This window comes from Anas platyrhynchos, chromosome Z (assembly GCF_047663525.1).
Source record: "Anas platyrhynchos isolate ZD024472 breed Pekin duck chromosome Z, IASCAAS_PekinDuck_T2T, whole genome shotgun sequence".
NCBI lineage: Eukaryota > Metazoa > Chordata > Aves > Anseriformes > Anatidae > Anas > Anas platyrhynchos.
The window spans coordinates 47,814,260-47,886,348 of NC_092621.1; the positions used below are offsets into that span (position 1 = coordinate 47,814,260).

General features: G+C 39.2%; 1 long non-coding RNA gene across 1 annotated transcript; it reads left to right on the forward strand.

Moving 5' to 3' along the window:
• The first annotated feature begins 775 nt into the window (after positions 1-775).
• LOC119714599 (uncharacterized) lies at positions 776-37,431 on the forward strand. The gene is made up of 4 exons (XR_005261964.2): positions 776-1,067; positions 8,083-8,791; positions 35,272-35,415; positions 36,787-37,431. It is a non-coding gene; the product is annotated as an uncharacterized lncRNA (long non-coding RNA).
• The last annotated feature ends 34,658 nt before the right edge of the window (positions 37,432-72,089 follow it).

The window sequence follows — 72,089 nt, forward strand, 5'->3', positions numbered from 1 at the left end:
CTATGCCCAGCAGTAAAATTGTTAGTGTAACATCTCTTTTTCAACCCTGCTAAGTAAAAAAGTCTATTTCCCAGGCTTCAGACAGTAGCTAGTGCTTGTTGTTGTAACCTTTGAGATAAAGGGATGATCTGCAAAAAGGTGTAAAATACATAATGAATAAGCCTGCAAAGACATGATAATTTCACAATAGAGAACACTCTATATACTCCATTATATCTTTCAGCATTCCTATTGTATCTGTATTTCCTGTGTTGTTGAAATCTGAATGCAGTGTTTTTCTTTTCCTCCTCTGCCACCCACTCTCTTTCCACCCTCTGCCCCCACTCCCACAATGATTCCCACATTCATTCACTTAACATTTTCACGAACAATTGTAGCACCAATGTTTTTTCAGAAAAAAAAAAAAAAATCACCCAAAAAAGACCCATGGCATACCATTTTAATGGCCCTTAAATACACAAACTCCTGTAAAATTCTATAGAGGCAGCTGATGTAAAGTAAAAGGTAGAGTCAGATAATCAGTGCTGCTCCCACTGAAGGGCTAAATGGCACTAGCACAGACAATCCTGTTTTCTCTGGGTAATAGAAGATTGTACAGATACCTCAGTTAGGACCCATCTAGCTTGTGTCTAGTCACCAGTTCAATAGGACACCCTGCACATTCACTGAGCCAATGTCTTCACTGCTATTTACATAACTTTTATTTAACACTATTATTTGCTCATTCATTTCTGAATCTCAACAAAGGTAAGTGAGTACACCAATTAACATCTAAATTAAGTGTGGAATCTACAGGTACCCGTTTCTTTTTCTCTGTTTCCCTCCAAGGCTGTCACCTCCCTTTCCCATGTTGCACTCAGGCTTCCCCTAGCCAGTCCCTGCCTGGCAAGGCACCCTGCTCTGTGCTGTGGGAGGCAGTGTGGAGCTGTGGACATGTGGACAGCCTGTCCTCCAAAGTCCCTGAAATGGAAAGGCAGCATCTTGACTTAAGGGTGTGATTTCAGCCCATCTCTGCACCTCCACTGGAGGCCAAGTGCTGCTGACATGAACAAAGAAGTCAAAAGTCGGTAAGATGTTATTTCTTGCATTTATTTATTTATTTATTACAGAAGAGTTAAATAATAACTTCAGTCACGATGCCTGGTATTGCAACCATTCTATTCTTGTCAGAGCATTTTTAATCAAACACTAATATTATTTGTGGCATGCCTCTTTTCCACAGCCAGCTGGCAACACATGGGCCGTGCTCACAAAGAAGTTACTAAAAGGAGCATTGCATATCAGTCAAGCCACAGTCTGTGGGAATGCTTGAGGCTTTTGTCAAAATTATGGTCTGGAGACTTAGTTAGTGTCTTTTCATTTTGGATGGGTAGTACCTCAATATCCATCTAAGGATAAGCAATAAACAATGACGTATTACAAAGCACACAACAGTTAAAGCAGTAAATAGTTCCCTTATACTTTGGCCATGAAATAGCATACAAAATGGCATCTGCTCTCTGAAGGAGGCTGAGGTATTCCTGGATAATTAATGGCTCTTTTTGGTTTTGAACAGGCCTTGTGTTTTTTGGTCTCTTTATACAGTGTTTGTAAGTCACGTGCACAAGAGTTCTATAAACTAAAATTAAGTCTATTTTTGTATCTTCAATATTATGGAATGATTATTCTTGGTGTCAAAATGATCATCAACAGAACTGAGGAATCCAAGAAGTGAGTAGATGTCTTCTGCAGAAGTATAAATTTGTTAAATATTTAGTTTTGTGTCAGTATCACTGACTCAGCCATATAGGGTACAATTCTTCATGCCATGATTTTTGAAACAGAGAGCTCTCAGGAATGACAGAAAGGCAAGAGCTAGAATAGTTACAGAATTGACTCAAAACGAATAGAATTATATGCAGAATCTGGTTTTAAATTCTGACTAGTCCAGTGACACCATTGGGCCGAGCATGCCTTTGCTAGCTGCTCAACTTGCATGCTCTAAAATTTTATGATTCTGCCCTGAAGAAAAGATAAGATCATTATCTGAAAGTCTCCCCTCCTTGAGAAAAGAATGAATTCTGAGAAAATAAAAGCCATGACCAAACCCATGCAAGCTGTAGTGGACTTTCAAGAACAGCTGGCAGTATTAAGCATGTTGTATGTGTACTAATAGCACAGTTCACATTTTGGAAGACTCATAACAGGAATCATCAGGGTATTCCCAGCATGTCTGGGTTGTTTCTCAGCATTGTGCAATATGTTCCATGCTTGGATAATCTTTTGAAAAGAAGACATAGATTTAACAAGAAAATCATCTTTCAAGTGGTGTATTTGACTCCTAGCTTACTCATAAATTAGAAAAATAAACTAGTTAGTAAGTCAGGAGAGACTAAGGGCTTTGTACCGTTCACACAGTGAGTTGGTGACTCAGCTAAGATAAAATGATTGACTCTTTTTGTTTCATTTTTTTACCCCAACCATAAAGCCTCCTGCCAGTAAAAACAGTCTGCATAACTTGGTAGAAAGGTTAAAAAGCCCAGTCAAGTTCATTTTAAATTGTTTGAATCATCTGTGGAATGTAAACTCTATGATCAAATTTGTATTTAACCACGAGGCTTCCAGTAGTTCAGTGCTGGAAAAAACTGATTACACCGCAATCGAAGGGTGCATGACAGGCACAGGCCAAGAGTGTAGGTGGATCTTCTAATCTTCTGCTGGAACCTCTGAAGTGCTTCACTATCTAGATACAACAGACTCGCTGCACTCTCATTAGAGAAGTCAAACCCAAGAGGGTGCATCAGAATTAATTAACACACATAGCCTTGCTAAACAGGGCTTGTTGGAGTACGTAAGGGTAAAACTACTTAATCAGCTATTAAGAATGATGAAGAAACATTTGTGATGTTTCTGCAATTTAGCATAATAATGAAGCAATACTCTGGAAGGAAAATAAAGGGATACAGGGCATGCCCTACTGTGAGTGGGAGGACTAGTTGCACCATGTGTGAGCATTTTGAATCCATCCAGCTTGCGTTCAGAGCAGCTAAGGCAGGATGGCATTGACTTCAGTGTATGCTCCCCCAGGCATAATGCAGCTCCAGATAAGCTTGCTGCAAAAATAAGAAAAGCCTTAACTTCTGCCCCTTTTACTTGCACTATAGTTTCTTTCAGTCAGCAAGTATGGCAGCTCAGACTAAGAGAGCATCTCTGCCATCAGGAGCTCCCGGCACAAGCAGCCAGACTCCTGCTTCAATTCCCTGTCTGCACATCAGCCCTTCTCCAGTTCCTCTTGTGCACCCCTGGGCAGGTAAAAGGATGTGCCTAGTGTGCGGATGGGTCACAATGTTGGCACCTAGCTGAGCCCACCTCCCCTTGCATACCCCCAGTCCTGCCCCAGGAGGGTGCTGGGCACCCCGGAAAATTCATTCACTTCCAAGCATCACAACTGCTTCAGACTGAGATCATTAAAAGAAGTTACAGCATTTATACGTGCTGGTGGTCCCTTGTAAAACATAGTAAATAAATCAATGAGGAGGTTGGAATTTCCCACCCTTACAAACAGCGATGTGCTTTTCTGCCAGGCAGAGTGCTGCAGGTCCTAAACCTAACCCAAACATTACTGAAAAAGGAGAGCGATGCTGGTAGGACTAAGAGTGCTCCAGCCACCGTGAGCATCGCTTCCTTCATTCTTCTACGCTTAATGGGACATAACCAGAAATGCAAAGTACCACACAGCAACTGAGGAAGAGACTGAGTTTACTATTATAAGAAGACAACAACCAGCTGAATCTGCAATGAGTCATTTGTACCAGATATTGAAAGACTCTTGTGGTATGAAAAATACATAAACTTGCCTCAGTGTGTTGCTGTAACACATGTACTACTTGAAATGATTTGTTTTGAACTTGATGTCATCAAGAAGTTGTCAAGAAGAAATCCAGGTAGGGTTACATCAGATCAGTAGCACATGTACAGAAGTATTTCATATATGTGTGTATATATATATATATGTATATATGTATATATATACGTTATTGAAACAAACAAGCAACCCCCCCCCAAAAAAAACCACAAGACCAAAACAACAAGAAAAAAAAAACAACAACAAACAACAAAACCTTACTTACAATTTCATAAATTCTGAAGTAAAACAAAAAGGATAAACTGTACAGCAGCATACAAAACAAACAAGCATCTGAGCAAGCAACTAAGGCTTAAGGGAGGAAAAGCCTGACAAGTCTTTGGGCAGAACTGACTTATCCAGCTGCACCTGAAAGCAGGACCTGGACCCAAGCCACACACTGCAAAATGCCGCTCATGAGCACAGGGCAAGACTGCGCAGGAAGCACTTCAGCTTAACATGCTCAGACTTACAGGTGCTAAATGAAATTGGGTAGCAGTCGTTTAAGCAAACATAAATTAACCATGGGGTTGCCTCTTTCAGTGGCTATCAGCACAGATCTCAGCTTTATGTTGCTGCAGGAAAGAGCAAGGGAGATGCAATCATGAGCACAACAGGCCTGTAGCTGGTGTGTTTGCTTGAGAGCTGGTCACGGCAGACCCTCTCTGAGCAAGCCACATCTGCCCATGCCTCACAGGATAACAGCATTTCCTTATTTTACCTCTCTTCTCTGTGATTAATGTATGACATGCTCAGATGCCTCAGCAAGGAGAATGAACAAAATCCAGAGATTTTCCCCTGCAAAATGTTCAAATACGTAAGAAAAGATGTCCAAGTGAAAATTAGCCAATCCTGTGAATGATTTCATAGTACATGGAAAGTCCCAAGCCTGGTCTTCTTTGTTGTATCAGATACATTTTTATGGCAAGCTGTGTCCATTAAAAGCAAACTAAACAAAACAAGAAGACCAACTTATCCACCAGCCTAAGGCATTTGCAGGTGTTCTGCACAGGACATGAACTCAAATGAAAACAGACCTACCATCACTCTTCCTCCTGTCCCTCAAGCAAGCAATATTCAGTTTTATACCACAGCTTCAGACTCCCATCCTGAGCACAGTGCATCTCTACCACTTCCACTCCTTGTCAAGTCATGATCTCTGCCATTTCCTGTGATCACCTTGCCTCTCTCACATCTGCCTCTCTCTCAATCCTACCTTCCTTTCTTGCATGGTTTGAACTACTGCACTTTTAATGCTGGTAGACCGTCTCTGCTGTTATGTAGCTACCTCTCTCCCATTTATTACAGTGACTACTGCAGCCCTTTCCTGTGTACTTTCCATCCTCAGCAACATTATCTCTAAATAGTTATCTAAAACCTCCATCATAGCATTTCCTAATAACATGCATTTTGCTTGCTAGGTTAGGCCTGTTGCCAGTGAGGCAATGAACACATAGAGCTTAGCAGCTTTTACTTACTTTCTTATCTTATACACAAAATTTCTTTTTCTGTCTTAAAGTAACAAACAAACAGACAACAGCAACCAACCAACCACAAAAACAAACAGACAAACAAAACCCACAAAACCGAACAACAAACAACAAAAAAAGACAAACCAAAAAACAGATTCTTCAACAAAACCAATTCTCCCCCCCCCCCCAAAAAAAAAAAACAAACAAACCAAACCAGCCAAACAAACAACATGAAACAAACAAAACCAAACAAACAACCCAAAACAACAAACAAACCCAGCACTTTGTTTGGCAGGCCAGTCTATTACATTGGAAGACTATAAAATATATACTTTCTGTAAAGAGACTGGGCGAGAACAAAATAAAAGACAGCGCAGGAATATGCTCTGTGTGCACATCTGACACTGCCTGGCGGTCCCTGGTGCAGAGGGAGGAAAGAACAAGCTTGGGGAGCCCGCAGAGCAGTGCAGAGGCCTTCCTGGGGAGCCTGCACTCGCGGGTCAGCAGCAGGGGCGGGAGGTGGCGCTGGAGAAGCATTCCTTGCCTTGTGCTTTGTTTTCATTCTTTCCTGATCGAGATGCTGATAAAGAAACCAGAAGGTGGAGAAAAATCTACGCTTGCAAGGGAGCGCTGCAGCTCCTTTAGCCAATATCCTCGTTGTCACCGTGCAAAGAGCGAGCTCTCTGGAGGTGATAAAACTGGTGCTTTCAAGAAAGGAAAAGAAGAGAAATGAATGGAAGTCTTTAAAAGACGTTTAGATGTAGAGCTTAGGGATATGGTTTAGTGGGGACTGTTAGCGTTAGGTCAGAGGTTGGACTCGATGATCTTGAGGTCTCTTCCAACCTAGAAATTCTGTGATTCTGTGATTCTGTGAATATGAGGTTACTCAACCTCATTTAAAACACAGGAGACCTTCTGATTTTATATCAGTGTGACTGGGGTCTGGGCTCCATTTGGCTGGGCACACATTCTGGACCAGCCCCTTTTTTCAAAGATGTCATATATTTCTGGAGAAACAGTGGGGAGCAGAGAGAGGGTATATCCCTTTCAAAGCTGGGAGATGGAGTTGGTCATTTGATAAGAGGCCTCATAAATAACTTTTGAAGTAACGGACTTTCAGCAGTCAATGACAAGTAAATTGAGGACTTGCCTACTCCCAGTGTTCAAGGGACATGGGAAAGCAAAGTGGAGAGAAGCATCAACTAACAACATTGTGTGCTGATACAGCTGGGTGAACATGTCAGGTTATAAAAATGACAGATGTTAAATACTGGCTTTTCATGCCACAGTGAAAATAAATTTCAGACTGAGATTGTAACATTCAGTGTTGTGAAGTGTTCCTGACTTTGCTTTTATGAAATATGGATAAGCCCGGTTAACCCTTCACTTACTTGCTTGCAGGTGAGGGCAATGTCACCAAATTCAGAATGTTAGCCATATATTGTCAGGTGCTGAGACATGAATTATTTGTACTGTATTTATAAAATGTAGTGTTAACCTGACAGCCAGATTCCTCAGTTTTCAGCTAAAACCAATTTTTATCCACATTTCTGAACCACACAAAGGCTTTGAAAAGAATTTAATTTTTTTTTTTCCACAAATAAATATATATATTTTTCTATTTTGCTTTATTTTTACAACACATGACTTAGTATTGCTGACTAGTATATACTAGGCAGCACAGTCATCAACAAAACTCCTACAAAATGCTTTCTACTTTGCAAGAGTATTTGTGTACTTCCCAGAGGGAGGAGAAGGATGTTAGCCTTATTCATTCATACTCCTGAGAAATACAACAAAGAAAAAGAATCAATTTAAACCAGCTCAGGAATGGTACTTTTTTTTTTTTCCTTTTTTTTTTTTTTTTATTTCTTTCTGATTCTGTCACTGACAACTGCTCACTTGTTTTCTGGCATGTAATTACCTAACTGATGATCTTCAAATGTTATCTGGGAAGTTTTGATGAAGGATACCTGGAAGCCAGTTTTGTCACCACCGAAGGTGTGCCTCTAGTGAATAGATTTCATAATTTTGTAGAGAACAGAGTGGTGTGTAAAATCTAAGCTAGATCTTAATTTTCTGTTAAGGGGAGCGTTATTTCAGTAGACAGTTGTTGGGTTGAGTCAAAACAAAGTACTTCATTTGAGTCTAGATTGACTATTTTGTTACAGAAGACAATTAGGTATTTCATCTTTTTGTATCAGTTTGGATCATGAATAGTACTTTTGCTACTGTTTTTCCCAGAGGACATAAATTTCAGTTTTGATGAAATCATCAGTATTTTGTAAAACCAAACGCAATACTAATTAAAGAAGAAAAAAAAATAATATATATATATATATATATGGATATTAACATTTTAATCCAGTAGGCCAAAAGATGAACAAAGAGTAGATAAATATAAAATGTAATGTTTTCATGAGAGTGTGCATCTGTTTCCCATTAACTTTTCCTGAGGCGAGCAAGGAATCAAGGTTTCCCCTGATTTAATTTGAAGAGCAATTTGGACTTCCTGTGCCTCAGCTGGAGGCATTATTGGTATGAGACCAAAAAAGGCCATAACTGTCCTAGGAGGTTCATGTTTCGCAAAGAATAATACCTACAGAAATTCAAACAGGATGTCAAGAAGTGTTATATGGGGGTTCCCAGAGCTCTCCAGTGTTTCTAATATAAATTCACAAGGCGAAACAATATTAAATTGTGAGTTTCATTCTCTCTTCTTACCAGACAAAAAAACAACCAGCCTGGAAAGATTACAAGCTAAGGAATACTGCTCAACATGTCACCACAGTAAGCTTATTTTCTGTGGAGAAACTACAACTACAGAACAGATTCTCTGGAAGTGATGGCGTTACTGACCAGCACAGCCAAAACTGTTGTTCACAGAGAGGAGACCCAGCTGGGAGAAGCAGCAGCTGAGCTTTTCATTACGCAAGTTGTTCCAGAAAGGATCGAACATGCTACCTGTGAGAGCAAGGTCCTGTGCTTTTTCTCAGGCTGTGCACAAAGAAATGGAGGCTCTCCAAACTTGCACTCGCTTGTTTAAACCACGGCCTTGGTTTCTGTGACTAAAATAATGCCGATGGCATATTTACATGAATAATTAAACATTATTAGGGAGATAATGGCCATCTGTTGCCTCCTTTTAATGGATTTTTTACAAAGCACACTTCACTCTCTTTTACTTATAAATGATGAGGGAATGATTCTGAGCCATCAAAATCAGAGGTTTTCAAAATTGAGAGGTTAATGTATTGGCACCATTCTGGCTACTTTCCTCAGGTGAAACCTCAGTTGTGCTGGAGTCAGCTCTTCATTTTGCCACTGGTCTTGATACAGCTGGGATTTTTACCTGTGGAGCTCAGTGCTAACTGAGAGAGGTCTGAGGAGGCAATTGAGAAACTGTCTGTGATGCTTTGTTGTCTCCTGTGTTCAGGTAAATAAGATTTTGTGCATTCTTCCATACAGACAGACTGTCATCTGAGATACTTATTTTCCATTCCTACTCCCAAAAATTCACAAGATATTGAATTTTAAATAATCTGCCTCACTCCAAAGAGGCAGCGCTAGTTATTATTTGCACTTTAGTACTTTTCAGCCTTTGTTACTTAGAAGGACTTGTAAAAATAGTATTTTAAAATTTAGTTACTGTCATTTTCTGGGGGGAAAAAATGACACCTTTTCTTTGGCAGTGTAAACTTATCTTTCTTACTGTTTAGCCTGGTTGCCGTTAGACTGCTGACATTAGTAAAATCACACCATTATTGGGTATTTAAGGAAACTTCAAAACTTCAAAACAATTTTTATGGTCCAGAAAAAGAAATCAGATGGAAAAATAATGTAAAACTATTCATCCAATTGTGATTATAGTGCTTAATATACCATAACTGGTTGTCATAGGGTCTAACTTGGGTTATAATTCTGAAAAAGTTACGTTTATTTGTAAAACTCACTTTTTTTTTTTTTAAGTTGACTTTGTATTCAGAAGGTCAATATTTTTGCATGAAAGTCAAAAGATTTTCAGGTGAGAGGCTCATCTTACACCTTATGTAGGCCCCGTTTTTCTCAAACAGCAAAGCAAACAAAGCATACTACTCTGAAATATTTAACTTGTTTTAAATTATAAGCTACATATGTACTCCAACCAATGACAATATTCCTGGTAGGAATATTTTCTAATTTGTTTTCTATTATTACTTTTTTTTTTCCTGTGTGTAGGATGTTTTTTTTTTTATTAAGATACTATAGTGTTACTGATCCCACGGCTAAGACATTTTGATTCATTAGTCTGTATTTGTAACTAATTTGAGACATTTGTCATATCATTCCACATTAACATTCTTTCAACACTGCAAAAACATTAGCTGACAAAAACTTTTCATGACAAACAGAACTTATATGTAGCTTCCATATTTTTTTTACTGAAATTGAAGCATGTGCTTAAAAATTCCTAGTCATGCAACTGAAAATTTGACTTTTGATATTCAGTAATAAGCAATAATTAGTAAAATAAAGACAGAATTTCATTACTAAATATTGGTTGTAATTTTGTAATTGGTTGTAATATTGAAGCACATTTGATGAAGTCTATGACCAGGTATGGAGAACTGCAAAATTATTATTTTTGTTTTTAAAGATTAATAGCTATTAATAGCTTTTGTGTCACATATGATCTTCAGTTAGCAAAATAAAACAGAGTTCTTTCCCAGAATACATTGTACCTCATTTTAAAGGCCTTAGGGATCTCTTCCAGGCAATATTAGTGAAATGTCATCTGTGGCTTGAGTACAAAACAATTCTGCATGCAACAAGAGAAGAGCCTCTTTAACAATGTAACGTCAGAGTCCCAGAAGGATGTAGCATATCAAGATGGAACATGATTTTGGAACATGATTTTATTTCTATATAAACAACTTTCTCTCACTTCTCCAGATCCAGATGATTTGGTAATTAAACACTGAATCTGCAGCTGGATGTTTGATCTGGCCTGCTTTATTCATTTTTCCCCAACAGCCTGGAATTATGTAATAATGTTGCAGTTGTTACAACACTCTACAGTAGATGTGGAAATCCTAAATAACTCACCTCATGGCAAGAGCATCTGACTATCCAAAATACTTGGTGCTTTGGAACAGAAGAAATCATTTCCTTTTGGCTGGTGCTTGCATGCACTAACTTTACCTCTCCATGAAATAGTAACTTAGCCAGGTTCTGAGGACTCTCTTGGGGATAGAGAACATTTGTTTCTGTCCATGAAAATCTTGACCTTGTGTGCACTGTGTGACCCAACAACCATATGGATATTGCTTACAGAAAGTAATTTGTAACACTCTTGATAACATGAGTGAGACTTTTTTTTTTTTTTTTTTTTAAATGGGTTGATACCTACTTTCCAAGAAGTCTGAATGGCACATACTTTTCCAGCCCATACTTTGGAGGAGTAATCAGTACACAGTTGACTTCAGTCCAACCCCTTTTTGGGAATTTTTCAAAAGCCTCCACATATTAAAATAAATAAATAAATAATAACAAAAAAAATGTTTTAGTGTTTTTCCTTGCTAAATAAAAAATATTGATTTAATTGGTCTTCTGTTACTAAATCAACAGTTGAAAGGAAAATGGCCAGTACCCAAACTCACATCCAAGGATTAATGTGGGACATTTTTTTTTTTTTTAATGTTGCTAATGTATTCCCAAAGCTGTGCCACAATTGAGAAAGCATTGGCAACTGAGCGTAAGAAACCCAACATTTATTCTTTATTAGTGTATCTTTCATTAAGAAAGGGATGATTTCTGATACAGAGGGGTCAATAAACAGTCACACATGGACTTCAGTGGCCAGTGGAACAGTCCGATGGGGTTTATCTGCATGGGCAGATGCTAGATTTCATCTCACCTGAATTTAAACATTCTCCATACAGAAATATATGAAATCATGCTAGTCAGAGGAAATCAGAGCACAGCTTTTCAGTACTACTCCATGCAGTGAGGACCTTTGGTCTAGACATCATGTGTAGACATCTTCAGTGTAGACATCTCTAATCCCATCAGAAAGATCACTTCCTCCCCTGTAAGTTCCCTATAAGTTCTTTTGTCTAAAATGTCTAGGTCAAAGATGAAATATTTCTCAAAATTGTTTATGTTTCAGAAGTTAATACTGTAAACATGAAGGCTATTACTGTAAATGCTGGTGCTATCCAGAATGTGATCATAGAATCCTTGAATGGTTTGGGTTGGAAGGGACTTTAAAAATCACCTCATTCCAATCCCCTGCTGTGGGAAGGGACACCTCCCACCAGATCAGGTTGCCCAAGGTCCCATCCAGCCTGGCCTTGAACACTTCCAGGGATGGAGCATCCACAGCTTCTCTGGACAGCCTGTGCCAGTGCCTCATCACCCTCTGACTGAAGAATTCCTTCCTTATATCTAATCTAAACATACATCATAAACATGTTTAGTTTAAAGCCATGTCCTGTCTCTGCACTCCCTAATAAAGAGTCCCTCTCCAGTTTTTCTGTAGGTCCCTTTTAGATACTGGAAGGCAACTATAAAGTCTGCCCGGAGCCTTCTCTTCTCCAGGCTGAACAATCCCAACTCCCTCAGCCTGTCTTCATAAGAGAGGTGCTCCAGCCCTTTGATCATCTTTGTGCCCCTCCTCTGGGTTTGTTCTGTATTATGTCTGTTTCCTTCTTGTGCTGGCGGCCCCAGTAGTCTAGGTGAGGTCTCACAAGAGCAGAACAGAGGGAAAATCACCCTTCTCAACCTGCAGGTCATGCTTCTTTCAATGCATCCCATCATACAGCTGGCTTTCTGGGCTGCAAGCACATATTTATGGCTCATGGTGAGCTTCTCATCAACACCCCCAGGTCCTTTTCATCAGGGTTGCTCCTGATCCCCTTTCCACCCAACCGAATAGGATTGCCCTGGCCCAGATGCTGGACTTTGCATTTGGCCTTGTTTTACCGTATGAGGTTCACAGAGGCACACCTCTCAGGCCTGTCCTGGTCTAACTGAAAGGCATACCTTCCCTTCTGTGTGTTGACTGCTACACACAGGTTAGTGTCATTGACAAACTTGCTGAGGGTGCACTCAATCTTACTGTCCATGTCACTGACAAAGATGCAAAACAGCACCAGTCCCAATACCGATCCCTGAGGAACAACACTCATCACTGATCTCCACCTGGACTTTGAGCTGTTGACTGCATCTTTTTAAAGTCTGCCCATCCAATGATAGGCACTGACTCTACAGCTCAGCGTGGAGTACCTCGGGGCTGCACCACTGTTCTCTGTTTTCCCATAGTGTAAGGCTGATAACAGACTTTTTTTGGCCCAGCAGGTCTTAACTCCATCACACTTGAAGTAGACCAGACAGCTCTTGTATGATGCCTGACAAGACTTAAAAGAATAATTGTTATACAATTTTACTTGGTTAAGCAAATTAGAATGCTTTCTGCACTGGTATTTAGACTGAGATTACTTAAATAGTATTTTTTCTAAGTATTTGAAAAATAAAAAACTAAATTTTTAAATTAGCGCTTGGACTTTCACATCTGAAAGTGCGGAAGTCACTACAAAGTGGTATTACCTCTTTGCAAAATTGGCCAGTTAGGTCTTTTTATTGCAGGTATAACTGTCCAACATTGTTCTGTCTTTAGAATTTAGTCTTAAGAACAAGATAAACAATTTTAATGAGGATACAAAAATTTTGCTTTATGTAACCTATACAATATTTTTAATGCCAAAGAAAAAGGTGAGTCACACCATTGTTCAAAAAGAAAACAACACCACAATAAAAAGCAATGTTTTTATTACCACAGCTTAACAATGACTGTGATCTATGGTCTCTATAGGTAAATGTGTAGGAAGAAGAGATTAGTAGCATGGAAATTCACAAAGAGATAGTGATTTTAAAAACCTGGTTCACCTTTGCACATTTTGGAGATTATGAAAACCTGTAGTATTGGCCACCAGACATTAAAATATGTATTTTAAAAAAGGAAAATAGAAGTTTCTATATTAATACATTATGAAAAATGTGTCAGCTGTAGAGAAGAAACGAAATGCAGCAGATGGAAAGGCACCTGAGGGGCTTTTGGTGGAACATAGATGGAGCTTGTAACTCTTACCTTGTTCCTCACCTCACGGCAGGAACATTCATTCAGCAGCAAGACACCTAGAGTGTAAAATCTCCCCAGTCACAGGGATTCACATGCATCTTTTTAAATACCTAAGAAAATGAATGCTGTGCTTAGCAGACCGTACACCAGCCATACTTTTGGATGACATTGGAATGTTGTGTTGCCAAGAGCTTAGTTTTGGAACCAAAAAGTAAACAAGATCTTGTAGCATAATGTTACTGTACTTAGACAGAGGGGGACAAAATGTCATGTACATATCTCTGATGTGTACATATCTCAATCAGATGTTGGACATGCCTATTTTATCTGTTAAAAGCTATAATATAAGTGATTGACTTTTTTTCTTACTATTTCTGAAAGTACCTAAAATCCCACACTCTGAAATTCATTAAAATACCATAATCTTCAGTTATTTATATGTTTTAACAAAATCCAGACTGCTACTTCAGGAAAACAGAAAGTTGAGAGCAAAGATTCTGGGAATCCAAGAGGCTTCCAGCAATGAAAACAAATTTTTCAAGCATCTTAATGGCATGGTCAGAGAGGATAGGCAAAAAAACATATGTATAATGTATGGTCTCTGCTAAAAAATAATGTTCTCACAACACTGCCATGGCTGTAAAAAATGTAGGATCATGTTACGCATAGCTTAAGATTTCTCTTATTAAATCAATGTGGTATTTAGAGGAAATATATCAGCATGTATGGAAAAACAGATTTGCTTTTCCATTAGTATTTCACAATGTTGACAGAAAATGCTATTATTAATGAAATGTAATTGTAAGTGATTAAAATCAGTTTTGAATTGTTTTAAGACTATTTCATAAATGAATGCAAACTTCTATAAATAAATTCCATCTTGGAAGTGGTTTTTGTCGTATCAGCATGAGCAGTCTGAAAGTTAGATGTCAGTCTTTTTCTCTGTTGTGTTGGACAGCAATAGCTAACCTGGAAACACAGTTTATCTTATACACAATGCAGGACTAGGTTAGATGAGTAATTGACTTCTGAAAGCTTTTGTCAGTCTCCATGGACCATAGAAGTTTAGATTGTCACACACCCATTAAAATCTAGAATTAAGTGAGAAACTCTGCTTTTCTCCTAGTACAACAATGCTTTAATCAATTAAACTGAACACTGCTGGATATTGACACATTAGAGATGGCTGTTAGAATTCTTGCAAACACGACTATAAGGATGTCAAGGAAATTCATTTATTTATTTCAGGTTAAAACAAGGGCCAGCAGAGAAATGGATTTGAAAAGTACAGAAATAAACTATTTACATATTCAGAAAATGTAATCAGGTCTTTTCAAAGTATACATGGCAGAACTGTTGTAACTGAAATATAAAAGTATATGAAAGTAGGAGCAGAGTTGTTTTTGTTACACTTGATTTTGCCATAATTTTAATAAGTATTTTTCTGATGTTATTTCTAACGTAGAAGATGATTTACCAACTTCAAATTATTATAAACTCTACCAGCTTTGTTTGGCACTTGAGTTCATTGACAAGCAACAGACAGCTTGCTCAACATCAGACTAAGGAGCCCTAAGGTTTCATTTGAACCTGATGTATACTGTATGTGTGTGATTACTTATCCCTTGGAAATAACCAAGAAATGACAATCAATACTATTCTGATTTTATATGAAGCAAGTGGGGCAAATGTAAAAAAAAATATATAAGTAAATAAATAAATAAATAAATAATAATAATAATAGTAATAAAAATAATAAAAACAACTTGACAATAATAGTGTTGGATAGTACTGGTTACATTTTCCATGGGACTTTCTGAAGAAATAGGATGTCTGTGACTTGTTGACTGGGACAATAATCCATTACAGATGAAGTGTCAGCTTGTGACTTGTTTTGGTTGGTGTCATTGCATTTAAGAAGAAATATAAATTGTAGTGTACTTTATAAGCTTGGAGCACCTGACAAGACAGATGGCAGCATTAGACTTTCAGGCCTAGAACATCAAAATCCAAGTACTCAAAAAATGTCATCAGATGCTTGACTATGTACAGGCCTTTCAAAACAATTGTTAGAGTTTTATTGCAATAGGGTTACTAATCTGTATAATACAGGATTATCTGGTAGTCACATATTTATCCTCAGCTAGGGCAGCAAGACAAGGAATTCTGTAGCTGTCCTCCCACCAGATCAGTATACTCTTGCTTACAAAATAAGATATACCTGTGTTGGTAAACATTGAACAATTTCCAGCTGTTTATGTAAGCTGTGAAAAAGGGGACCTATAAGGAAAATGTAGATAAGGTTAATATTATTCACAGCATGAATGAATATTATTCACAGCATCTAACTTGCCAAACATTAGTCACTAGGTAATACCAAAACAAGTTTGGTTTGGTCTGAAGGTGCACTCTGCCTGATTGGTCAAATCATTAACGAAGATGTTAAACAGGGTTGGACCCAGTATCAGCCTCTAGGGTACTATGATTAAGTACAGGCCTACAAAATTGGATTTGAGACTGGTCCATTTGAAATGAGGATAGAAACCTCCTTTATTGTGGAACTTTGGTACTTTAGCTTCCAGAAGAAGTAATCTTAAGGAAAAGAAAATAATCCAAGAAAAGCCAGTTTTCTTCACTGTTAGAAAATGAACAAGTTCCCTGTAGGTCAAACAGCTACCACTGGGGAGATTTCTGGGTGAAAAATTGCTGTTTACTAAGCCTGAAAATGATCTCCTTTCTGTCTACTTGTAGCCCATTGCTCAATCAACTGGCTCAAAGTGGGAAGACAACGGGAGAACCCTTTCTTTCTTTGTACTGACTTAGATTCAATAGGTAGTGGCCTGTGTGGGGTGCTCATGTGATACAATCTACTGTCAACAGAAACATGACACTGTTTTTCATACTTTTGTAATCTGACAGTTAAAGTAGTCATTTAGATTTTTGACTTTGCTAAAGTGAAGAGAAAAATCACCATTTATTTATTTTCACAAAGTCCATCAGATAATTAGGTTACAATTTTATCTGTAGTTAAAAAGCAGGGAGGTAAACAAAATTAGTGTAATCAAGCTTCTTAGAACCTATTAATCAATACCAGTAGACTTTTGATATGAAACTTCATAGCTGTGACAGCCACATAAAATTTGGTGGGTCTTTAATCCTGCTAAGCTTCCAGGCCATATGTGCCCTCCAAATTGTTTGCATTACTAGTTAATCTCCATAGGTATAAGAAATGTTGACAGCATTAACAAAGGATTGCTGTCAGCTCTAACCACTACTTCAAAGATGAGTCTTATTATGTTTAATCAAAGCTCTTAATGGCAGACAGGCTTTGCCTAAATTCGATAAACAAACTGAGATGAAGTTAAGATTGTTAACATGAGCTTCCAGTAGAGTCAGACTCAACCAACTAAATCAGAAGAGAAGATTACTGAGCCTTCTTTTACCAGTAAGGACATCTCACCTCATTCTGATCCAACTGGAACAAGCCAGTTCTGGGCTCCCTTGTGCAAAAAAAAGACAGGGATCTCCTAGAAAGAGTCCAGCGGAGGGCCACAAAGATGATACGGGGCCTGGAGCATCTTCCCTACAAAGAAAGGCTGAGAGAGCTGGGTCTGTTCAGCCTGGAGAAAAGAAGACTGAGAGGGGATCTCCTCAATGTGTATCTGAAGTGTGGGAGACAGAGGGATTTGGCCAACCTCTTTTCAGTGGTTTATTTTTTTGTGGGGACAGAACAAGGGGTAATGGCCACAAGATGGAGCATAGGAAGTTCCGCACCAACATGAGAAAGAACTTCATAGTGAGGGTGATGAAGCACTGGAACAGTCTGCCCAGGGAGGTTGTGGAATCTCCTTCTCTGCATTGGCAGAGGGGTTGGATCCGATGATCTTTCTAGGTCCCTTCCAACTCCTACAATTTTGTGATTCTATGATTCTGTGATCCTTCTTAGTCTATGGGAAATCAGAACAGTCTGTCCATGCTAAGACTTAAACTGGTGTAGATGATGTACTCTGTATTTTATTGACACAGGTAGAATAACCAAGATAAAGATTTCTGTATGTTGCAGATTTGCCAGAAAAAATGTGTGTTTACATCTATTATGCTTGAAAGAAAGACTAGTGTTCAAGATAATTTTCCTTTTATCTATTTATTTATGTATTTATTTTTGAGAATAAAGTAATAATTATAGAGTAAAATGGAATGCCCACATGGGGGAGTTATTGTAGAAGAGTTATACCAGCTTCTCTGTTAAAGAAACTGCCTTTGGAAAAAGTAGTGGAGCTGAAATTAAAGTTGACAATGATGTGAAACTGCACAATATTATTTCCTGTAAGCAAAGCACCGAGCACTCTTGTTTGTGTTTTCTTCATTCAGAAGATTAGTCCAGTTAATTATCTTCGTCACCTACCCATGTACCGCACGTCCCCAGGTATTGCCAAATACACAGTGTAGATTAAAAACTCTGAATGTCTAATAAATGCCTGAATGTGCTCATCAAATTTATTTCACACTTATTGAAATAGTCATCACACTTAAAACATGATGTGCAGCCAGATTTGGGTATCAGTTCTTGCTTGAACGAGACTTTTGAAAAGAGCTTAGTACCATCTACCATTGTTAAAACTTTAGACAACATAAACTGAAAGTGACATGTAGCTGAAAGGAACTTCACAGAGTTTGTTGTGAACACAATGGAGTTGGTTGTAGCTGTGTAAACAGCTCCCTTCATATCCGAGAGCCAGAAGCACACAGGCACTCATCTGCTAGGGAACTTTGAATGCTCCTGACAAATTAGTGGTGCAATAGATATCGTAAATTCTCAAAGCCAAAAAAATAATAATAATAAATAAAATAAAATAAATTAAAATAAAATAAAATAAAATTATCATTTTCAGTGGTTGATTTCAGATAGCAATAAAAGTATATGGAAAGAAAAGGCATAACAGAAACAGATTTTGCTTTTTAAAACATCACTGTTGCAAGAAACAGAAGTCTCAGAACCATGGAGGAAGAAAACAAAACAAACAGGCCAAACAAACAAACAAACAAAAAACACAGAAACAAACAGGCTGAAGAACAGTTCCTCTACAACTGGTAGATGTCAGTGAGATATATACAAGCCTCGGGAGACTGTCGCAATAGATTTTTGCATGAACATCTTAACAAAAGAAGAATGTCAGGTCTTAACGTTTCTGGTATTATAAATTGAAGCACTTTATCATTTCCATGATAGTCCATGGATGTACAAAATATTTTGGCTCTGCCAAGAGATATTTACTGACCAGTGTGACCTGAAATAGAACAATCATCATAGATGACTATGAGACTGGAAAAGCATGTCAATAGGTAGATGTCTTTGGACATTATAGTGAAATTTTCTTTTGACTAACACCTATGACACTTATTACACATATGAATGAACACTTGTACTCAGGAGGGAGAAAAGCACCCCTTACTGATAAAGCATAGGCTTTCCTGAAAGAACTAATAGCAGCTATGTGCTAAGTACAGATTTAATATTGCTGAATGATTGAAACAAAAGTTTATAAACCATAAAAAAATGGTGTTGCTACTAGATGGCAAGACTTATGATTTTATTCATTTGTTCAAGCTTATGAGATCTTTGCACTCTGAAAAACTCATGAAGCAGTCTACTGGATTAATCTAATAAAAAGTCAGCTGACTGCTCAGATGGCTTGTCTTAGTCTTTTCCTGAATAGAAGTCAGGAATGTGTCTTCAGCAAGGAAAGAGAAGAAAGCTGTCAGGTTCTTTGACAGAATTACTGATTAAATAAGGAATAAGTATGCAGGTCACTTTCACGTGACAAGAACATAGTAAACCTGGTTTTGAAGCATTGATCAAAAATTTTTCCAAACCATATTTTTTAAAAGAACTCAAGGAAGACTTAGACCAATACAAAGCCTGATTGCAGAAAACATTTTACTGGCACTCTGGTTATTTAGTGATGTAATATTATACAACTAGCCTTTCCCCTGGGGAATCAGGTATGCTCTTCTGATCCTACTGATATGAATAGGTTTGTCATTCAGTCTGGTTAGACCAGAGTTCATCTCATTACTCATTGTCTAAGCAGAATACTGTACTATAAGCATCAGTGAAAATCTACAGATTATATAACTTTGATATGTGCCTCTTCTGTGACACAAATATTCTGAGTTCTTCCTTCCAAAATGGAATACAGATGGTAGACTGGTTAGATGTGTAGACTGTATGCAATGTCCATTTGTTCAAAAGGCAAAGCCACAAGTAAGATGAATAACAGAATCACACATAATCAATGAATCAGAGTATTGTAGGAGTTGGAAAGGACCTCAAGAGATCATCGGATCCAACTCCCCTGCCAAAGCAGGTTCCTTTAGAGAAGGCTGACCAGGTAGGCGTCCAGATGGGACTTGAATAGCTCCAGAGAAGGAGACTCCACAACCTCCCTGGGCAGCCTGTTCCAGTGTTCCATCACCAAATTAAGTCGATTTATAATAAAGAAATCACTGGAATGCAGATGAGGTCAGAAATCAAGGGTCTTTAACAACATGTAAGTGCAAACACTTAATGATGGTCTGATACAGAGACAGCTGAAGTCCATAGACAGATTCATATGGCCTTTGGTAGGACTATTTAGTTTATATATTTTCATCTTAACATATATGGGATCCAGAATTTCTATTTTAGTTATCAGTTCAAAGTAGCAAAAACATAAACTCTTTGCTCCTTTTATGCTACCTTCTCAAAGTTTGCCTTAGCTGTCTGTGGAAATTTACGTTGTTGAAGTTGGAGAAGAGAATTAGGATTGAATTCATTTGGGAAAGAAAAAGAGAAGTGTATAGTTACTAACAAAGTGTTAGTATATCACTTCTACTCATATCCCAGTCTTGCTTGTATTTACTTAAGCACAAAAATAGCAAGGAAATAATCCAAATAAACCAGCTTTATATTTCCAAGAATGTTGTTTTACTCTTTTAGCAATCACTCTTTTCAGCTAGAAGCTAAGTAAAATCAGGAATAATTATTCTTTAAGACTAACTGAAAAGAAAATTCTTTAATGTGGAGTACATAAAGATTTTGAAAATAAAGATCTATCCTGAGATTAGTGATCGAAAGGGAGGGTTTGGTCCCTTAGGAATTACCAAGTTCAAAAAACATAATGTTTTTTGTCTGACACTCAGTGTCTTTTATTAAAGAACAAAAAAAAAATGTATTGGACGCCTTCCAAAGGTGTCCCTCCACCAAGAGGATTTCCAAAGATGTTTTCTTGGGTCTCCTGGTGGGCACCTCATGCTAATGATTATCTGAGGTATCATTAACACTGGCCATAGTTTCATTTTGAGACTTGGTTGCCAGGTAACATGATGTTTATCTGGCAGTGAGCATTAAGCAATGCATTAGGGGTTTTTATGGAAAAAAATAATAAGGAAAACCACCATCCTGTGATTATTATTGATAAGATGGTAGGAGAGAATAATCCTGTTGTAATGGCAGCAACAGGCTCCAGGAAATGTCTAGGAGAGTCTCTTTTCTAGAAGAAAGTGAACTCCTATACTTGGATGTTCTCTCTCTTTAGGCAATTTAGAGTTAGACTTTGAAGCCTAAAGTAGTCACTGTAGTCTCCTTTTATACTCAGTAGAAAGTGAGCATCTCCAAAGGACAGGTCATCTCTTTTCAGAACAGATAGCTAAGACAAGTCACGTAAATCAATGCTTATTTTTCTTATTTGACTACAAAGGAATCTAGGGTGAGTAACGCCAGTTTTTCTACTTCTAAAATTTCTTCAGTTAGGTGAATCCCATACAAAGTGTTACAGGACACAAAAAACTTTACTGAACTTGGGACATAGTATAATGACACATAACAGGGGTTATGTGGCTGAAGAGATTTCTGAAGCTTTTTTAAAAGATTTGATTTGAGCCTCTATTTTTCTTAAATAGACTCCTCTGGCCTCTATTGTATGAACTGACTAAAATGTAGAAGAGCCTTACCTTTAAACAATCTTCCTAGTACCAGCATTTAGGATAATGACAGATGACATTTGTGGGCTGTTGCATTTCCTTTCTTAACAGAAAGTGCCTGCAAGCCCAGTTTGCTTGCATACACACTGAATAGTCTACAGGAACCGCCAATGACTTTCTTCCTCATTTTTTGTGAAGCAGTAACTACAAATCTTACACTGCAGTTTCCTTTCCAGCATTCCTATTTAGGCTGAGAGATTTTCCCTCCATCTCTGATTGTTGTCTTTTCTCTGTTCAGGCAGTTTCTTTGTGAGGTTAATCTTCAACATGCTTCATCTGCTTTTCATTCTCCTGCCTGCAGCCTAAGGCAATTACCTCAACCCAGCAGGGATAAAGAAAGTAGAGGTTCTCCTTTAACCAAGGGAATGGCATCATAATGATCACATTTCTTTTGAAATAAATGATTGTTTGTATAATATTAATCCTCAGGCCATAAATCAGGGCTGGGTAGTGTGAAGAAGGACCCCAGGAAAAGAAACAAATATTTTATATGTTTTTTTTTTTGTTTGTTTGTTTGTTTGTTTTTGTAAATAACATAATATCTAAATATTTATACATTGTTTATTTTGTTGCTTTTAATTTTGCTGAAAAGACCATTAAAAGTGAGCAACTAGGTCCAGTTTGGTGAAAGAATCACATTGAATTTATGTTCTAAGAAATTTTGCTAGTATGTATCTATATGCTATTCTAGCAACACAGCTTTTCCCTGGCTGTTGGGAGCAAAGCTGCACCAAGGACACTAAAATATGAAGATGTAATCTTTTTCCTGGACAAGTCAGAGTTTTCAGTGCAAGCAGCACTGGAATAAATAAAAATTGAAAGATCAGTTTTCTTTACCCTGAGGTGTTTGAAAAGATTGGTCAATGATGTCTAAATTGAGCACTCAGTATACCTCTACAGAAACTAGATCCTGGTAATCTGTGTCAGGGAGAGGAAAATTTGAAAGTGAGCTGTTGAATTGTATAGTGAATGACTTGATCAAATAAACAACAATCAAGCAAAGTTCATTCTTTCTGATATTAATTGAAATTAATGCCTTACTATTAGTACTTAATACGTTCCAAAAGGTTTTTGTTCTCTTAATTTGTAGTGTTGCAAAATAAAAAAAATGAAGAGAAATTTTATGTTGTAATCTTCTCATAGTGTTTAAGTTACCTTTAGATGATCCCTTTTTGAGGCAAGAAGAGGAAGGGGTTCAGTTGTGAACTTCTGAAATACGACTCTTGAAAGGAAACTAAACTTCAGTATCAAAAGATAGACTGATTTTCAGCTTTCCAAGTCCTGTCATGTGGAAACAATTTAATGGCCTAAATCTCTGAAGGGGGCCGAAGACGGAGCACCAGTGGAGGTGATTGCTGTCTCTCACAGTTAGAAGCAATAAGCGAAAATCTCATTGTGGAAGTTGTATGTTCCATGTGATTTTTATCTACTGGCATGAGTCCAGTGTTATAAAATCTATTAAATGGTCTGCTTATAGTTAAAGTGCATATTTCTAGAAGACTTGTTTTATTATATTACATCTTAATCTCCACAATCTTCTCATTGGAATGATACCCTCCCCCACCCTCCCTAATATGTAATTCCGAGGACACTTTTCAAGGATTTGTTACAGTTTAAACAGAGGAGGAATCACAGCTGGAGGAAACCATACTGATGCATGAGTGAGGGAAATGCATGAGAGATGAAAAAAGAGTAAAGACAGCTTTCACTGTTGAGCAGTTTTCATAATTAGTCAGTGTAAGATTGTCATGGCTTGATTTCTCCTTTGAGAAATACCCTGTGAATACACAAGGTATTTGGTTTTCATTCAGCTGAAGAGAAGTGAATGCTTCCAAAAAGATGGCCTTGTCATTCAGAAATGCCCAGTGACCTATAATAGAGGTAGTCCTAGACTGTATGATTGTTTGACTAGAATATCATTTTGAAAACTTTTATTTTTTATGTTTCATTTATTTATTTTTTTCAGTAAGACATTTCAGCTCCAGCATATTGAACAGAGCATTAGAGCAAACTGACAGAGATTAACTCAATGTTTAGAGGATAATGTTAGATGGATTCCTAATTCATTTATTTTCCAAGGAATTGAAACCTCTATCACTTAGGAAAATGCTCAAACCACCACACATGGTTATTGATATTTTGTCATTTCAACACTTGAGATGAAAAATTTGATGAGACAATATCACAGTGCTATCCTCACAACATTATTTTGAAAGAAACACTCAGTTGTCAGGTTTGGACCCCATCCTGACACTCTTCATTTTATCTAGTGACTCTCTGGAATTAGAATAACGAAGTAACTTAATGGTGTGTTATTGTTAATGGTATTGTTATGATCACAAATGAAATATTACCACTTTAACAGTCAGATAAAAGCCTTGATGAATGTGTAAGTCTTGGAAAAGAAGCATCACAATTTATGAATTTGGCATCCAGAATTATACTGTTTTGCTTATCAAAGAGAAGGATTGGAATTACTTGATTTGTAGAAGTTTCATTTTCAGTAGTTTGGTTTTATATCCCCTATAGATTCTGGCTGATGCTGTGAAAGTCCAGAATTATAAATGTTTGTTTCTTGTGGAACAAATGTTGTTACTAAAATCAAGTCTTGGGAGAGATGTAGAACTTACACAGCTGCCATTCAGCCTGGAAACACCTTGAAAGAATGGGAGCTAGAAACATAAGAGACACTCATTTTCTGCAGTATCTCCAGAAGTATTAGGACCTGGAAAAAAATATTTCAATGAGGATAAAAAGAAAAAAAGAAAAAAAAAAAAAAAAAAGCCAGCATTTGTTAAAGCCTTTCAGAAATAATATCTCTAAAGAGTCAAAGAATGGATTACAAGCAACTTACACTGGATAGGTGTGAAGATGAAAAGTTGTTTAAACAGTCTGAAGAAGCTTGATTGAACTTTGAGATCAACCAAGGAGAAATGAAATTTCTTGCAGAGGAACTACACATTTTAATTGCACCCTGATTCAGAGGAAAAATTTGATGCTACAACAGAACTCTCTAAGTGCTTCAGAGGTCCAAAGTGAAAACATGGTGAGAATTTAAAAGTGGTAAGGACCTTGAGGTTCCTTTCTTTTCTTTGCCTGGGTTTTTACATGACTGCTGTAAAAAAAAGTAAGGAGTGACCAAGTTTATGCTTATAAACTGTTATATACCATGTGGCTGTCTTCAAGTTCAGTCTTCTATGACTATGAAGGAAGACAGTTTGAAATCAGAGTTTCCTACTAATTCCAACAATGATGCTCCTAGAAAGGTTATACATCTACCCTGGAGAAAACAGAGAAACAGGACAGCCTTTGAAAGCAGAAGATCAAAGACAACACAGTGTGTACAAAACCTGTATTTAGGAATTATGCTAAAGGGACTGAGGGGTTTGTTTTATTCTTTAAATTGTTATTTTTTACCCCAGTTGGTTCTGTCCCAACAAAGTAGAAGTTCTGATTGTAGAGAGATGGAAATACAGCAGAGTTGTTAGCAGTGTGACTGAGGCTTCAGGATCAGACCTACTTTTAGCATAGCCTTTGGGAAGCAAAGGTATTGCAAAATCCATCTTTAAGCTTAGATTTGAAGCTAAACAAGCTCAAGCACAAGCCTAGAAGTAAAGCTCAATATTTTCAATAGAGAATAACTAAAAAGTAAGATGAGATTTTTCATCTTGCAATTCTGGTTTATAGGGGAAATATTTTTCCAAAACAAATATCTTTGCTCTGTTAAAGTGGTATTTTCTTGCCTTTAGATCTGTAACTTCAGAACTAAAGAGAAGAAAATAATAGTGCTTTGATTGCTACTTGTTGATGTTCTACTTAGTGCTAATGAAACTCAGTTTTGGAAAAAAAAATAGGAAGTAGATTTTGTTCCAAAAGCCACCTTTCTTTTTTATTTGATTAACATGAGCATTCAGAACTGCATGCTTACAATATCACTGTGTTTCTTGTCATATCATTACTTGCTCTGCACGAGACTAAGCACTCTGTAAGTAATTTAAAGTCACAAGAAAATTCTGAAGAGAATGGGAAAATGGCATTCAAGTTGTTACAGTCTACTGGAGAGGAATGGAAAAAAATGGGGTTCTTCAAAAAGTGGATAAATTATCATTGTTGGTTAAGAATCAATTCATTAAAATAGAGTTGGTTGATGATAGACACAAACCTGTATACTAGTGGAGAAGTACAGGCTCATGTTTTAAAGATGTTAATAACAGTTAATATTTTTAGTGTTCAAATGAGTGTTCACACACATTTGTAACAATTGCTAAAAACACACTAGGTTATAATAAAAGTATTTTGCCACAAGGCATTCAAAATTACAAATTTGTGGCTCTATGATTTTTGGTTGCTTTTCTAATGTGCAAAGTGGGGATAATTTGTACCATCTGGCTACTTTTAATGAAAAAAATATCACAGATAAAATCTTTATAAAGTAGTTTTACCACCAGGTGGAACTGTATGATTTTGTACACTAAGCAAGATGCTTACTGTAATCAACCTACTTTTTCCCTAAGCATTTGACATAACTGTGTGGCTAGTGCTGGTCTTGGAATGATGGCGAGTCCCGTGTGGGTACAGAAAATAATGACAAGCTGAAAAATAGTAGGGATGGACTTGCTATTCTGTCATGTTTATTTTAACATTAAACAACCCTGAAATACTTTTCCCGATTGTCCAGAGAAAAATGCATATATAAACCAAGAGCTTTGTGATGTTGTAATATGGATAACTTGATGTCATTTTGGAGCACTGTTATTCTTCTCAAATCTGGGTCTTGGTCACAGATGGCTGAACCCCTGGGCCTGAGGTTACGATGTGGTGTGTTATGCTGGGGAAGTTAACACTGAAAAATAAACCACCCAGGACTTTTAAAGCTCACCACATTACATGTGCAAGTTCTGCTTTCCTTAAGTTGTAAACTCTCTTTGAGGAAAACGACATGTTCCAGCATGTGGTTTTCTAAGAAAACCCCTAACCCTAGTGAAGTCCATGGGAGGTCTGCCATGAAGGTCACTGCAGACGAGGCTGGGAGTCTTCATTAAAAATTAGAGGCTTAAATCCTACTGTTTCTACACAACTTTTCTTTCTGCATGGCTCCGGGAAAAGGTACTCAACATTAATGACCTACCCAGGTCATATATATATAAAGAGGAAGCAGATATTTGCCCGTGGTTCAAAAAGATTTTGCACTCTGCGTATGTGCATGCATCTGTGTGAGCTGAAAAACTGGAGTAGCAACTGAATAGACACTCATTTCATGGATCAGGACTCTCATAGCCATGTTGAGTCGTGACCCAGAGTGTCCCCTTTTCTCCAGATCATGAGCTGGTTGTACATGCTGACCTACTTCTGAACAACAGCTGTTTAAAAACACAATGACAGAGAAACACATTACCAAATGTGAAAGTGTCTAGAGCAGTAGTTATCAGGCTGAGGACAGAAAAACCATGGGGGACCACTGTCTGCTTTTAAGGGGTCAACAAAAAGCTACAAAGGAAAGCAAATCTGCAAATGCTTCACAACAATCATGTATGGGAAATTGGTCCGTCCTCCCACTGTGAATGCTTGTGATGTACATTATACTGGGAGAATCCTGAAAACTAGTGAAATTACAGAAAGTAAGAAAGACGGAAAAAAGTGCTAAAGTAAGAAAGCAAGGATTAATAATCTATCATCCACCCCCAACAAAGAAAAAAAAATAAAAATGGGAAGAACACAGGACTATAACTTCTAAAGCTGTATGTTAACCTAGTACAACAACAAAAAAGTAAGTCTCTTCACATTTGGCAGGACAACCAAAATTTCTTCAAAGCTATGTCCATGTGTCACAGCAGAAGCTGTCCTTTCCCAGATTGACAGGGTTATTATTATGGTGTTTTCTGGCTACTTCTGAAGAAAACAACTCAGCAAATGTTTTGGCTTATGTCATGTATTATCACAACAGTAATTATATGCATGGTGACATTGCAAGTAATTATGCTTGGTTCTTTCTTTCCATATGAATATGTACAGATCTTCCAGAAACAGTGCCCTGGTTTTATGCAAGAGTGTAATTTCTTTGTAGGGAATGGAGCTTGTTTGTTCTGTCTGGCCTACCTGTTTCATTGCCACCCTTCTCACACAACAGACCATAGCAATTACTGAGCCTTGAGGCAAGTCTCTCCAGCACAGGCCTGTTGCTGCACTTTATCTTTGCTGCCTTGGTCTCCTTCACAATGTATATTTCAGTAATACTGACTCTCTCCCTCTTAGGTTTATCTTCAAACACATATGCAGGATATTTGCAATGTCTTCTCTACCAGAAATGTGCAGGTTCTCTAGTTCTGTGAATAAAACACTCCTTGATGTAACTTACAGAATTCTACTGTTCTTCTCCTACTTACATGCAGAGAGAAGGAACTTCTACATAATGCAATCCATTTCCGGATCCACTTCTTCTTGTCAAGTGACCCACATTTCCCATCAGAGTCAAACAGTCAGAGTCTGTTTCCTAAGCAGATTCTGTGAAAGCTGGGGAGGAATTGCATCTGTTTTGACTAGAATGTTGTATTTTCTGGTACAGAGACAATGCTTCTTGTTTGTGAAAATGCAAATGATGTTCAGTGGGTGTACAAGGTGTATCTTTATATAAGCCAGACAATTCTTAACTGACCTGGAGCAGGTACAGCACATCCTGATGGTACCACTGACAGTGGAACAGAAACCCTGTGTCAGTGAACCCCTCCCCCCCACCCCCCCCCCATCACATTTTAAAGTGCATGGTGACAGCAAGATGCAGGTTTCTAGATAGGACAGGCCTAGAAAAATTCTGTGTATGAGCAACCCTACAGCTTTATCTCATAGACATTCTGAGAAGGGTCCTACATATATTAGCATAATCATACCAAATATTTGTATAGCATTAAATATAACATGCTCATCATATCATGCTCTTCAATGTAAACATTAACTGATAATTGTTTAGTTTTCGGCATTTGTTTTAAAGGGCCTGTTGTTTGTAAAGACAGATTGAGACCTCAGAGCTAAACTCTGGTCTCAGATCCAAGACAGATGGGAATGAGCATGAAGAGTGGTTTCATGTCATTGTTTTCCCCCGATCTGTCTTTTTACAGACATGAAGCTTAGTTCTAACCTAATGTATGCTCCCATTTGGGATCTAGAACTGCTGTAGATAGCTCATTAATATATATGTATCTACATGTATTTCACACAATAGAAAAGCAACCAGAAAAGTTGAATATAAATAATTCTCCTTTTAAAAATTCTGTTAAATACTTAAGTGTTTTAATCTTTATGAGACAAAACAATTCACAGTATTCATCTGAGTCACCATCCCTGAAGGTCTTGAAGAAACATGTAGATTCAGAACTAGTATCATGGTTTAGTTGTGGACTTGTCAGTATTAGGGTAAAAGTTGGGCTAGACGATCTTAGAGGTCTTTTCCAATCTGAATGATTCTATGAGCTGTAGAGAAATTAAATTATCATTAGAAAATTACAAATGAAAATGACTCATTCTGCATCTTTTTCTTCCTTTCTTTCTTCCTTTCTTCCAGTGCTGTAACCCCATCATAGAAGGCCACCAGATGTGTCAGACCTAATTTACTCTTAGTTAAGCCACGTTTGCTGTCATGAATGTGACTGTTCTCCGTGCGTCTTAGCATAGTTTCCAGAAGGATCTACTACATGATCTTTCTAGGCATGGAGGTGAGACTGACTGACCTGTAATTGCCTGGGTCTTCCTTTTTTCCCTTTTTAAAATGGGGGTCATGTCTTCCAGTCAGCAGGAATATCATCAGTTTGCCATAACTTCTCAAATATGATGGACAATGGCTTAGCAACTACACCTACCAGCTCTCTCAGGACCCATTCACGTATCTTATCAGGTCCCATGGACATGTGTACTTTCAGGTTCCTTAGATGGTCTTGACCCTGATCTTCTACTACAGTAGGCAGCTCATAATTCTCCCAGTCCCTGCCCATTTTAATAAACACAATTATTTTGACAATACGTGTATCTAAGTTTTCTCAGACCAGAGAAGAAAAAGGACAAGGAGGAAGCTATTTGTTGTTCTGTATTACCTGAAGAGGTTACAGATAAGGATGGGCCTCTTTTTGGAGGTACACAGCACAACCTCAATGGACACCATCCACTAGGTTTAGCAAGAGAAATTGCTATTAGATATATACACACAAAAATATCCACAATGAGTGGTGTCAAACACATTAAGCAACTTCCCAGCGAGGCTCTGGCATTTCCATCCTTGGAACTGGAGAATGTGAAGACCATCCCATCTGAGCAAAGTCCTGAGCAACATGGCTTAATTTTGAATTTGGCCTTGTTTTGAGAAAGGTTGAACTTAGAGGTTGGACATCTGGAGGGCCCTTCCAACCTACATGTATATACCTATGATTCTATGAGGGCATGTACTTTTTTTTTTTTTTTTTTTTTTTTTAAGCAACAGAATGCTGAACTTGATTCCTGAACTTCTTTTCTTCCAAGTTCAATTCATTCAGCTCCACAAAAGGCTGCAAGAGTAACAGATTCAGTGGCTTACCTACTGCTAAAAGAACCCTTAATTCACTGACACACAGTGTCTCAGAGCTTAGAATTCATTTCTTGATGCTCTTATGTCGTTAATGTTCCACATATCCTGGTTATGACCGTTGGTTCCTATATAGTTTCAGTTTTACGTTCCTTCAATTACAAACAAGTGAGAGAAAATAAAAGTATTTTTCAAAAATGTAGGTTTGTATGGAGTAGCAACAGTAGCAAATTTGCAAAATAACATCCACTGAAAGCCAAGTGCTTACACTTAAAAGAATCCACTTCAGAGTAAATTCTTATCAAAGACAATATGTTTCTTGAGCTCTTAAATAACTAAAATGAGAAGTATAAATGACATTGTCATGGACTCTGGTCCTCACAGATCATCCCTCCTTATCTTTGTGTAGATTTAATGAATGTATGAATTGGAAACCAGCATGTACTTGCACTTCCTTTTCAAAGGTACATTGCACGTATTATTTAGGGATTTTTCCTGAATGTATCTTGGGTACTAGCTCTGAAATTGCTGTGATGATCAATATTTGAAAGGTGGAATAGAGGTTAAGTCCTGGGACTACTCACAAGGCAACAGGCCATCTGTGATTTATATTGCAGATAGCACGAAGGCAGTTCTGGTAGTCAGGCCTGGGTAGGTAGCTGGGGGTATCTGAGGCTTTAACGTTCAGAGGGAGGGTGCTTTTGGTGTGAGCCATCTTGAAAGAACAGCTTGTTGCACAAAATCTGTGCTCATCCAGAGGAATGATGGAATGCCTAAAGAAGATACTCAAAACATTGCTCTAAGAATAGCTTTTCAAAAATTCTTAATTTTAAAGAATGAAGATAGAAAGGCCTGTATATGTGAATAAACAGAGACATGTTCAGAGAAAGAGAGGGCACTTTCACATAACAAAGAAATCTTCCTCTTCCCAGACAACTGAATCACTGCCCTCAACATTTCTTGGACAGTTACTCTTTCTCATGGGAGATATTTTTGAGACCCAAGCTCTGAAACAGGACCCGTTCTGCTGCATTTTTGTCTCAACACATCAATGAACTTTAAATTGTGCCCTTAGTAGAACAGGCCATTTATGTTTTGTATATTGTTGCAGGGCTGTAGCTAGGTGCTCAAATGTGCTTACTTATGCATTTAAGTGAGAATCTGTCAAGCCCAAAGCCAAATAAAATAAAATTAAGAAAAAATCATTATGGTGAAGTTAAGTAGTAATCAAACCCATCCTCTCTAATACTAGTCTTTTAATTCTGTTTGTAATAGAACTGTGCCATAAAAATGACTTTTCAGCTGATATTTGGGAAGTGAAAACTGTTTATCCTCTGTTATAGTCAAAAATGTTCTTCGGTTGATGGAAAATCCATTTTACCTGGAAAAAAATGAAATACTTAAAACCCACCATTATCATCAGGAGTTTTAAGCATTCCTTTAAAGGAAAATCTGACCTTTAAAGCTGATTATTATAAGATACAGAAGTATTTTATAATGAAATAGGGATAGGGTGTCTGAAAGAAAAATGAATAGGTTTTTTTAATCTAATGCTTTCATCATTTCTGTTTTAGTTTGTGATTTCTTTAAGCTTTTAGGCACTCAGTCTGTGAGGAGAGAAAAAAATTGCCTGAAGGCTGCTTTTGTATCTGGTGTCTCACTGATCAGTTTATTCATGCCTTATCTTTGTGAGACCTGGGTTGGAAATAAATTTATAGTGAGTTCAGTGAGTAGAGAAATAGCAAGAGGAGGTCTGTCAAACCTGGTAATATTTTGCAGAATTTGCAGTTGGTCTAACCTGTTCAGAAGGTCATGTGGCCATTTCACCCCTGCAGCAGGGAAAGGATTTTCCTGTAGAAATTAAATAAATTAACTGTCTTCCTTATTTCACTTTTGTGAAGCTTTTTTGTGCATGCTATGATGCACACTGTGCATCAAGGAATTATACATACTAGACTCTGCATGACTAGTAGCAATCTTGCCTATGCCTGTTTTTTGGCTGTGTGCTTAGTTACCTTACTGAAAATTATTCCTGCTATTTAATGTATGAGATCAGAATAAGGTATTCTGAATGTAATTTGCTATGATCTCTAGGAATAAAGATTTGTAAACTGGTCGACTCTCACATAAATTAATATGGGAAGAAGTGCCAGGAAAGAAGCAGAAAAGGCACAGAAGCCTGGGCTAATGTCTCCCTTTTCAGCAGACTAAAGGCTTTTTGGTTTTGTTTTTGAAATCATTAGTTTTGAACGCATATCTGTGGTAAAGTTTTGTTGAAAAATGGATCACACTTCCACACCTCTCTTTTTTGCTTTGCAACCTAATCCATAAAACCGCTCGGTGCATAACAACAGTCTAAATGTCTGGGCTTCACAGTCCAGAGAAAAGCAAGAACTCCAGGTAAAGCATGGTTCAAGCTTAACAGTGGCAAAAAGACCTGAAGGAAAGAGTGAGGTGAAATCCAAACTCTATACTGTACAGAAGACAGGCAGATTTCAAAATAAAATGTCTCAAGGTGATTGAAACATTTTGTCTGAAAGTTTCAATAAACATGTCCAGTGAAGAGTATCAGCTGTGTCTACAGTGGCTAGTGTGAAACAAAGAAACATCTGTTATAAACGTGTTCTTGACACACAGGAAAGCTTGGAGCCAAGACTAAGGGTCAAGAATGCTATATGTATGTATATGGCATAACGTGCATTTCTCAAATGAAAGCCTAGTTAATGTTCTGGTACTTTAATAACTTCCCCTGCAGTGAAATTTGGTCTATAGATGCAGAGGTACAAGGTGACCCTGTGCTAAATCAGTTGAGTTGTAAAAGAAGACCCCATCCAGCCACAAATACCAGCATTTCTAGCTGAGTAGAGGTTACTATACACTTAGCTCAACTCAGAATTAAAACTTTCACAGCTGCCTCTTCACCCTATGAAATCTGTGGAAAAAAAAAAAAAACAAAAAAAAACAACAAAACAAAACAACAAAAAACAGATATGGAGGGACTACAAACAGAATAACTCCAACTTTTAAAGAACAAGCAATTAATTCTGTTCCCTACAGAAGTATCATCATAAATTGTCTACTTACTGTTAATAAGTGCTTGCTTTTTTTTTTTTTTTTTTTTTTTTTTGAAAGAACAGAACAAGGAGATGGACTTGGACACACACAGAGAATTTCATGCTTTTCATAATACTTCAAGTTTTGTAAACTTTGTTTTATGTATTTCCAGCCAGCCTGCCCCATATTCACTGAATTGGAAGTAGTGAGGAAGAATTAACTCTGAGGGAAGAAAGAAAATCTTTTTTTTTTTTTTTTTGCAATCTTGCTAGTAAGTGTTTAGACTGGCCAAAGTTCACCCTACTTTTGTCAGATGATACACATCAAAATATTTTGATAGCTAAGTTATGTTGAAATTGACCAGTCAAAAGAAAAGGCCTCTAGTAGGATAGTGCAACTTTCTAAGCAAGCTTTGTGTCACAATTACATTAATGTCATGGCAGAGAAGGATCACTGGAAAAAAAAATAAAAAAATAAAGGGGAACTCTGAAGCTTTAGGGAACTGGAGGATTGCTAGTCAATGAGACACTGCATGTGTTTGCACCTAGCAAACACAACCTTGTGCTGCAAGAAAGTGAAAAGGATGAGGGGAGTCTGTTTGAAGGAAAAGAACAGAGGAAAGCATGATTCCCTCCAAATAAAATCTCATATGATTTGCCTCTGAGGTGTTAGGGCAAAAGGTTAAGAACTGAGGAGGATTTGATATTAAGGATATAGAGAGCAGCCCCAAACAGGATTTTGAGGGTGGCAGTTAACAAGAAGCTCAACTTGAGCTGGCAATGTGCACTTGCAGTTCAGAAGGCCAAGGCAGGTTTAGATTACATATTAGGAACTAATTCTTTATTCAGAGCGTGGTATGGCACTGGAACAGGTTGCCCAAAGAAGCCGTGGATGTCCCATCCCTGGAAGTGTTCAAGGCTAGGTTGGATGGAGGTTTTTAGCAACCTAAGCTAGTGGAAGGTGTCCCTGTCCATGGCAGGGGGGCTGGAACAAGGTGGTCTTTAACATCCTTTCCAATCCAAACCATTCTAGGATTCTATGATGTGAGTGCAGGATTTGGAGGCAGCACAGTCTGTCTCAATTATTTCTACAGGCCTACCTCACCAAGGAAAGCCAAAAACTGAGGCACTTCTGCTACCATCTGCTACCTTCAGAAAAAAATTATCCAGATTTGGCTGGTGTCTTCATACCCAGCATGGTTTGCCAACAGTAACATGTTAGGGAATAGTGGGAAGAAATGGCAAGAGATCATGTCTAACTGAGACATTTCATTTGTAAACACTGAAAAGAGGGGAAATAATCCAAATCTTAATCTGTGCAATGATTCATATGAATGACTGCTGCTCTATTCTGTGTCTGAGGCCAAGCCAATTAATCCACAGGATGCCCCCTTTTACACAAATCTTAGGAGAATAATGCCAACAAATTAAGCAAAATTGATGTCACAGGAAAGTGGTAGCCTTTTACGTGAAAGACAGAGTGCAACAACCAGTGACTGTGCAGTTACCACCTAACTTGTTATCTAAAAAAGGAAGAAATCCATGTTTCCCAAAGGAGTCACTTTGCTGTGGAAGCTCCTTCTCTGTTTTCAAAAACACGCTTACTGCATGATCACAGATGTCTTTGGAAATGCGCTTCCTCCCTGAGAACCAGTGGGATCAGCAGCATAAGGAAACAGCATATGGTAAAGTCTTAGCCCCAGGGGGTATGCAGATTGGACTTTACACAACATTTTTCATGATATATGATTCTTTCCATGGAAGCAAGTTGGACTTAGGAGAAAGAAGGTTTTGAACTGAAATTTTGGAACAGAGGGTGTTCTGAAAAATAACTATTTTTTTTCAGGAAATTAATATTGCCTCCCCCAGCATATATCTGTGAAGCCCTTGACTAGAGTGTAGAATAAAGTCTTATCTTTTGGAAACAGTGAAGTAGGACCAATAAACTAGACAAATGATTGTCTGATGAAGGTTTATCTATGGAGAAACTCCCTCTGCTAGGCGGAAAAGAGAAAATACATCTGTTTCAAAGCTTCTGCATGAAAAAGCTGATAGAAAAATGTTGGTATTGTCTTTGCAAATTGAATTCACCATTTCATTTTTGGTTGTTTTGTTATTTTTGTTTGTTTGTTTGTTTGTTTGTCTGTTTTTAAATGATAAATCTCTTGTTTTGGCAGAGCTTGGACTGACTCTGAGTCCTAATAATGGAGCACAGTCATCAGCAGACTGTCCTTCTGGGTCTCGCGCTTCTGCACCATAGCTCTGCATGGACATCCATGAGAGCCTCAGGCTTGCAGATGAGGAGGTCAGCTTCTTTAGAGGTATATCTGCTAAAATCAAAGTTTTCAGGCATGTGGAGAAGGATAGTACATTTCCAGATACAACAGATAATTCAAAGGTTGTAATGATCATGTACAAATTGGTATTTCTCAAGGTCCCTCATCTGTCAAAGTTCAAGCAGATTTTTTCCCTGTGGCAAATATAGTATTTTTTTTTTTTGGATAGTTTTTGTTTTTACTATAAATGGTGTACATTATTTGACATGGAGACCACTATTAGAAGACATATAAACATTTCTGTCTCTCAGCTTTCAATATTAAATCAATCCAGCATCCACATTAACCAGAGCACAGCAGAAAATTCTCTCTAATTTACTTGTTTTTAAATGCTTGTGACAGAGAAAAATCTGTTGGCTAACTGCAGGAAGTTAAAATTCCTATTTTATTTTAAAATATGCATTAAAAACCAATATATATGTGTACATGACAGTAAATCATAAATACAGAATAGGTGTATATGCAAAAATAACTTTCTCCATGTAGGCCTCTTCTAAATCTACAGGGGCTGGATTTCACTTTTGCCAACCCAATCCAAAGTAGAAGCTGCACTGCAGAGAAAGTGTAGATACCATGTATACCAGATAGGCTGACAGCTTGCATTCATGGAGCAGTGCTTGTAGGTAATTACAGGATCTCATTTTGGACAGTGTACACACATCCAGTGGATGAAGGATAAAATATCATTTATTTTACATTTTCAAGTTAAGCCAAAGCTTTAACTTTACATGTTTTTTAAAATACCATATGTTACCAATATATAAAGAGGTAGATTAAGATTTTGCAGAAGAATAGCAGACATTCTTCCACAAGACACTTCAGTGTAATTTATGAGTATTTAATGTACTTCCAGAGGACAAAATTGTGTATACAACTTTTCTGAGCATGCACCAATCATTCCAAGAACCCAAAAGTAGTTAAAAAACTAGCTTTATGGCAAAATATTTTAATATAGCTACTAGACAAAATGGGGAGTTCATGGAAAGGACAAATACAAAACACTTGCTTGCAAAAATAGCACTGGTAGAGAGTAACAATATAAAAACACGTCCATAAGATCCTTAACATTTGTACGCTACATCTGGCAACATGGAAGGCTAATGAGATTTCAAACTACAGTATGTCAAATTTATGAGGTGTAGAAGGACGTGTCCCTTACCCTTATGTAAAATAATTGTCAATAAAGAAGCTTTAAAACATTCCTGAGCTGATCTGAAATCTAAAGTTACACCCAAACTGGATTTTATGAGAAAGTAAGTGGGTTGGTTTATTTATTTATTTATTTATTTATTTATTTATTTCCCTCCTATCTTCAAAATAAACCATTAGTTATTTTCAATCTCCATGTTTCCACAGGGTCAACATCTGGAATATCTAAGTATCAATGTATCTTCAGCAGTATGAGTGTGCCACTCTGGTGATGCAGTATTTTACAGCATGAAATTCACATGAACTTTCAGAGGTATCTGAAGACACAAAATTATAAAGCAGTGCTAAAGAAGATGTTCCAAAAAAGTGCAATTATGACTTTTTCTTTCTCACCCCAAAAGAACAAAAAAGCACCCTTTCGTTGTACATATACTTTTTTTAATGGTTTCTTTTGTCTGCCTTACACAGGTTTTGTATATACTTTGTTACATGAGTAGTTAAGTTTTTATTTTACTTCAGGAACATGTGGTTCTTGATGTATGACAAATCTTAAGCTGCCCTCTGAGAATCAGATTACTCAGCATATGCATCTATTTTTTCCTTTAAGTTACACAAAATCCAGAAATACACGGAGTTAAAGTTATCATGAAACTAATGATTAAGTCTTGGACTCTGAGAGCTGCACTCAATTCCTGCTTCTGCCACAAACTTAATTCCTGATCTTTTCCAAGCCAGTTCCTTTATTTTCCACAAGCAGTGAAAACATCTCTTTTCCTCAAACAGTTCACTGAGGCTAGTTGTGCTAAGGAGTGTGTAAGATCCTTAAGAAACACGCTAAGAAAAATAATTATTTTAGGAAATGCAGTATTCCTTTATTCAGAATAAACTCCATTGGTCAGTAACCAAAAACCTAGGGCCTCCTTAAAACAGTAACACCCTGTAGTTATATATCCATATGGCTACATGTGTATAATGAGGTTTGCAAGGTACTCCAACCCATCTTAGAACCACACAGGAATAGAGACTGAAAGAATATATTGCTTTGAAGTTCTGCTCTTACATATAGATTACATTTTTGCTAAATGGACAAAACACAGCGAAGGTGAGAAGTTCAAATTTAAATATGGTTTCTTTTTTTTTTTTTTTTTTCCATGACACTATGAAATATCTGGAATATTCACACATTCACACAACTTCCATTTTGCTTTAGGCACTAGTGCAGGGACAGGGAGGAATATGTGTTTAAGAATGTTTAATCTAGTTTAGAGTTATGGAGGACAAAATTGATAAATCATAACCATATGAGAGTCGCCTACACTACATGTAAGAGTTGTACAAATTTTATGGGCTCAAAATTTTTGCTTTGTAATAAGTCTGCCAGCCTTACCCTATGTTGCCCTATACTGTTGACATTTACTCTCAAACTCAGTTTTCCCGTAGTTTTTGTCTGAGATTGAAATATATATTTTAGAAGTGGAAAATACGTAAAATTTCACTTGAACTTCTATTTTCCTCCTCACTGCAAGATCATGTGTGCCATTCAGTGCTTGGAAATCTCAGGTATCTTCTAGTAGCCTTAGAAGGCTTACTTTCATTAAATTATTTCTTGTGAGGGCATTTTTCTTACCTTAGTTTAATTCCACAGTTCTTAATTTTTTCTCTGTATGACATGCTACATGGTTGAGTTCCCACTGAGTTGCTGATTAGCCAAGGACAATGTAAATGGTATTGATTCCTGCACCTCTAAAGTGTATGGGAAAGACCCAGAAGCTTCTGGGTATCCTAGCAAACAGGAAGGCACTGGTGGTGTGGGACTGTACTTTGGGAGCTTCATATACAAACACCAACTGTACAACAGTTGATTGCACAGAAAAACACCGGCAGTGCTTTTCCTGACAATGGCACAAGTATGTTCCTGATGCAATGGCTGCAGTCTCTAACTTTTCTTTGACAAAAAATTTAACTACTTTGAAGAAAATTTTTATTTATAAGACTTATATATTCCTGCACCTGAGCTTGAAAATTGGCATGAGATAATTTAGGTAGACAGTAAAATGGTAACAAAGCTGTCAGCAAAGAAAACTAGGCCATGCAGTGTGACCAGGTGTCATGACTACCTTTCAGCTTCTACTGCCTCTGTCTCATCTGATCCTTTAAAATATGAGAGGAGTTGCCATGAATGTGTGAAATCCAATTGCTTACTGCTGATCTCCCACTGCCATTCCCAAGCACCAGCACTGCCTATAGACATTTTCTTTAATCTTTTTTTTTTTTTTTTTTAAGCTTTCCCCTCCTGTGCTCTGGTAAACGTCTAAGCTGGTAACAGTGAGCACAGCTGACTTGAGAAGTTCTGAAGCTGCATGCTCGTCAGTTTTAATTTGGGGTGTTATCACAACAAAATCCAGCCATGCTCCACTAGGAATGCATGTACTGCACACCCAATTAAACCTAGCTCTTTGTTCAAGGTAAAATACCTTACAGATTAAGAATGATAACAGCGAGATATCAAAAGGGCTGGGCCACTACCCAGCCATGTTTAATACCAGCTTTTAAATAAAGCTTTCAGGCAGGGCTAGTGGGAAGTGAAGAAGTGACAGTGGAGAAAAGGACAGAGCCAGAGCTGTCCTGTTGTCCAATCAATGTCTAATCATTTGCTTGATGGGTCTTGGAAATTTCCCCCAGCGGTGCTAGCACAGCTCTGGATTGTGTGGTGGGAAGTGCAAACTGCTGTATAAAAACAGGGATGTTATGCTTTTTGATTGCATGAGACCTGCACACAACAGCTGGAGTGCCTTAGAGTGAGCAAAGGAAAGATTTGCTGAACAAGGAATGCTTCTGGTGGAGTGGAAGTGTCAGATCGAGGTGGCACACGTGACAGCAGTGTTCCTGGGTGTGTTGGGTGTGTTGCTGGTACTGCAGGTCTCTAGACCTTGCCTCTTATCAGTTGTGCCCTGGAACAACAAAAGTGCCTCCTTGCCTCCTTGGCTGCCTCTCTCCAGCTACTGCATCTCTTGGAAACCTGTTGTGATGTTGGGTCTCATGTGGTCCTTAAAATAGCACTGTAAAAAGCATTGATGATTGAGTGATAAATCCTTGATAAGCTTTTTTTTTTTTTTTTTTTTTTTTCCAAAACCTTGAAAGCTTTTTGTTTGTTTGTTTGTTTGCTTTTGCTTTGTTCTGTTTTGTTTTGTTTACTGCTGAAACAAAACTGGAATGCAGGAAACATGTGCTAAGGGAGTTGGCAGAGATGATTGCTGAACCACCCTCTCCCATCTTTGAAAAGTCCTGGAGAACAGGAGTGGTGCCTGAAGATTGGAGGATAGCCAATGTCACTCTGGTTTTCAAGAAGGGCAAGAAAGAGGATCCGGGAAACTACAGGCCAGTCAGTCTCACCTCTGTCAAGCAATTGCTTTTCCAAGCAATTGGAAAAGAAGAAGGTTATGAGGAGTAGTCAGCATGGATTCACCAAGGGGAACTCATGCTCAACCAACCTCATTGCCTTCTATGATGGCATCACCAGCTGGGTAGATGAGGGGAGAGCAGTGGATGTCATCTACCTTGACTTTAGCAAGGCTTTCGATACTGTCTCCCATGACATCCTGATAGCAAAGCTGAGAGTGTGGGACAGAGAAGTGGACAGTAAGGTGTGCTGAGAACTGGCTGACTGGCCAAGCTCAGAGGGTGGTGATCAGCAGCGCAGAGTCCAGCTGGAGACCTGTGACTAGCAGTGTTCCCCAGGGGTTGGTGCTGGGTCCAGTCTTGTTCAACATCTTCATCAACAACTTTCATGAGGGAATAGTGTCTGCACTCAGCAAGTACGCCAATGACACAATGCTGGGAGGAGTGGCTGACACGCCAGAAGGCTGTGCTGCCATTCAGCGAGACCAGGACAGCCTAGAGAGATGGGTAGGAAGAAACCAAATGAGGTTTAACAAGAGCAAATATAGAGTCCTGCACCTGGGAAGGAACAGTCACATGTATCAGTACATGCTGGGGGGTGACCTGCTGGAGAGGAGCTCTGAGAAGGACCTGGGGCTCCTGGAGGACGATAGAATCATAGAATCATAGAATCATAGAATATCCTGAGTTGGAAGGGACCCTTAAGGATCATCAAGTCCAACTCTTGACACCGCACAGGTCTACCCAAAAGTTCAGACCATGTGACTAAGTGCACGGTCCAATCTCTTCTTAAATTCAGTCAGGCTCGGTGCAGTGACCACTTCCCTGGGGAGCCTGTTCCAGTGTGCAACCACTCTCTCTGTGAAGAACCCCCTCCTGATGTCAAGCCTAAATTTCCCCTGCCTCAGCTTAACCCCGTTCCCGTGGGTCCTGTCGCTGGTGTTAATGGAGAAAAGGTCTCCTGCCTCTCGACACCCCCTTACGAGGAAGCTGTAGACTGCGATGAGGTCTCCCCTCAGCCTCCTCTTCTCCAGGCTGAACAGGCCCAGTGCCCTCAGCCGTTCCTCGTATGTCTTCCCCTCCAGGCCTTTCACCATCTTCGTAGCCCTCCTCTGGACACTCTCCAACAGTTTCATGTCCTTTTTATACTGTGGTGCCCAGAACTGCACACAGTACTCGAGGTGAGGCTGCACCAGCGCAGAGTAGAGCGGTACAATCACCTCCCTTGACCTACTAGTGATGCCGTGCTTGATGCACCCCAGGACACGGTTGGCCCTCCTGGCTGCCAGGGCACACTGCTGGCTCATATTCAACTTGCTGTCTACCACGACCCCCAGATCCCTCTCTTCTAGGCTGCTCTCCAGCGTCTCATCGCCCAGTCTGTACGTGCAGCCAGGGTTTCCCCGTCCCAGGTGCAGGACCCGGCACTTGCTCTTATTGAACTTCATGCGGTTGGTGATCGCCCAGCTCTCCAACCTATCCAGATCCCTCTGCAAGGCCTTTCCACCCTCAACAGAGTCCACAACTCCTCCAAGTTTGGTGTCATCAGCAAACTTGCTCGAAATACCTTCTATTCCTACATCCAGATCATTTATAAAAATATTGAAAAGTACCGGCCCTAAAATGGAGCCTTGAGGGATCCCACTGGTGACCGCCCGCCAGCCTGACACAGCCCCATTCACCATAACCCTTTGGGCCCTGCCCGTTAGCCAATTGCTCACCCATCGTATGATGTTTTTATTTAGCTGTATGGTGGACATTTTGTCCAGTAGGATCCTATGGGAAACCGTGTCAAAAGCCTTGCTGAAGTCCAAAAAAATCACATCAGCTGGTTTCCCTTGGTCCACCATACGGGTGATCTTATCATAAAAGGAAATCAGGTTAGTTAGGCAGGACCTACCCTTCACAAACCCATGCTGGCTGGGACCAATGACTGGGACCAATGACTGCTTTGTCCCCCAGGTGCGCCTCAATAAGTTCGAGAACCATCTTCTCCATGATTTTACCAGGCACTGACGTGAGGCTGACAGGCCTGTAATTGCTAGGGTCTTCTTTCTGACCCTTCTTGAAAATTGGCACAACATTTGCCAGCTTCCAGTCTACCGGGACCTCTCCAGACTCCCAGGACCGTTGAAAAATAATTGAGAGAGGTTCCGCGATGACGTCCGCCAGCTCTTTCAGCACCCGGGGATGAATCCCATCCGGACCCATGGACTTGTAGGGATCCAGGTGGAGTAGCAAATCCTGCACACGTTCAGGGTCGGTTGGGAGTTTGTCATCCCCACTGTCCCGGTCCTCCAACTCAGGGCATCAGGGATAGGTTGACCACGAGCAAGCAGTGCGCCCTCATGGCCAAGAGGGCCAATGGGAGGCTGGCATACATTAAAAAGGAGCGTGGCCAGCAAGTCAAGGGAGGTGATTCTCCCCCTCTGCTCTGCCCTGGTCAGGTCTAGCCTGGAGTAGTGTGTCCAGATCTGGGCTCCCCGGTACAAAAAAGACAGGGATCTCCTGGAAAGAGTCCACCAGAGGGCCACAAAGATGATACGGGGCCTGGAGCATCTTCCCTATGAAGAAAGGCTGAGAGACATGGGTCTGTTCAGCCTGGAGAAAAGAAGACTGAGAGGGGATCTCCTCAATGTGTATAAATACCTGAGGTGTGGGAGACAGAGGGATTTGGCCAACCTCTTTTCAGTGGTTGGTGGGGACAGGACAAGGGGTAATGGTCACAAAATAGAGCATAGGAAGTTCTGCGCCAACATGCATTTCTTCATGAATTTCACTGACATGAATTTCTTCACAGTGAGGGTGATGGAGCACTGGAACAGGCTGCCCAGGGAGGTTGTGGAGTCTCCTTCTCTGGAGCTATTCAAGGCCCGTCTAGATGTCTACCTGGGCAGCCTGCTCTAAGGAACCTGCTTTGGCAAGGGAGTTGGACCTGATGATCTTTCGAGGTCCCTTCCAACTCCTACAATTCTGTGATTCTATGATCCTGTGAAATCTGGATTTTGCTAATAGTTGCCTTCTTCAGTAAGGTAAATCTCCATAATGAATCCAGATCCAAATATCTCTGTCACTTTAGAACACATATTTGTATGAAACATGCCAAGAAAAAATATCAGTATAAAAAGGCATGCTACACAGAATATGAGATCCATTTGTTTAGCCTGTATGCAAAATTGAATTGTCACAAGACCTGAAGTACATTAATCCCACCCAAAGTACCAAAGCACTACAGCACTATATTGTGTATTAAATAAATTTACCTAGAGTGTTGCTGGAAAAAAAAAAAAAAAAGACCAATCCCAGAAAAAATGGCTACTGCAATTTTTGTCAGATGGCAAGAATTTGGCAATACAATAGGATCCTTAGGACATTATTATATTGATTTATTTTTTTGTGGTCATAAGGGCTTTTTTTGTCAAATAGCACACAGTCTAGGTAAAAGCTGAATCAACTTAATGAAATACACAGTAAATTAAACTCAGTATCAAACAAAACAACAAAACAAGGTTACTCAGGCAGTGACCCAGTGAGAAGACTTAACTTCCTAAATGTGAGAAACAAAGGACTAAAACATCATTATGAGCGTGAGGTCAGCAAAGAGCTCTGCAACTGCTCCTTTAGTGGCAGGGATTTTAATCATAACAGAAGCTTTCTCAGCATTTAATGATCAGCATAAATGAGCTGTAGATGGCTGATACTTTAAGGAGCCTCTGAGAATACGATAGTTGCTAACGGACATCGTTGGACTGATGAAGAAAGACCCCAGTGAGCAAACAGTGACACACTTTTTATAACTACACATCCAGTGAGGAAACAAGAGCTATTTTCTAGGGCTACTCTTACTGGGGTTAAGTACCTTTCCCTTTTTGCAGAAGGTGTCACCAGCTACAGAGGTGGCTGCCGCCTCCACCATGGTATAAAATAGAAATAGGCTGATTTCTGTTGCTTCTTTCAGTTTTAGCAGTGTGAAATCTTTTCCTATATAACAGCTCCTCGTAAGCTTTGCAGCAGCCTGCATTGCTTTTCCTAAGTAACGCAGAAACCAAAGGTTCAGAAAGTGACTGCAATTGTTTTCTTTTTGTTTGTTTGTTTTTATATGTGATCTTATTCTTTTCCCAGCCCACCTTCCTGCACCTGAAGAATGAACAGTATTTGCTGCAGCACTTAATTTCCTGGTTTGGGGAGGGAATGATGAGCAGATGGTGTTTTTCATACTTGGCCTCAAAGAACCTGAATCCACAGAGCCACTCATGTATACTACTGGGAGTATTGAGTCTGTAGCAGTTGTCAGTGGTTCTAGTAATGTACTCTAGAAAAAGAAATTCTGTATTGGCTTTAAGCCTGAGTGCAGGTTACACAAAGGCCTAGGACCTAGGACATTTTTAATAATACAGGAAAAGACCTGTTATTTTCCCTTCAACATGTTAACGAGGAATGCTTAGATTAGTAGAAAATGAGGCAAAAAATAAAACAAAACAAACTCAAAGAAATAAACAAGCAAAAACCAAAACCAAATGAAAAAGGAAGACAGGAAGACAGGAAGACAGGAAGGAAGGAAGGAAGGAAGGAAGGAAGGAAGGAAAAAAGGAAGGAAGGAAGGAAGGCAGGAAGGAAGGAAGGAAGGAAGGAAATGAAAAGGATCTGAGAGAAACAATAGTGTACAATAAAATACAGACTTATGGAAAGTAATGAATAATACTGTACAACTGCAGCCCATCAACTTTTTCTAACATTATTCTAATTTTAAAAGTAGATTCAACAACAGATTGAGACAATACATCTCTTAAACTTAAAAAAAAAAAAATCAAATGTGAAGCCTACAGTTTGGAAGTAAAAACAAACATTTCTATTGGGTTTTAATACCCCCTCTGAAGCATGTTGAAAATTCAGAAGACCAAAAGCGAATTGATTTTAACATATATACAGCAAAGTCATGCCCTTGACTCTCTAACTATTTTTCAGTATGCACAGCTATACAAGTGCAAACACAAAAGAACTGTGTGATACAAAAATAAATGTAAATTAATTTCACGGGTGACCTTATTGCTCTTTATATGTACATTAAAGAAGGCTGTAGTGAGGTGGGGGTTGGTCTATTCTCCCATGTGCCTGGTGACAGGACGAGAGGGAATGGGCTAAAGTTGCATCAGGGGTGTTTTAGGTTGGATATTAGGAAGAACATCTTTACTGAGAGGGTTGTGAGGCATTGAAATGGGCTGCCCAGGGAAGTGCTTGAGTCACCATCCCTGGAAGTTTTTAAAAGACATTTAGATGTTGAACTTAGTGATATGGTTTAGTGGAGGACATGTTAGTGTTAGGTCAGAGGTTGGACTTGATGATCTTGAGGTCTCTTCCAACCTAGACAATTCTGTGATACTGTGATTAAAGCGTTGGACAGCTGATGTGTGTGTCACATTGCTGGTTTTCACTCCAGGACACCACGTCACAGAGCCCAAATCTTCCATCCTTTCTGTTTGCTAAGTAGTCTCTGGAGTACTGAAGCCACAGGTTTCTTGGGGCCTACAGGCCTTTCCATTACCATCCTTGGAAGCAGCTGCACAGATGTGGCTTCCTTTTGTACCTTGTGTCTCCTCCTCATTGCTCTGTTCCATCTGTGAGCATCTGTGGACAAAAATTACTACCTGCTACCTGTACCAGTCATCCAAGAGATGGCCTCTAGTCAGCCTCGTGAACTGTCACTGACCTGTGCCATCACTGCTGACCACAGAGCACATGCTGCTTCTGACAGTTGGAAAAAGGATGTAGGTTTACTGTAAAGACCAAATGTAATCTGAAACTGAAAACCTCAGCCTCTGACCCACAAACTGAGCTAAATGCCATCAAAAAGTTCAGACAAGCATGAATTTAACTTCTTGTCGTTATACAAATTAATTTGTTTGCTTGCACTGTCAAATGTGTTTCATTTTTTACTCCTTCTGTGTTGCAAGTGTTGCTTGTATCTTCCTGGTTTGCCAAAGTTTAGAAATGGGAGTGAGGAATTTGGAGTATCCCCTTTGAGCTGGCTGTGATTGTCACCACAAGATCTGGACCTCCCACTGCATCTGGCTGCAGGCTGCAAGCCCCCTTCCTCTCCTGCATGACCCCCTCCACATGCCCTGAAATTTCACCCCACAAACTAAACTATATTTAAATGGAAATCCTGAGGTCTCCTTTCAGGTTGGAAATCAGGACAAATTTCTTCTCAGAAAGCGTAGTTAGGCATTGAGCTGGTTGCTCAGGAAGGTGATAGAGTCAATGTCCCTGGAGGTGTTTAAGGAAAGGTAGGACGTATATGTAGTATGTAGGGACATGGTTTAGTGGGTGATAGTGGTGGTAGGGGGATGAATGGACCAGATGATCTTGAAGGTCTTTTCCAACCTTAATGGTTCTATGATTCTATAAATGCACTTTACTTATTCATATATGAGGCAAGAAGTGCCTTCTTCAAACTCCCTCTGAAATGGAACAGAAAAATCAGAAATCCTCCATCACTTTTTCTGTAACACAGTGCCTGAGGGAAAGCCTTCAAATTTTTGCTGGTCAGTAGAAGTAGAAGAAAAGCTGGGTAGACACCAGAGTACAACATCTTCTAAAGACCAAAGAAAATGGAGAACTTGGAAGGGGAACAGAAAGCCAAGCTTCAAAATATGTTGAAGGTAAATCCCTTAATATTTACAATATTTAGGTTAAAAAAAAAAAAAAAAGGCCAGAAAAATGTATTTTAGTTTTATTTGCCTTGATGGAATAGTCCAGGAGATAAATCACATTTGTGAGTCCACTCTTTTTCATCTAATATTTCAGTAATCTAAAGGCACAAGATGAGCACAACTTTAATTACCATTACTTTAAAATTGACATTCCCTATAAAAAGATCAAGCACAGCACACTGGTGTATTTCTGTGGGCATTGTCACTTCAGAGATGAAGGTGTTGCAACAACCATCAAAATAAGAAAATGGAGGGACTGACTCTATTCAGGAGACTGTAATCTTACAGATCCTGAGTAAAACAGGAAACAGATGTAGAATGACATTGGCTTGGAAAATATTGTCTCATTAAGGATGAGCTACTCTGGCAAGTAGGGCAGATGGATCTTGTGCTCTTATATAGTTAAACTTGAAGATATAAATTCAAGCATCCCACATGCAATCCATGAAGGGGCTTCAGGGTGGATGAAACAGAAGAGCAGCAGCCTTGAGAACACTGCTAGATGCGGCACATCAGCAGGAGATCTCACGGTTTCCAGAAGCCTTTTCATGCCATCTAAAAGGCAAATTTACCTTAACAGATACCCAAAAGTCTCCAAGATCTCCTCCACAGAAAATATTACTTTCTAATTCTTCACTCAGATCCTCCCCCTAGGATGATGTGCTGAGATTCATCTGTAAAATTTAACAGGTGAAAATCAAGAAACCTGCCCCTTTCCACTGGCGGGTTAAAGAAAGTTTAAGAAAATAAGGTTTGAATACTTATATCAAAGATATCCTCACTGAAAAATATTTCATGTCTCTTTAATAGTAGTGGATTGGGTCAACTCATTTGACTGTTTTGGTTCCTAAAGAAGGTCAACTTCTCTATTCAAACCCTGGTGTTACTGAACATTCATTCAGTGTGACTGTGACTGTAGAAAAAAAAGGAAAGAGAGCTAGTTAGCAAACCAGTGGGGAGACTAGAGGTCCAGATTTAAAGGTGGTTTCCATAAGGGCATGATACAAGATGACTAAGAACAAAACACAGAAACCACCCTACAGGATATACTGATGAAGTGTATCTATTGTGTTTTTATTTACTTGTCTCTTACAACAAATTTTAAGAGAATTCAGTAGAAAGTCATACCTATCTGGCATCTGGAATTTACAGTTATAGCAATTAATTAACAGTCAATATTCTTTGTTGTGCAAATATTTATGAAAAATAGGTGCTCCACCACTTTTATACTAACTTGAATTCATAATGGTAACTTGTACCTATTTCCCCAAAATAATGCTAGCCAACATGCACTATTTGCAAAGTGATCAGTCATTCTGGTTTCACAGCCAGTTCATCTTCAAGGCCAGGTTGTATGGGGCTTTGAGCAACCTGTTTTAAAGGGGGGTGTCCCAGTCTTTGGCAGAGAGGTTGGAACTAGATGACCTTTAAGGCCTTTTCTAACACAAACCATTCTGTTTGGAGTCATTCCATGATTCCACAATACTAAGGTTCTATGGTTCTATGATTTTAGATAATCTGCACCAGTTAACATTTGCAAACTCTAATTTCTAGGAAGCACAATTTGAAAGTATTGAAATATTTATTGCACCCCTTTCACTTGTTTGAGGGAGAGAATCAGTTCACATCTAGCAGTCCCTAAAATATTCTTTCAGCAATACCACTTTTGTTTTCACTTCTGGTTTTGTGGTTCTACATGTGTTAGGGAGCCCTGCTTCCAATGTGAGGTTATCAGTAGTCAATGACAGCTGCAGGGACTGAGTCAACATCAGCCTTGTATTGAACAACTGCTCTAAGCAAAGATAGACAACACAGAAGTTAGTTGTGCTTGTGCAAAACCAGCATTGGTCACTGTTGCTTCTGCTTCCACAAGAAGAGGAACATCATGTGGAGAAAATGCAAGGTTGAGGAAATCTGAAATACATGTACAGTGTCTGCACAGCTACCACCTATCTGTGGCAGCCTCTCTCTTCAGCTAGCTCCTGCACTGAATGCTCCTTAACTGAGAGGAGACATTTACTAGAAAGGGGTCAGAATCATTTCCCTCATGTCTAAAATACCCTGAAAACATCAGTCTAAACAGCATATCTAACCAGGCACACAAAAGTTACTTTATTTTATTGTATATTTTATTTTTTTATTTTATGTTATTTATTATTATTATTATCATCATCATCATCATCATCATCATCATCATCATCATCATCATCATCATTATTATCATTATTATTATTATCATTATTATTATTTTCCTTCCTGATCCTTCAACTTTGTGTCCTGAGCAATTAGGCAAATATTCCCATGAATAGAATCTTTTGGGCTTCAGCAGGTGAAAGAAAGGAGCCAGTATTGAGGAATGAGCTCTCCTGACACTGAGCAGAGCAGATGTGCCTGGCCAGGGCATAGCCATCCTGTCTGCATGCCTGTCCATAGAAGAGGCATTTGCTTGTCTGTGCTGAGAGCGCATATGTTTAAGTACAACTCTGAGACTGACAGAGACCTCTGATAAGGACAGGTCATGCAGATGTTCTTGGCTTTTTAAAACGTGTTTTTTCCTTCATGTCTCTCCTTCCATAGGTTTGGGCTTCTGATCGACTTTGCTAAACATTCTGCTGATACCTAATTCAATTATTGGTAAGGAATTTAGCTGTCTAAATGAATATGCACGCTTCATAACAATATAACCAATGTCATGCTGGTTTTCAGCAGTGGTCTTCTTTCTTGGACTAGCTATTATCATTTCCTTCAGAAGAAGAGAGATTGTGCAGTAGGGATCCAAGGCAGGAGCTGGTAGTTGCTAGGATGTATCAAAGGACATACAAATATTTTCACTGCATTCTGAATTACATTTCAGACTTGGAAATGAAAATTGCAAACTGCAATAAAACCCTGGAAATCACCAACCCATGATTTAACTTGTAAGTTAGTGCCATGCTAGAATACCGTGTAGTTTCAGGAGTTCCTGTCTGGCTGACTGGGAGAGCTTCTGTTCTCTCCAAAACTTTTTTTTTTTTTTTTTTTTTTTTTCTAGATTATGTTGTGAATGTGTAGTTCTAGTTTTGTATCCTGTTTTTCCCTTCATTTCAGTGATCCTTTCATAAACAGAACTTGTTAATTTACTTTGCACTGTGAAAATTACACTTTCTTACCATTTTGCAGCTTATTCAATTATGTTCATAGGGTAACTACCCTACCCATACTGGCATTACAAGAAAAAGTGATGAATTTCTTGCTATGCCTTCATTAAGCCATTCATTAATTTCTGTATTGTATCTCTTTTCTCCTTCCTCAGTATTCCTCAAAAGCTGTTGTGTTTTGTCTCAACTGACTTCATGAGAAACTGTGAGGTTCTCATGGTGCTGTTGGGAAATGTATATTGTAGAAGCTCATTCGAGTGATTTATGTAATTAGGAAAATGTACAAGCCATGGCTCCAGGTCATGTCTGTAATGAAATCCAAATGCAGGTAATGAATTTGAATTTCAGATTAAAAGTTTTGCAAGCCATGTTAAACAATTCCAAACTTGCTTGAAAAAAATGATGTTAAAATTAAAAGCAGAGGAAATTTCAGAGAGATACAGCTGTTTTTACAATTTCATACAGCTGTAGCAGTTGTCTCTATCTATCTCACCTGCCTCCATGCAGAGCTTTGTCACAGGCTTTGATCAGCTGCAGTTTGGGTGTTTCAGGATTGTCAGAGTGAAATGGTGAAGCAGAAAGCAGTTGATGTGTGTGTGTGCTGTTTAAAAAATGTCAGCTTGTAAACACATGTCAGAAAGTTTATACTCAGACTCAAAACCACAAATGATTTTCCCACAAGATGAGATGAGATACAAGCATTGTGAATAGCAATGGTCAGAGTTTACCCAGGAGTTTATAGAGTATTTTGCAGAATGAAAGAAAGAAGCAGTATTGGAACATGAATGAAAAGGAATCCCTGCTGAAATGTTTTTTTGTTCATTCCTCATGTTGCTGTCTACACAAATGGTGGGGAATTATCTTTTTTTTTTCTTTTTCTTCCCATGTGAGTAACGCAGTGGACTTAGTGGTTTCAGATAAAAGTCTACTAAACTACTAAACTCAGAAAATTTTATTGACACTGCTGAAATATCACCATCACAAAGGAAAGGAAAGATTACTGCTAATGTTCCCAAACTCTGCATACTACTTAATTAGAAAAAGAAATCAAAATCTAGGATTTGAATTTTGCTCTTAGCCTGTCTTTCTCAGATGGGCTCAATAAAAACTTTGCATCTAACAAATCTTAAACATGGAGAAACATCAGAAAAAAACATTGGAATTTCCTGAAGTTTAACAGCAAGTTAAAATGGAGTAACATAAAAGAGACAAATGGAAAGCAGAAGGATTAAAAGCAAAAAACAATGAAGGAAAGCTGCTGACAAATTTCAGGGAATATTCTCTACTGTTAAATTTTGTTGTCTGCAGAAGATGCTAGGATAGTCATGTGCCACTGGCTAAAGCAGTCTTGGTAACAGGGCATTTTAATAAAACCAGCATCTTTTAATATTGCACCCCACTACAGATTTCCAGGCCACTAGGAACCATTAGGCTGACTTCCTTTCTAACACAGACTGTGCCATTTCATTGACTCTTTTCTTCAGCTTGTATTCAGTTGTAGCATGTCTTTTAGGTCAAATGCAATTTTGACTAAGAACTCCCAGAAATGTAGAGCCTGTCACTTCTCTTGGTGATTTGTTCTCATTGTTAATCAGCGTCAAAAAGATCTGTGTCTAACTTCTGGCTTTGATTTGCTAGGTTGTGATGCAATTTGTTCTAAGACCTTCCCAACAGGTTAAAGAAGCATTTTGAAGCTGGTATTTTGTGTTTTTTGAAAACAGTTCTTAGGCAGGGTTGTTTGTTTTTCATTTTGTTTTTAAAGTGAGAATTATGCTTTTTTAAAAAAACAACTCACATTTTACCAATTAAAGATATAATGCCTTAAAGTATTTGAACATAAGTAGGATATTTTATACTAATTGGCTCTTGCTAATATTTTATAATCTATATTTTAAACTTACATAATATGAGCAAGCCATTGGAAGACACATGCACACCTTTAAGATTTTACCTGTAATCTGTCACTGAGGAAAAGATTCAGAAGGTGATGCATAGGTTTGGCATAATAATATCATCTAAGTGCAAGGGTAACTGGCAAGTCCTTAATAGAGGATCAGCCCTAAATGAGATCAGAAGAATTTATTTCTCATTGTATAGTGCCAAAGTAAGAATGACCCTCATCCCTCAAGGCGAACAATGTAAACAGAAAAAATCCCCATCCGTGCTGATTAACAGATTTAACAGACTTAAAGCACTGATCCCCAGGGTTTGTACATAAGGCAGTGGGAAAGGACTGGATTTGTGGCAGAAGGTGCTGGCTCCTGCAATGAGGCAAGGCAGAGAGCTCCGTTTGCTTAACCTGCTTCAGTAGGAGCATGAAGATGTAGAGGGGGAGATGAAGGAAGACAGGGACTGCTCTAGAGAACACTATACTTGGCCAGGTAGAAAGCACAGCCCTCTAAGCTAGGGTCTCATCACCCTTTTGCTTCCTTCACAGTCATTTAACTCCATTAAAAGATGAAATAACAGCAAGCAATGCACTTGCCAACATCATTAATCTTTTAAGTACCTCTGAAGTACTGTGAACGTGCCCAAGAAACTAGGCAGAAACAATCAAGGCCCTCAACAGCCCCAAACTTGTGTCAATTAAAGGCAAAAAAAAAAAAAAAAAAAAAAAAGGCAAAAAAAAAAAAAAAAGGCAAACCAAAACAACAACAACAAAAAAGACCAGACACAAACTACCAGAAATGTTACATCCCTAAAGCATGTGTAAGTATGGTAGTTGACAGTAACCATGAGGCATGTTTTGTGCTGGTGGGGTTGCTTTTACCCCACCACCTTGCCCCCCACTCTCTTTTCTGTTAAAGACAAGGTGCTTAGTTCCAAGACTATTTTTGCCACCATTATTTACAAGCAAGGTAATTACGGCGCTCCATCCCAGCTCTGGCCTTCTTTCTCACTGACAACATTTCACTCACAGAAACATTATTCATCGCGTAATCAAATGATTGTCTCTTTTTCCTAGCTTGCCCTTCACTGTCGGTATCCATTTATCCTACTGACAGTATCCATACGTCTTTTTGGTTTTCCTGTAATCTGTATGCTAGGAAAGCAAGGATATTTCAGAAAGGAACAAAAGAGAGAGGAAGGAGTCCTCTCTAAGTTGTTTCGCTGTTTGTTGACCTAAGAGTAGTCATCGCCTTTGCCCCATATGGCTGGGCAGCTGTCCCTCAGTCTATCAGGAGCAGAGAGAGGCATGCAGTCTGCTGCCAGCAACATCAGTGAGGCAAAAAAATCTCTGAAGCAACAAGGTCAGTGCCCCCAGTGCTTCCCTTCACACCCCAGAGGCCAAACCTAAACAAACAGTTGTGTCTCCATCTTCCTTGTATAACCTTAACTTCAAAACCTGCCCCTGTCCCAATATATCTGGTAACAGCAATAAGTCAGCAGAATTGAGCCATAAAACTTCTCAAGGGGTTAGTGCTGAGGATCACAGTCATTTTGCTACGTGTCATCTGAAAGACAGGGGCTTGTTTCCTTTTTAGACATCCCTAACTGAGGAATCATTTCCTGTTTAGAATAGAGGATTTATTACTAACTTGCTTGCTTCTTAAGGGCTGTGGTGGTGGTGGGGTTGTACAGATGACAACTGATAACTGAATCTGTTTCTCTGGGAACTGTTGGCTAACAGTTTCAGAAGTGTTTGATGTCCCCCTTTCCCCCAGTTCCTGGTTTTCTCACACTTCAGAGAAGCTGAATTAGTAGAAATTGTCAACCTTTGAAGATCAATCCACTTGACAGACTTTTTTTTCTTTAGTTGGCCTCTGTATGTGTATGCATGTGTAATTTTATAGTAAATCAGGTTTCAACTGTAATTAACCCACTCAACACATTGTTTTTCTGTGCTTTAGCTGCCAAATGGTGCTGCACAGACACTCTTCTAATGTCAGACTCTCATTATATTCAGATTTCAGCATATCAGTTACTGGCCTGAGGAAATCAGAGCTAGGTCATGATTGCATTATCTGAGCTGCATGTGCACACAGGTAAATCTAGACTCATGCAAGTGGAGAATTTCACACAGGGTCTATGCCATCAGGTTGCTAAATGGAGGGAAACAGTTGGAGTAATTCCTGGAAACTGTGAAACTGAACATCGTGCACATTACTGTGTTTGTCCAAGCAGAAGTGTGTATCCCAAGCAGTGGGGAAGAATCATAGGAAGACACTTTATATTTATACCTGTATGAATCACTACTTATAAGGGGTGCTTAGGAATTAGGAGATGTGAAGTTTAGGTGAGCTTTTTAAAATCAAAGTCATCCCCTCTTTCTCTGTAAGAAGAAGAGAACTAGAACCATGGAGTCTACAGTGATTACTCTCCTGAGAAAAAACAGATATTCTGCATGTCAACAGCTCTACTCTCAGCCCTTTTCAGTGTGCTAGTTTTGAACATGATGGAGAGCATTTCCATAAGGCAAATAGCTTTCAAATGTCTCAATGATTCTTCTATGGCTAGTCTGATTAGTGGGCCACAAATAACTGAGATTTCCTGTCTTCTCTGTGGGGCCCAACCTAGCCTTTCTGTAGCAATGAGCCTGCTTCTGCAAAGTGCTGAGTATCTTTGGTTCCCTGGAGTTTACTGAAAGAGCAGACAGTGGTCAACATCTCAGAGAGCTGTGCCAATGCTTAGCACTGAAATAAGTGGAATGGAATTATTGAATTCACCGTCTTTAACTAAACTACATTAAAGAGAAGTATCCCTTCCTGGGTTATAATTTGGAAAAATAAGTTCTAAACAGCAGATTCATGTGCATGGTATCACTCTTCTGTGACTTGAATAAAAAAGCTCAAATGTAAAACTAATACGCATTCCTCAGAGGAATGTCCTCAAAGGACAGCAAATTTGTCAGGGCAGCAGTGGATGCTATAAAGAACATAATGAATTCTTTCTTCTCATCTCCTCCAAACTTCAGTGGGACAGATTTGTTTCAAGTACAGCAGTGACTCTGAATCTAGAGAAAGTTTTTATCAGAGCTGAAGTTTCTATGGGGCAGTTACATTTAAACAGCTAAACCACCAGTGACTGCTCCAGGAACAAATTTACAGTCCTGAGTCATGATCTGTGCAGAACTATGGGTGTGTCAAAATGCTGATTATTCTATAAGGATTGATCCCAGTGAGAGATTTTCCTGGGAATTTTTTATGTGGAATTCATTCTTAGCAGGAAGGGCTTGGCTTTTTTGACTTTTGAACACACTGTTCCTATGAATACCAGAAAAGAAAGGATGGGATACTGGAGAGGTTGGCCAATGGATTCCAGAAGTGTTTTTTCTAGATAGTCAAGGCTGTGTGAAGGTTTTAAAATATGGCTAAAACCAAACTTGTAAGTCTTCAAGAGAGATTTGTAACCTTTTTCATCTCTCTCCTCTGAAATGAGAGTTTCAGGAAGCACATGTCATGAAAACAACCTAAACATTTGTGGGAAGGGAAGGGAAGGGAAGGGAAGGGAAGGGAAGGGAAGGGAAGGGAAGGGAAGGGAAGGGAAGGGAAGGGAAGGGAAGGGAAGGGAAGGGAAGGGAAGGGAAGGGAAGGGAAGGGAAGGGAAGGGAAGGGAAGGGAAGGGAAGGGAAGGGAAGGGAAGGGAAGGGAAGGGAAGGGAAGGGAAGGGAAGGGAAGGGAAGGGAAGGGAAGGGAAGGGAAGGGAAGGGAAGGGAAGGGAAGGGAAGGGAAGGGAAGTAAAAAATTTATCTCAAACCCTGAAAACACTTGGACTAGGACATAATTTTATGACATCAAATGAAGTGAATGTGCAAAAAGAGAACATACAGAGATATCTAATGCACTTTATGAAGCAAAAAGGGAAAATTGTGAGTGATGTTTTTTCCTATTGTGACATGTAAGTATGGTGACTTATGAAACATTATTTGTAGGAAATAAGAGGTGATAAAAAGTCTTCATAAAAAAAGGTTTTGATTGAATTAAAGCACATTATTTTAGCAAAGTATGCTTTTGTCTGAAATTATCTCTCTGCTATTGCACACACCTCTTATTCTCAGCATTGCAAGGGATGAGAAAGAAAAAATAAATCTTCTCTATTTTTGGATTGTCTTTATCTCTTTCTTTAGAATGAACTTTAAATCTTTCTTCTTCTGTCACCCAGGTCAGCATTTGTACGTCAAAGGATTCAGCACTAGGCAACATATTTCAAAAATCTGGAAAACAGAAAAAGATCTACTTAATACAACTGAAATAGGAGAAGTGAATAAAATGATTTACTTAGGAAACTAACATTTTGCTGTGCCAACTGCAAAAACAACTTTTTTACCTATCAGTCAATGTATCACATTCTTTCTCTCATTTTCTTTTCTTTTGCTTCTATTTTACTTTGTATTTCTTTCATCCTTAAGTGAAAGAATCTCATTTCTCATTAATTTCATGAAGAAATTAATTTCATCCTGAAATGAAATTCCAGGCAATTTTTCAGTTAACTTTATGAACTGTGGTCAATAAACAGGCTATGTGCTAGGTTTAAAGACAATAATAAGCACTTCATTTCATGCAGTTGTTATCAAAACTTGAATAGTCTGGGAATATAGAGATTTAATTTCTTAGCAGACTACTGTAACACAGAAACAAGCCTGTGCTCATCAGTGAAATATTAGTCGGCAATTGGCTTGCGGATTGTTAGTCTGTAAAATAAGCAAACCATTAATCAGCCTCTCCAAAGCACTAATGCTGAATCAGCTGAAGAGTTCAAACAAAGCAGCAGTCCTGCTTGGGAATATTTAAAAATGATTTAGCTGGTGGCAGCTGTTGCAAAGTGCCAGCTGTTGGACAGAGATCTGGACATCTTTCCAAAGACAAATGTTTTTTAATATATGTGTATATATGAAAAGTTAAAGGTGACAGATTCACTCAGGCTAGACAATGATCTTGAAGAGTACGTCCTGATATCTCCTGGTAGCAGTGAGAACATCTGCAGTGATACTTTCTCATATGTCTCCTTTTAAGCAAAGTGAGCCTGTGTGAGTGCGGGCCTGCCATTTATAGCAGTTACTTCAACACTCAGAGGGCAAAGATCTTGGGTGACTTCAGGGAAATACCCTGTTGAAGCCAGATCTAAGTGACTTGGAGAGAGGAAAGAAAAAGTAAAACTGGATGAAAGAGGGATGCTGATGGATAGTGAAGGTGGCTGAATGTTTCTCTGGAGTACAGCGGGCAAGCTATACATGTAGTCGGCAAGAGGGTGCCCAGCAGTCACTGGCATGGGCTCAAGCATCATCTCAGATGCTTGGTCTTGGCCCAAAGCCCCAACTTATGGCCTGTTCAGATGTGTGTTCCCAGAATGGGAACTGGAAGGGGCTGTATTCCCATGTGGTATCCACATGTAGCCTAATCCATACAGGACAGAATCATTGGGGTTTAACAGAGGATTATAAACTTGGAGACTTCTCTTCTTGTGGTTGAATGTGCAGAGCATTAACCAAGAATAAGGACTAACCTTTACATGACCATCTAGAAAAACAGAATGTTTCTCATTTCTGGTAGGTCCTGAGGGACTCCTCCAGAGTTCTGGGGACTTTACAAATGAGAGTGTAAAGCAAATGGGTAAGCCTGTGTCCTTTGTTTTGCTTGTGGAACGTCACCACAACCTCTGAGATAAAAATTAGAACCAGTGTGTACACACATAGCAGTAATACACAGAGGAATCAAAATAGGAGCTCTTGTGTCAATTTCCTGCTTGGAAAACAGATTGTTTCATGAATAATAACAACATAATGTTATTACGGCATAGCTGTGCTTTTAAGAGGGTTGCAATAAAATTTAAAAATTACTCCAATCTTTCTTCATTCTATGTGTATACATACATAAATGAGCAAAGTAATGGGAACTTGTTCACCCTCAAAACATTTTGTCTTGTATTCAGATCTTGGACATGAGGATTGAGTAGCATGCCTGTTGGGGTTTTTCCAAATCTGCACATAAGCTGAGATTTTGCACATTGTTTTACAATGGAGATGCTAGTCATCCAAAATTAAACTTGATAGTGGAGCATGCGAAACCTCATCTTCACTGACACTCCTCGGCAAGAACTTTGCTCTATCTGTTGCTGCATTTGGAAGAGAGAAATTTTACCCAGTCTACTCTAACACATCAACACTCCATTCAGCTGATGCTAGAGTTGTCATGAAGTTTTAAAACAGAGCTGGCATCAAAAGTAAGTGAAGTATGCCATGTGCTTGAGTCTTAGCCATGTGTGAAAGGTGGCTTTAACCACCAGTGGTTGTTATTCCCTGTGAAAATTGGAAACCCGGAGAAAGTGGTGAATCAAATATTCTTCACATTGTATTGGGAAGGTAAGAGTTAACACGGACTCTTGGCAACACATGGAGAATAAGTTTAAACTGTGCTACTTTGAAAAGCACTTACATTTTAGTGCATTGTCAGCTATTTCTTCATTTCTTGGCCCAAACCTTCCATTATTGTTTCTTGTCACAACAGCACCACAGTATTAGTGAAGCTGCCTTGTTTCTTACCAGCTAGTGTCTGAAGCCTGATATGCTCACCAGCAACTTTGGCTAATGTAGAAGTGGTAAAGAAATCCACATGGAAAAGACATTACTGATGCATTAAGAAATAAAACAAAGTTCATATTTAAGAACCGTTCATATACCAGCTGCTTGCCAGGGAGTCCAGAGTCCCAGGAGGGGTTGGGGTGTGCTGTGCACCAGTGTGGGAGACAGGCCTGGGGCTTGGTGGTGCTCAGCCCCACAGAAGGTTGGGGAGCATCCATCTTGGCACCTGGAGGCATGGCTAAGAGTGTCCTCAGGTTTGTATGGCCATAGTCCCAACAGATAAGCATTGTGGTCCAAGCTGCAGTAATAGGGTTAGCCCTGTCTGCAGACTCTTGCCTAGAGTCCGGGTGGTTTCATCACCCAGTATATCTTTCTCCAAAGAAAACTACTTTGCAGCTTTCCTTATGGTTATCCCCCCTCACTGATCATTTCTATTCCCTTCAGCTGGTGGAGGTAAATGTGTCTGTCAAGCTAACTGTTCTGAAGTACAGTCAACAGAGAGGCATAAAGCTACAGCTCATGCTGATCTTGGTTATGCATGCCTGTGTTTCCAGATCATATGTGAAAAGCCGTATGGAAAGCCTTTGCTGTAGAGCAGAACAGATGAAGCATTCAAAATTGCATTCCTATAGACCCACAGATTTACTGTCTCTCATAGGTTAATCTTGTGTTTTATTTAATTTTAAGTTATTTAGAAATTCAGATGCTAAGCAGATGTGCTTGTTAAAAAAAAAAAAAAAAAATCAGCAATTTCCTATGAGAGCTGAGAAGCTCACACAACAAACATAATCTTCTTGAAGAGCAACTGAAAGACCATTTTTGTACTATGTGCTATACTTGTCTCAGTATGACATGGACTGTGACCTGTGTCATGAAAACAGAGTCAGGCTGCTGTCAGATGTCCATGTGAAGAACAGGAAGGAGTTGAACGTGCTAAAGCAAAACCAACCTTACTGAGAACTTCTGAGGTGAAACTTGCATTGATCTTCAGCATAGTTCACGTAGTCTTTCCGTGGGAGCAAACTGTCCCCTAGACTTTTTCTTGTGTTGTAAGTCTGTGAGACAGATCAGCTGCCTAACTACCCATCAGCTCCACACGCTCATCTGCCTCTGCAGTTCCCACCGCCTGCTATGGGCAGAGCACAGAGCAAGGAGCACCAACACCAGATCTTCCCGCCCCTCCACCCACAGTGCCTTTGGGGAGAAATGAGAAAGTAGTCACATGTTTTGTAGTGAGGCTTTTACCCACAAGTGCCTGCCTGCAGCCAGCTCTGAGGGGTTATTTGATTACCTCATGGCTTTCTGGGGCTGCTCGCCATTTCAAGTTCCTGCTCAAGAACACATATAAAGCAAGCACTGCTAAGTACACTATGCATACTTTGGGATGTTGGTAGCTTGGTCTCCTTAAAGACATAGTTCTCCTATCTTCACATTGAGTAGGTCACTCTGCGAATACCTAAGTTTATCCACAGGAATGGTGGGAATGTGAATGCCAGAACTACGCAGCTGAAAGCAATATAACTGATGATTATTGTGGGAAATTCTGATTTTTTATGCCACCTAGAAATACAGTCATTATCAGTTAATCAGACTCTGTAAGTATCTGGAGTGCTCTCAAAAGCATGAGATTGCAAGATTAAGTTACTTATTTTGAAATTTCATAGTCCTAATCACAGTGAAGCTAAACTAAGGAAAATGCTGCTGGCATCAGTTTACCTTAATCGTAGTTTCAAATTGTAATCATCATACTATACGACTGGACTGAAAGTCAAAATCATTTCTCAGAAGTGCAAACGGGAAGATTTATAATTAGCCAAGCATTCGGTTATCTTCATTTTCTAAGTATCCTAGTTTATCAGTTGGAAATTTACAGTATTTCCCAATTATTTTTCCATGTCATTATGAGCAATAAGCTTAGTGAATCATTGCTATCAGATCACATTACAAAGTGTGGTACACTGGGAGAATCTGACTTGGTTCATGCATTCCATCATACCAAAATATTCATTTTTCTTCATGCCACTTCCTAGCCCAGAGCAACTAAAGCTGCATGTGGTTTTCCTTGAATTACAGATTTATTAATAAAGTGTCACTGATTTCTCTAGATGCCTGATCATAGATGTGTTACTTGAAGAAGCCAATGTCTATCTATCACACTACTTGTCAGAGCAGAATGTGAAAGAAGAGGAAGAAGAGACAGACATGCACTTCTCTAAACCCATTGACCTTCAGATAACCTCTCTGTGACAAAAGAGGTTTTGCAGTTTGTGTTGCTTCGGCTGCTGACAATAACTTAAGCTCCCAAAGAGATCTTGTCTAAACCTCTACATCCTTTGTCTGGTAAGATTATTTGCTATTACTACTTTGCACACAAAGAGACTCTGAAGAGGTACAGCACAGGTATTTTTTTTTTTTTTTCAAAAAAAAAAGCAAGAGAGAACCCAAGACACACCATGCAGAACTTTAAAAATGTCTCTCTTAATAAAGCAGAAAACAAGTTTCCAAAGATAGAAAAATCATTGCATTTCCTTGGAAGATTAGTCAGTATAGTTATATTTCCAAACTAAACAGATTACATTTTACTGTATGATATAATACGTTTAGAAAACACTGTGTCAAGTACCACAGTACCATAGCTCTGAGCCCAGAGGGATTCTAATCTGTGGTACTCAGCAGTGCAGAATTAATGCTGGACTGCTGCATTTATTTTCTGCTTCTACTTGACAGAGCCAGCTAAGGCTTTCTGGTCTAACCTTTGGCTTCTCATAGCTATTGTCTACCTCTCCAATCCCGCCTTCTGCCAGAACGTTCAGAGAGACAGCCCAACAAATTACTGTGACATTTCTGGAACAGCAGGAAAGGCACAGGTTACTGAAGCCTATTAACAACATTTGAGAGGAAGATCTTTAGAAATATGGGGAAAGGACAGGAAGTAGCAAATTGCCTTCTTTTTCTAATAAACCTGTAAACACTTTTTTTTTTCTTTTTTTTTTCTTTTTTTTTTCTTTTCTTGGAAATGTTGGAACTTGGCTGCTTGGTTCAGCTCGTGTCTAAAGGGAGTTCATCTCACCTTGTTCTTTGTATCCATTCCAAGGACCAAATCCACAGAGGACAATGACAAAACTCTCACCAGTTTCAACTGTGATCAACTGTTTCACACAAGTAAATAGATATTGCTTGTAAGAATAGTTTAAACATTTCAAATGGGAACTAGAGCAGTTACTGTCCTACCAAGTAAACATGGAGTTGCCCTTCAGAGCAGAGAGATGGACCAGGATCTTTTGTCGTAAAAACTTTTGAAAAATAAATCTTTCCATTGCTTGACTCTTGTTTCCAGTCTTAAAAAGTTACATTTCTGCTGATGGTAGACTTATGGAAAACGTTTTAGAGATCTAATAGAGAGGTCAAACTGTAATACCATACGTTTAAAACCACATTCAATTACAGCTTTACATGTGTAGGTGCAACTTTATTAAAATAAAATTAGAAAAAAAAAAGGCTCAAAAAGAATCAAGAAAAAATGTCACTATTATTAAATTTAAGGTCAAAGCAGACAGTAAAATGTCAAATTCAAAAATTCAGTTGTCAGGAAGCCCTTTGTTTGTGGTTGTAAATTAATTTTCACATTTGTATGTACATTTCTGACCTAATGAAATAGCAGAATACTTTGCTGTTAAATATTTGTTGTCGATTCGGTATATCATATAAATGAGATCCTTTTCTTCACATTTGTTTTCCCAACATGTCTACTTTCCCAAAAGTCATTCTTTTTTGTCCCTCTTACTGTATCTTTTCCTCTGTTTTTAATTTCTAATCAGCCTTCCACCCCCCTCTTGCAGCAGTAGCTGTCTCTCAGCACTTTTCTCTGTACAGTGTAATTGCTTCATTCATTTATTTTTTTTCTGTTTCTAGTCTTTCAGTTTCTAACTGCTATTTTCTACCTCCATTAGCCTTGATCTTCTTTGTTCCCATTCTCTAACCTTACTTTTTTTTTTTTTTTTTAAATCCCCTCCCAACTACTCTGTAGTCAGGATATGAAAAATAAGCATTACAGGCCCACTTATAGGACCAGAGGTCCTGGAAAATTATATTAAAACCTCGCTTCATGTTCTTAAATTCCTACCCATTAACATTGCCAAAAGTCTTGAAAGTACTGCTGTAATTAGTGTAACAGTTTTAATGGATGCAATTGGTTTAACTGATGTAACTATATCTGCCTGAACTTGTGGAGATTCTGAAATATTAGTCCACAAAATTTTCTTTTGTTTTGTACCCCCATATTTCCCTGCAGGAAGAAAAGGAGAAATAATGCCATTTTTTATAATAGGCATATGGAGAACTTCTGCTTTTAAATTATTCTGGCTGCAAGAGAGGTTAACATACACTGTCTGGGTGCATATAGAGGCTAGCCTATTGTGTCTGACGCCACAGTTGCCTTACTTCTGTCCTTTTCATCTTCATTCCCTGCAGATCACACACCCACAGGCTCTTCTTGACCATACTTTCTCCAAGGCCCCTGTCACAGAGACACACAAACACATGCCAGCTCTTGGAAGATGACCATACTTTATACCAGTGATGAGATCTAGGAGATGGATAGAAAATTCAGAGAAGCAGAAGGTGGTCACAGATAGTTTTTGATGTAGAATCACAGAATTGTTTATGTTGGAAAAAAAACCTCTAAGATCATCAAGTCATTAACCTAGCACTGCCAAGACTGCCTCTAAACCATGTCCCTAAGCACCACATCTACACATTTCTGAATACTTTCAGGGACTCAACCACTCCCCTGGGCAGCCTGTTCCATTGCCTCACAACCCTTTCTGTGAAGAAGTTTTTCCTAGTATTAAACGTAAACCTCCCCTGGTACAACTTGAGGCCACTTCATCTTGTCCTATTGCTTGTTGCCTGGGAGACGAGACCAATCTCCACCTCGCTACAACCTATAAGGTAGTTATTTAACAATAAAGATGCTCCTCTGAGCATCTTTTTCTCCCGTCTAAAAAAATTCATTCCAACTTCATCTCTAGACCCTTCAACAGCTTGATTGCCATTCTTTGGACACACTCCAGCACCTCAATGTCCTTCTTGTAGCGAAGGGCCCAAAACTGAATACCATATTCAAGGTGTGTCCTCACCAGAGCTGAGTACAGGGGGACAATCACTTCCCAAGTCCTGTGTAAGTGCAAGAGAAGCATTTAAACCCTTGTAAATTTTAACATATATTAACTAGGCATCACTAAAACCAGATATTAACTAGGCAGATATTCTTCTAGGAAGAAAGTGGTGCTTCATTATAAATGGCAACATTTGTCAGTTTTGCAGGGTCAGCATTTCTGCATTAGCCTTTTCTTAGCCTTTAGTAGATGTAGCATTTCAGGCCCATCGTAAGTTTGAGAAAAGAAGAAAAGGAACACCTCTTTGGAGGTGACAAGTTGTGGTAAGATGGAAGATAGGTTTGGCTAGCAAACTAGCACTTAACCACAGCTGGCAGAAGCAGGGCGACTGGGGACCTTGTTTTGTGTGTCACTGTCATAGCTCGTGGGGGAGACAAGTGTTGCTTGTGACAACCATTTGTATTTTTGCAATTTACTTTATTTTGATGAATTAGTTTGTTAACAGACTCATTTTTTCCTATATATAGACTTGGCTAGTTGCACTCTCTGTACTGAAAGCAGTGTGGTGACATGTCAGTGAGGATGCTTCATCATGATGTAATTACCAACCCTTCAGACCAGCAGCCAGCTGTGGCTCATTAGGATTTTGGCTGCAGGCTGCCTTTTATTTATGAGCAATGTTCTCCCCTTCATATCTGATCAGCACATCCTCATGAAAATAAACCTCAGCAACACATCCAAGGCATAACATGTGGTGTTCTTGGGAGAGCCAGCAACACCAGCCAAATGTCCTGGTATGGGTGCACAGACCTTGTCACCTACAGTTGTGAGCCTCAGAGCCACCCCCCAAAAAAGAAACTTTCCACTGATTCAGTTGTGCTGCTGTGAGAATCTCTGGGCCATATCTACCACAGTTATTTCCTCATGAGGTGCCAGATGGAGCTGGGCATTGATCCTTTTGTCCTAATGCCTTTTCCGTGCCAATACCAGCTCTGATATGGGGGACTAGCAAAGCCTGTGTCCTGCTCCTTGTCCACACCTGCTAAGTGTGACCAGCAGAGAGGAAAAGTGCAGTTCACAGTGACCCCTCACTGTGACCAGCTTGCAGAAGCCCCCAGCAAAAGGCAGGGAAAAGGCACAGTGAAAGACAGCCCCCTGGTTGCACTCACTGGGAGGTCTGGGTCCAAGCCCAGTTGCACAGGTGACACACACCTCCGCGATTCAAGTAGCAAACTGGACATCCCTGGGTAGCCTTTCTGTACATCTTGCTCAGGCTTCACTTCTTCAGGCAGCAGGACCCCTGGAAATGGTGCGGACCAAGCTTGGAGTGGCTTCTGCACAGGGAGAAAAGGAGGCTTTCTGCTACAGATGGGTGCTGGTAGGTGTGTGTGGGGATATTAGTTAACCAATTAAATACCCATGTCCCTTGTCAGATCATTACACTGGGAAGTCATTTTTCCTGTAAATGCTACTGTGCCACAAGGGCGTGCCTTTATTTTTTTTTTTCTTTCCTGTAGTTGAACTTAAGGCCTTCTCCCTTCAGTAGAAAGCCCTTTGCTGCTGTCATAGAGAAAATGATTCACGTATTAAAGACACCCTTCCCCTCAGACAGCAAGGCCCACAGCACTGATAAATGTTCCAGCGGTTGCTCAGCAGTAGGCACGGCTGCCACACTCATCCTGGCCTGCAGCGCTGTGGCAATGGTGGCTGCAGGTGGGGAGGCACAAAATGGTGCTTCTCCCCCACAGGACTCCAGCTGCAGGACTGCCCCTGCCTTCTGTGGGATCCATGTGCGAGGGGATTTCCTGCGTGACCGCTGCTGTGTGAGCATGCCGGAGCATTTTGGAGAGGATTGATTTTTGTTGGAATTCCTCCAGCTGAGCTCAGTAATTGAGATGTTCCTTAAGCTGCGGTGGGGCACACTATAGAGTATCATTAGGATTATTCTTGTGTCGGAAATATAGGAAATTGAGCTGTTTAGGCAAACAGCCAGTGTAAACAAATAATGGTGTATGCTGCAGATAAAGCCAGGCAATCAAGCTGCTTCCTTCTAGGGAAATAACAAAAATATGTATGAAACTACCCTTACCCCTTTAATGGACTTTTAAAAATTATTCCCTCAAGCTACATACGGGTGACTTTAAATGCATTGTTAACATCTTTAGACCATGTTTGGTTTCCTGGTACAGGAAGTAATAACAGTAAAGCAAACAACCTTTTTAATAACACTGGCACATGAGGAGAAGCAAGGGTAATGTCATGGCATCACATTCAACAGCACTAATAATATTAATTAAGCAATAGTTACTAATAAGTACTTTAAGATGTAACAACAACTCATTTCTAATTAGCCAGGGTTTCTGCTAAAAAAAAAAAAAAAAATCATTAAAAGGAGGTACGGAGATACTACAAAGTTCCCCAGGGTATACAAGGCACAGTGTGCCAGATGTCTCAGTTGAATAGTGTCTTGGTAAAAGAATAAGGACATAAAAGAAATTCCTGCTCTGTGTGAGAAAGTGTAAAAGAAAAGGTGTGAGCAGTTGCCTGGGAAGTGAATTCCGGACTGCTACGCATAGCTGCACAGTGCTACTGCTGGTCCATTGGAGCATGAACAAGGAACCAGAGGGAAGCATTTTACTGTGGGTCCAGCATGGTGTTGTGCAGCCAGCTTCTCTGATTATGATGCAAAGTGAGTGAGAAGTTCTTCTTTCTGGCTGTGCCCTCCCTAAGTCATAAGCCATCCATCAGTGCAGTACCGCAGCTAATAAACTATCTGAAAGAAGAGACAAAGTGAGGTGAAAATGAGGCTTATGGAATCAAGGGACTTCCATGTCCTACTTGACATTTCTGAACGCTCGGGCTATGACCTTTGGCAGAACACCCTGGGTCCTGCTCTGGGCTTGTTTCACAGGCTTGCTGTGCTGTCGCTGTACTTGTTCCTACGCAAACAACTGCAACAACACAAAAACATGTTTCTTTTCATTACACTGTATAGAGATATGTCACTTTTTTTTTCAGAGCTGCATGTCAGAAGCTTAGGAAAACTATGATCTGTGGGAACATGACCTAAAAATGCAGCAGAGGCATTGAGAACAACACCTCAACAGGAGGTTGCATGGTGGCTGGCACTATGCTCCCTCACCCACACACAGGACAACATGTAGCTCTGTCTTCCTGGGCATCAACAGCCATTAAGCCCAGAATGCCTGGCTCTTGGGAGCGCACAGCCTGGTGGGACATACCTCCTCCCCAGCACTGCCCCAGAACCACAGTCAATACAGCATATATGAATGGTTTGTGCCAGGGATAGAAGGCCACAGACAATTCCAGTCCAGATCTTTCCAAGTCAAAAATGGCATGGGTTGTCTTACTCTTATTGTTGCCATTGACAGTTTTCTGCAATGGCCATAAAATGCAAGATTCAAGCTTATTAAAATCTAATTAATATAATCTCACACAATAACAGTACTTTAAAGCCGTGAGATTTGAGAATAATTCCACTGAGTTGTCAGCAAGTTACAAGTCTGCTGTAAGCAGAAAATGTCACAGACAAAATTGAAGTTTTTACCGGTCAGGGTAATTGCTCCACAATTCAAGGGCTGCAGAAAGGTTTCAGCAAATTTGAACTGTTTCTCTGTTGTGAAGGAAAGCAGAAAGCAATGTTAAAAACAAAAACAAAAACAAAAACAAAAACTTTCTAATGGTACAGTGAAACTCTCTATGGCTTTTGAATCAATGAGAAGCATTACTAACAAGTTGGAGGGAAAGCAAGAACTTGCTCTGTTTCCAGAGTTTTTGGATACTGTTCTATATTACAGTTAAGTTTTATGTGTTGAGATGAAAGAATATTTATTCTTATTGTTTTTAACTGTAATGGAAACTGAGCCTGTAAAAATCAAGTCAATAAATCAAAACATCACACTGTATTTACATATACAATCTCTATTTCTTCCATAACAGTCTGAAAAGTTCAACAAAACCTTTTTTTTTTTTTTTTTTTGTTGCTGGCCCTGCATGTTGGAAGATCAAAAAGCTCTGATAAAATGCAGATGTAGGCAATTTTGTTTTAATCCAGACCACATGAGCCACTAGCAGACAGCACATAACCATTTGAAAATGTATGATTTGTAAGCAGCTTTGGAGACAATGTATACCAGATTGCACTATATGGTTGGCCATTTTCCTCTTGGTAAATGATACAGTTCTGAACTCATCCTCTCTACTTAAGCTGAGAATTATAGTGTACACTTTTACAGTCTCAGTGGCTAGTGCAGCTTTAGATGAAAAAGGCTAGAATTTGTAAATTGTTCATTTTGTCTTCTTCCTTCAGTAGAAATTTGCTCCAATCCTGTATCTCATGAAATGCCTTTAAAAAGTTGAGTTTTTACATACCATAATGCAAATAAAAAGACAATTAACAAATACTACTACTAATAATAAAATAATTAAATGAAACAGGAAATCCTATTTCAAGATAAGAAATAAAAGCATCATTTTTTTCTACGCTCAGGTGGGCATTGCAGAACTGCTGTCAACAATAATTCCACAATGCTGGGAAATGTCATGAGTGTTGCCACTTTCGTTATTATTTTTTTCCCAATCCAAGATTATTCATTTTTTTGTTGTTGTTGTTGTTTGTTTTACTGCTTTTTTTTGTTTTTTTTTTTTTTTTTTTTTGTTGTTTTTTGTTTTTTTTTTTTTACCTTAAAGAAATTTTGAGGCAAATTTTCAGAAGCAGCCTTTGCACATTAAGTTTTTAAAGACGAGCTATGATGTCTGGAAACATCATTGCAGGAATTTACTCCCTGTGTGTGTGTGTTCTTATACATGCATGAACTGTTGGGAGGCCATATACCTTATGGTTAGCATTTGGCTTTCAGTTTGTAACACAAGGCTTTGATTACTTCTCTGCTGATTAAAATGACAAGTAGCCTCCATTAGGCTAAATGAGAGCAGGATACTCTTCAGAAGCAGTGCTAGATCATTTCAAGGAAGGTAAATTTTATAATGTGTCTTTCTGTTCCTTCACACTGATGATGCAAGAATGCAAGAACAATAAAAAAAGTTTGAATATAATTGTGAGAAAAACAAACAAATAAACGAACTAGATGCCATGTCCATATGAACAAGTAGTAAGAGCTTTATTTTGGTGTCCTGGTTTCAGTTAGGACAGAGTTAATTTTATAATAACATCCTACCAGCTCCTAGGAAGAAAATTAACTCTGTCCTAACTGAAACCAGGACATTTGGCCACCAAGCAAAGAGGTCCATAGAGCTGACATATAAATATGAAAGAAAATGAAATTAAAGGGTAAAGTCTTTATAGAATCATGGAATCAGAATGGCTCAGGTTGGAAGGGACCTTAAAGGCCATACAGTTCCAACCTCCCTGCCATAGACAGGGACACCTCCCACTAAATCAGGTTGCCTAGGGCCTTGTCCTACCTGGTCTTAAACACCTCCAGGGATGGAGCATGCACAACCTCTCTTGCACCCTCTGAGTGGAAAATTTCCTCCTAAACCCTAATCTAAATCTCTCCTCTTTCAGTTTAAAACCATTCCCCCTTGTCTTGTAGCTGAGCAAAAAGTTATTCTCTGTCTCTTTTATAAGCTTTAAGTGTTGAAAAACTGCAGTAAGATCACCCCAGAGCCTTCTCTTTAGGCTGAACAGCCCCAGCTCTCTCAGCCTTAAATCATCTCAGTCTTGATCATGTTTATACTATTCAACTTCACTGGAGTTATTTTGATGTACATTGTGAAACAAAAGTTGTGTTGCTGTGTAGATATGTCTCATAGATAAGAAAAATATTAGAGCATTTGCTACACTGTGAGGCTTTTTAGAGCACAGTATAGGAAGAAGTCTGTGCACTTAGATTTGAAGGTCCCCCATCAACAGATAACAAGGCATCCATTGCTGCAGAATATGGACTATATGTTTTAGTGGTTCCGCACTCTCACCTTAAAATGTACTTAAAGAATGTTTAAAGTAACTGTCAGAATAGAATGAGATAACAAAATGGCCAAAAGTGGCTGTACTGTGATATGAGAAACCAGGCATTTATTTAGGACACTGAAGACAGGGACTGTCCACATGTATATTGCTGGATGTGTCTATCCCACATGATGCAGAAATCTTGTGGGTATGTACCTATTACACAGTATGGCATCTGACAGAAATGCTCACTCTTGATTGCTGGGAATATGGAAGGTTGCTGGATATTTGATGGCAAGCAGAAATCATTCAGATCGGTGTCACAACCATGGGGAACCAGCTAAAAAGCTTCTGGGAAGAGCGTGGCAGAACTAAGCTGTCTGGACTGACTGGTTCTAAGGGCAGGGGCCCCCTCTGTGTCTTTCTTTCCCTCCCACTGAGACTGTCTGTCTCCTTTCCCTGAACAGCTCCTCTGCTAGCCATTTCTAATCAATACCTTCCAAAGGCTTTGCACTCGAAAGACTGCAGTGCTGAGAACTGGCTGAGCTAAGGGGAGGTATGGAAAGGGTGCTCAGGGTATACCAGCTGGCTGGTGCATTTTCACTCTTTCAGCAAAAGCCCTGCTTTAGTTTTGACCGACAATGTGAACGGTTCATTTCTTCCCAAAGAACAAACGAGTGTTTCTTCAGGGAGCCAGCACACCAGTGCTGCCTGTGCTCGCCGTCAGGAAGCATTGAACAGCAGGGCAAGTTCAGCTCTCTCACAGGGCTGGCGTGCGTCATCCCCCGTGACGCACACTTCCTCTGGAGCCCACTCCACCTCGGAGCATCCTTTCAGAAAGTCTGTGTGAACTCCACCAACACAGGCAGGGGGCTGCCAAAAAAAGCCACGTACTTCTCACTTTGGGACAGAAACAGCATCTGCTGAGTATTTTCCTGAGCCTGAACACTGCAAAGTCTGCAGTTTTTCAACAACTGTTTTATTACAGGAGGGGAAAAGTCTTAAAATCTTTTGGGAAATCTCCGAACAAGTATTTCCATTAATAATTCCTGAGGAAGTCTTGAATCCCTCATTGACTAGGATAACATTCCCATAGCATGTTCCAAGTTCTGCAAAAGCCATTAATACAGACTTCTTTGAGTAGCACAGCTCTATTGGCTAGAGAACAACATTTGCCATGCACAGTATCTAATTGGCTCCATATAGCTTGAATAACTGTGTCACAAAAGAGTTGGAAGAGGACTGAAATCTTTTACCATGGCTCTCTGTATCTTTAGATATCAGATCAATGTGGGATTTGTTTAAAGTGTAAAAGGCTTCTTTCTTACCTCATATTTCTGCAAGTACCTAAAATGCTATAGAGCAGGCAAAATTAAAACTCACAAGAATAAGCTGCATGTCTTCTATTCCTCACAGCAAAACAGCAAATACACAAACAACAATATGGACAATATGGAACTCAGTCACAGCTTGTCAAGAACACAAGAGGGTATGCAGGCAGTAGGTAGGTTTTCAAACATTGTGTCCAGGTTTTCCAGTATAAGCTGCAGTCTGATAGGACAGACTTTCAGAGTCTCACAGATATATAAGAAAAATCTGAATGTGCTTGGAGGTTGTTGTTGTTGTTATTGTTTATTTGTTTGTTTTAACATTTAATAACATTTCTTCAGGTTATAAGGGTATCAAATCTGATACCTTTATCTAAAGAGGAAATTGGACGACAGTTTCTCTGATCCCCTCCACACTATCACACATTAGCAGGACAGGAAAGGCAGCAGAATTACACACAAGGGAGCTCTGGGAGTGCATGAGCAACTGTTATTCTAGATGGGCCCTGTCAGAGGGAAGTGAACAAAAATATACATGTTTCTATTTATAGACATACTATGAATGTTGCGATTGTTAAGACCTTTTCCTTAAGAAAACAAATCACTGCCTTTGAAAATATTTTGTGCTATCTTAGATACATTCTGAAACTCAGTAAAGATGCATTGGATTTTAAAAAAGATTTATTGGATTTTACAAGAAGCTAGATGTAAATTTACTAAGGGATATTACAAGAATCTTTGGTCTGGAGCTCCCTCATAGCAATGCCCCTCACCTGTGATTGCTATGGCTACACTGAGCCTAATGCTGCAACATATGTTAATAATTGCAAGTGACAAAAAGCTATCACTTAGTTTATCTCAACAGAAACTACTTATTAAATCATAGAATCTTCATAAAATCATAGAACAGCCTGGGTTGGAAGGGGCCTCAAGAGATTATCAGGCCCAGCCTTTTGTGGGAAAAGGGAGTCTAGCTGAGATTATCTAGCACCCTATCCGATTGTTCCTGCTGTCCCTTGGCTTCTCCGTGTGGCTCACTGTGAAGCTTCTTTGTAGCCACCCTTTAAGCACTGGAACACTGCGAAGAGGTTCCCCAGAGCCTTCTCTTCCCCAGGCTGAAATGACCTACCTCCTTCAGTCTCTCCTCATGGGGCAGGCTCTCCAGCCCTTCGATCATCTTCATGTATCTCCTTTGAACCCTCTCCAGTTGGCCTTTTTGACGTATGGGAACCGGAACTGGACACAGTGCTCCAAGTGCAGCCTGAGAAGTGCTGAGCAGACTGGGAAGATCTTCATTTGTAGCATCCCCTACAGCTGCAGCACAGGATTGAATTTGCCTTCATTGCTGCAGTGGTCCACCACTGGCTCT